We start from the raw sequence: 72,089 nt of genomic DNA on the forward strand, positions 1-72,089 counted from the left end.
AGGCAATGGGTGCTCAGGTAAATAGTCTGTATAATTAATATACTCTCCTTCTTACTGCTTCTCATCTTAATTCTTTGCTGAAGTACAGGCCAGAGTTCTCTTTTCAGAACACATTACACGGAATTAAACCTCAGGGCTACTGAATGTAAAACCCTGATAAATGGATGTTAAGTCCTAGTCAATTTCAGAGAGAGAATGCCATATGCTTCCTTAGTAAAACAAGCACATAAGGCACCCAGAACACACTGTAAATAGTATTTGGAATACTATGAATAACTTGTAAACAAAAGCTATTAGACAGTAAATCCACTGGCAATCCTTAGCAAACAGCCTGGGAATTTCCACAACTAGCAGCATTTCAGCCCTTGGGTTAATAGCTGATGGGTCCTGTCAGTTGCTGGTGAAACAGAAATCTGCAGGCTATATCCAAAGTGGTACGGTGATTGGGTGATTGGGATCAGCATATAGACTATCCATTCCCTGCATCTCTACAAGAGTCTCACTCTCTAAGACATGATATTCTCCCCAAAAGTACAGCTAACTCAGGCAAGAATTCAGAAACTCTCACCTCACTCTCTCACTACATATTGCCCCTTTTCTCTCTTTAACTAAGACAGAATCCCAGTATAGGGCTATTAGCTGACAGCTAGATGTAAGTTCCACAGGTTATAGATATAAGGATAACAAATACTTCCCTGTACATAAAACTGAAATAGCACTCACCTGTATCCAAAGTGGTACAGAAATTGAGACCCAGCCCTCACAGCAAACACAATGTGTGGTGTTAAGGCAATCAGCAGCTGAATCCACAGGACTGTCTTTAGCGTCTATATTTATAACATCCCTACACTTACTCTCTCATTGGCTCAGCTCTCAAAGGTTGGTTGGGGTATGACCTGTGAGGTTGGTTGCTCACAATGAAAACTTCAAACACAGCCTTAAAACAACTACTGAGAAAGTCTAGTAACAACCACACCTTGTTCTGGAAGTTTCTGGGCTTTTCTAATTGAGTTGTCCTGCCCTGTTCTTTGCACTTGTGCAGAGCTACAGAGTATCTAAGCCCTGGTCTACACTAGGACTTTAGGTCGAATTTAGCAACGTTAAATTGATTTAAACCTGCACCCGTCCACACAGCGAAGCCCTTTATTTCGACTTAAAGGGCTCTTAAAATCGATTTCCTTACTCCACCCCTGACAAGTGGATTAGCGCTTAAATCGACGTTCCCGGCTCGAATTTGGGGTACTGTGGACACAATTTGATGGTATTGGCCTCCGGGAGCTATCCCAGAGTGCTCCATTCTGACCGCTCTGGACAGCACTCTCAACTCAGATGCACTGGCCAGGTAGACAGGAAAAGAACCGCAAACTTTTGAATCTCATTTCCTGTTTGGCCAGCGTGGCAAGCTGCAGGTGACCATGCAGAGCTCATCAGCACAGGTGACCATGATGGAGTCCCAGAATCGCAAAAGAGGTCCAGCATGGACCGAACGGGAGGTACGGGATCTGATCGCTGTTTGGGGAGAGGAATCCGTGCTATCAGAACTCCGTTCCAGTTTTCGAAATGCCAAAACCTTTGTGAAAATCTCCCAGGGCATGAAGGACAGAGGCCATAACAGGGACCCGAAGCAGTGCCGCGTGAAACTGAAGGAGCTGAGGCAAGCCTACCAGAAAACCAGAGAGGCGAACAGCCGCTCTGGGTCAGAGCCCCAAACATGCCGCTTCTATGATGAGCTGCATGCCATTTTAGGGGGTTCAGCCACCACTACCCCAGCCGTGTTGTTTGACTCCTTCAATGGAGATGGAGGCAATACGGAAGCAGGTTTTGGGGACGAAGAAGATGATGATGAGGAGGAGGTTGTAGATAGCTCACAGCAAGCAAGCGGAGAAACCGGTTTTCCCGACAGCCAGGAACTGTTTCTCACCCTAGACCTGGAGCCAGTACCCTCCGAACCCACCCAAGGCTGCCTCCTGGACCCAGCAGGCGGAGAAGGGACCTCTGGTGAGTGTACCTTTTAAAATGCTATACATGGTTTAAAAGCAAGCATGTGAAAGGATTACTTTGCCCTGGCATTTGCGGTTCTCCTAGATGTAGTCCTAAAGCCTTTGCAAAAGGTTTCTGGGGAGGGCAGCCTTATTTCGTCCTTCATGGTAGGACACTTTACCACTCCAGGCCAGTAACACGTACTCGGGAATCACTGTAGAACAAAGCATTGCAGTGTATGTTTGCTGGCATTCAACCAAAATCCGTTCTTTATCTCTCTGTGTTATCCTCAGGAGAGTGAGATATAATTCATGGTCACCTGGTTGAAATAGAGTGCTTTTCTTCAGGGACACTCAGAGGTGCCCGTTCCTGCTGTGCTGTTTGCCTGTGGCTGAACAGAAATGTTCGCCGCTGTTAGCCACAGGAAGGGGGGAAGGTTGAGGGGGTAGTCACGCGGTGGGAGGAGGCAAAATGCGACCTTGTAACGAAAGCACATGTGCTATGTATGTAATGTTAACAGCAAGGTTTACCCTGAAAGAGTGTAGCGACTGTTTTATAAAATGTGTCTTTTTAAATACCACTGTCCCTTTTTTTTTCTCCACCAGCTGCTTGTGTTTCAATGATCACAGGATCTTCTCCTTCCCAGAGGCTAGTGAAGCTTAGAAAGAAAAAAAAACGCACGCGCGATGAAATGTTCTCCGAGCTCATGCTGTCCTCCCACACTGACAGAGCACAGACGAATGCGTGGAGGCAAATAATGTCAGAGTGCAGGAAAGCACAAAATGACCGGGAGGAGAGGTGGAGGGCTGAAGAGAGTAAGTGGCGGGCTGAAGAGAGTAAGTGGCGGGCTGAAGACAGGGCTGAAGCTCAAATGTGGCGGCAGCGTGATGAGAGGAGGCAGGATTCAATGCTGAGGCTGCTGCAGGACCAAACCAGAATGCTCCAGTGTATGGTTGAGCTGCAGCAAAGGCAGCTGGAGCACAGACTGCCACTGCTGCCCCTCTGTAACCAACCGCCCTCCTCCCCAAGTTCCATAGCCTCCACACCCAGACGCCCAAGAATGCGGTGGGGGGGCCTCCGACCACGCAGCCACTCCACCCCAGAGGATTGCCCAAAAAAAAGAAGGCTGTCATTCAATAAATTTTAAAGTTGTAAACTTTTAAAGTGCTGTGCTTAAAGTGCTGTGTGGCATTTTCCTTCCCTCCTCCACCACCCCTCCTGGGATACCTTGGTAGTCATCTCCCTATTTGTGTGATGAATGAATAACGAATGCATGACTGTGAAGCAGCAATGACTTTATTGCCTCTGCAAGCGGTGATTAAAGGGAGGAGGGGAGGGTGGTTAGCTTACAGGGAAGTAGAGTGAACCAAGGGGCGGGGGGTTTCATCAAGGAGAAACAAACAGAACTTTCACAGCGTAGCCTGGCCAGTCATGAAACTGGTTTTCAAAGCTTCTCTGATGCGTACCGCGCCCTCCTGTGCTCTTCTAACCGCCCTGGTGTCTGGCTGCGCGTAACCAGCAGCTAGGCGATTTGCCTCAGCCTCCCACCCCGCCATAAACGTCTCCCCCTTACTCTCACAGATATTGTGGAGCACACAGCAAGCAGTAATAACAGTGGGAATATTGGTTTCGCTGAGGTCTAAGCAAGTCAGTAAACTGCGCCAGCGCGCCTTTAAACGTCCAAATGCACATTCTACCACCATTCTGCACTTGCTCAGCCTGTAGTTGAACAGCTCCTGACTACTGTCCAGGCTGCCTGTGTACGGCTTCATGAGCCATGGCATTAAGGGGTAGGCTGGGTCCCCAAGGATAACTATAGGCATTTCAACATCCCCAACAGTTATTTTCTGGTCTGGGAATAAAGTCCCTTCCTGCAGCTTTTGAAACAGACCAGAGTTCCTGAAGATGCGAGCGTCATGCACCTTTCCCGGCCATCCCATGTTGATGTTGGTGAAACGTCCCTTGTGATCCACCAGAGCTTGCAGCACTATCGAAAAGTACCCCTTGCGGTTTATGTACTCGGCGGCTTGGTGCTCCGGTGCCAAGATAGGGATATGGGTTCCGTCTATAGCCCCACCACAGTTAGGGAATCCCATTGCAGCAAAGCCATCCACTATGACCTGCACATTTCCCAGGGTCACTACCCTTGATATCAGCAGATCTTTGATTGCGTGAGCTACTTGCATAACAGCAGCCCCCACAGTAGATTTGCCCACTCCAAATTGATTCCCAACTGACCGGTAGCTGTCTGGCGTTGCAAGCTTCCACAGGGCTATCGCCACTCGCTTCTCAACTGTGAGGGCTGCTCTCATCCTGGTATTCATGCGCTTCAGGGCAGGGGAAAGCAAGTCACAAAGTTCCATGAAAGTGCCCTTACGCATGCGAAAGTTTCGCAGCCACTGGGAATCGTCCCAGACCTGCAACACTATGCGGTCCCACCAGTCTGTGCTTGTTTTCCGAGCCCAGAATCGGCGTTCCACAGCATGAACCTGCCCCATTAGCACCATGATGCATGCATTGTCAGGGCCCATGCTTTCAGAGAAATCTGTGTCCATGTCCTGATCACTCACGGGACCGCGCTGACGTCGCCTCCTCGCCCGGTATCGCGTTGCCATGTTCTGGTGCTGCATATACTGCTGGATAATGCGTGTGGTGGTTGATGTGCTCCTAATTGCCAAAATGAGCTCAGCGGCCTCCAGGCTTGCCTTGGTATGGCGTCCGCACAGAAAAAAGGCGCGGAACGATTGTCTGCCGTTGCTTTGACGGAGGGAGGGGCGACTGACGACACGGCTTACAGGGTTGGCTTCGGGGAGCTAAAATCAACAAAGGGTGTGCCTGTACATCAAGGAGTATTTCAGGCAGGACTGCACGGAGGGTTCCAATAAGAAATGGTGCACCAAAGTTATCGTTGTTATTGGAACAAGGAGGTTAGCCTGGCCTCTGATTGATACATGGCTAGATTTACCTCGCTGCGCCTTCTCTGTGAGTGACTGCAGTGTGATCTAGACAGGGGAGGAGGAAAATGAGTACAAAACAAATCTGGTCTATTTCTTGTTCTGACCCACTCCATCTATCCTTTACATCTTTGGCTGGCAGCAGACGGTGCAGAAGGACTGCATGCCATCCACATCTCATGGCTGCTTGGCAGAAGATGGTACAGTACGACTGCTAGCCATCTTCATCTCTTGCCTGCCTGGCAGAAGATGGTACAGTACGACTGCTAGCAGTCTGTATCGCCTGCCCGCTCACCATAAGACGGTTCAATAGCACTGCAGGACTAAAGAGAATGACCTGGTCAAGTCACTCCAAATTTAGTCCCTGCGCCCATGTCTGCCCAGGCGCTCCCAGCTGACGTGGCCAGGAGCACCTCGGACACGACGAGGACGACTACCAGTCGTATTGCACCGTCTGCTGCCAGAAGGCAATGGGTTGCTGCTACTGTGCAGCAAAGCCGTACCGCGTCTGCCAGCACCCAGGAGACATAGGGTGACGGTTACCTGAGCTGGCTCCATGCTTGCCGTGGTATGGTGTCTGCACAGGTAACTCATGAAAAAAGGCGCGAAACGATTGTCTGCCCTTGCTTTCACGGAGGGAGGGAGGGAACGGGGGCCTGACGACACGTACCCAGAACCACCCGCGACAATGTTTTAGCCCCATCAGAGTGCTCCATTGTGAGTGCTCTGGACAGCACTCTCAGATGCCCGATTGTTTGCCATTGCTCTGACGCTGGGAGGGGCGCTTACAGGGTTGGCTTCAGGGAGCTAAAATCAACAAAGGGGGTGGCTTTACATCAAGGAGTATTTCAGGCAGGACTTCACGGAGGGTTCCAATAAGAAATGGTGCACCTAAGTTATCGTTGTTATTGGAACAAGGAGGTTAGCCTGGCCTCTGATTGATACATGGCTAGATTTACCTCGCTGCACCTTCTCTGTAAGTGACTACAGTGTGATCTAGAAGAATGAGTCCCCTAGACAGGGGAGGGGGGAAGCAAATCTGGTCTATTTCTTGTTTTGATCCACTCCATCTATCTTTTACATCTTTGGCTGGCAGCAGACGGTGCAGAAGGACTGCATGCCATCCACATCTCATGGCTGCTCGGCAGAAGATGGTACAGTACGACTGCCAGCAGTCCGTATCGCCTGCCCGTTCACCATAAGACGGTTCAATAGGACTGACTGCAGGACTAAAGAGAATGACCTGCTCAAGTCACTCCAAATTTAGTCCCTGCGCCCATGTCTGCCCAGGCGCTCCTGATCGACCTCACAGAGGCGACCAGGAGCACCTCAGACATGACGATGACGGCTACCAGTCGTACTGTACCGTCTGCTGCCACAAGGCAAGGGGTTGCTGCTACTGTGTAGCAATGCCGTACCGCGTCTGCCAGCATCCAGGAGACATAGGGTGACGGTTACCTGAGCGGGCTCCATGCTTGCCGTGGTATGGCGTCTGCACAGGTAACTCAGGAAAAAAGGCGCGAAATGATTGTCTGCCCTTGCTTTCACGGGGGGAGGGAGGGTGGGAACGGGGGCCTGACGATATGTACCCAGAACCACCCGCGACAATGTTTTAGCCCCATCAGGCATTGGGATATCAACCCAGAATTCCAATGGGCAGCGGAGACTGCGGGAACTGTGGGATAGCTACCCACAGTGCAACGCTCCGGAAGTCGACGCTTGCCTCGGTACTGTGGAAGCGCTCCGCCGAGTTAATGCACTTAATGCACTTAGAGCATTTTCTGTGGGGACACACACACTCGAATATATAAAACCAATTTAAAAAAAACCGACTTCTATAAATTCGACCTAATTTCGTAGTATAGACATACCCTAAATAAGATCTATGTCTCCTCCCCACTGCTTCCCTTCCCTTCCCCTCCACTGGAGAAATTAAGTAAAATGTTGCAGTATAAAAACATATAGGTTACACTTACAGGTGCCAGACCTAGTTGGGCCTGTTGTGGTAACATGATTAGTAAACCATCTGTGGGCTGCTGCTCAGAGATCCAGTCCTAGAATAGTTGGACCACAAGGTTCTACTGTTGGGAAAGGTGTAGGAAGCCAGGTCTGTCACCTGAGGGAACGTTCAAGAGGAACTCAAAGGCCTGGTCTACACTAGGAGTTTGTCAGATTTAGCAGCGTTAAATTGAATTAACCCTGCACTCGTCCACACAACAAAGCCATTTTTTTCGACATAAAGGGCTCTTAAAACCGATTTCTGTACTGCTCCCCGACGAGGAGATTAGTGCTGAAATCGACATCGCCATTTCGAATTAGGGTTAGTGTGGATGCAATTCAAAGGTATTGGCCTCCGGGAGCTATCCCACAGTGCACCATTGTGACCGCTCTGGACAGCACTCTGAACTCGGATGCACTGGCCAGGTGTACAGGAAAAACCCTAAGAACTTTTGAATCTTATTTCCTGTTTGGCCAGGTGAGCTCATCAGCACAGGTGACCAAGCAGTCCCAGAATCGAAAAAGAGCTCCAGCTCCAGAGGACCCAACGGGAGGTACTGGATCTGATTGCTGTATGGGGAGAGGAATCCGTGCTATCAGAACTATGTTCCAAAAGAAGAAATGCCAAAACATTTCAAAAAATCTCCAAGTCCATGAGGGACAGAGGCTACAGCAGGGACGCAACACAGTGCCACGTGAAACTTAAGGAGCTCAGACAAGCGTACCAGAAAACCAAAGAATCAAAAGGACGCTCCGGGACAGAGCCCCAGACATGCCGCTTCTATGCTGAGCTGCATGCAATTCTAGGAGGGGCTGCCACTACTACCCCACCCCTGTCCATGGTCTCCAATGATGGGGTACTCTCCACCATGCCTGAGGATTTTGCGGATGGGGAAGATGATGAGGAGGATGAGCTTGAGGAAAGGACACAGCACACTGTTCTCCCCGACAGCCAGGATCTTTTTATCACTCTGATTGAAATACCCTCCCAACCCAACCAAGCTGGAAACGGGACCTCTAGTGAGTGTACCTTTTTAAATATAATACATGTTATAAAAGCAAGTGATTAAGTAGCCCTGAGGACTTGGGATTCATTCGTGGCCAGTACAGCTACTGGAAAAGTCTGTTAACGTGTCTGGGGATGGAGTAGAAATGCTCCAGGGGCATCTCCATGAAGCTCTCCTGGAGGTACTCTAAAAGCTTTTGCAGAAGGTTTCTGGGGAGAGCAGCCTTATTTCATCCTCTATGGTAGGACACCTTACCACGCTATGCTAGTAACAAGTAATCTGGTATCATTGGATGACAAAGCCTGGCAGCGTATGGTCCCAGTGTTTGCTGGCATGCAAGCAACATCTGTTCATTATCTCTCTGTGTTATCCTCAGGAGAGTGATATCGTTCATGGTAACCTGGTTGAAACAGGGGAATTTAATTAAGGGGACATTCAGAGGTGGCCGTTCCTAGTGGGCTGTTTGCCAATGGCTGAAAAGAAATCCTCTCTGCAGTTAGCCATGCGGTGGGGCGGGGGAAGTCCATTGGCACTGAGCTGTTCGCATTTGGCTAGCAGGGATCTTCCCTGATACCAGCCACACAGTGAGGTGAGGGGTAAAGGGATCATCCCAGAGAATTGGATCGGGGGGGGGGCGGTTCGTTTGGTTTCTGCTGCTGCATATTAACCGGAAAACCACAGCACTAAATGGCCAACTTAAGGTGCTTTGCTTGGAATGGGAGAGGAGGGCGCTGCTGTTATGAAGGTTGCAGAAGCTGAAAAACAATGGCTTACCATGGCCACCTGCAAGCCGAATTCTGTTGCCCAGCCCTGCATGTGTGATCTCTAACACCAAAGCCGCAGGCACTCAATATAAGATGCAAAATGCAACATTGTACCAAATCACATGTGCTATGTAATGTGAATAGTGTTGTTCACCATGAAAGAGTACAGTCATTGTTCTGTAAAATGTATCTTTTTAAATACTTCACTCCCTTTTTTTCCTCCAGCAGCTGCAAATGTTTGAAGCCTCCCTGCTCCGTTCCAAAGGCTACCTCAGATAAGACAGTGAAAAAAAATGCACGCACAATGAAATGTTCTCTGAGCTCATGCAGTCGTCCGGCACTGACAGAGCTCAGCAGAATGTGTGGAGGGACACAATAGCAGAGTACAGAAAGCAGCCGATGAACGTGAGGAGAGGTGGCGGCAGGAAGATCAGAGGAGACATGATGCAACGCTGAGGCTACTGCGGGATCAAACAGACATGCTCCGGCATCGGGTGGAGGTTCGTGAATGGCAGCAGGATCACAGACGGCCACTGCAGCCCCTGTTTAACCGCCCTCCTTCCTCCCCAAGTTCCATTGCCTTCTCACCCAGATACCCAAGAACGCGGGGGGGGGGGGGAGGCTCCAGGCACCCAACCACTCCACTCCAGTGGACAGCCCAAGCAACAGAAGGTTGGCATTCAACAAATTTTGAAGTGGCCTTTTCCTTCCCTCCTACCCTCCTCCCACCTGCCCCCCCACCCCGGGCTACCTTGTTAGTTATCTCCCTATTTTTATAATCAATTAATAAAGAATACATGTTTTTTAAATGATCGTGACTTTATTTCCTTTGCAAGCAAGCTGTGATCGAAGGGGAGAGGGCAGGTGGCTTACAGAGAATTTAGTGGCAACCAAGGGGGCGGGTTTTCATCAAGGAGCAACAAACAGAAGTGTCACCCAGGACCCTGGCCAGTCATGAAACTGGTTTTCAAAGCTTCTCTGATGCGCACCTCTTCCTGCTGTGCTCTTCTAACCGCTCTGGTGTCTGGCTGCGCGTATTCAGTGGCCTGGCAATTTGCCTCAACCTCCCACCCCGCCATAAACGTCTCCCCCTTACTCTCACAGATATTGTGGAGCACACAGCAAGCAGTAATAACAGTGGGAATATTGGTTTCGCTGAGGTCTAAGCGAGTCAGTAAACTGCACCCGCGATCCTTTAAAGTCCAAATGCACATTCTACCACCATTCTGCACTTGCTCTGCCTATAGTTGAACAGCTCCTAACTACTGTCCAGGGTGCCTGTGTACGGCTTCATGAGCCAGGGTATTAAGGTGTAGGCTGGGTCCCCAAGGATAACTATAGGCATTTCAACATCCCCAGCAGTTATTTTCTGGTGTGGGAAGTAAATCCCTTCCTGCAGCCGTTTAAACAGACTAGAGTTCCTGAAGACGCGAGCATCATGTACCTTTCCCGGCCATCCAACGTTGATGTTGGTGAAACGTCCCTTGTGATCCACCAGTGCTTGCAGCACCATTGAAAAATACCCTGTGCGTTTTATGTACTGGCTGCCCTGGTGGTCCAGTCCTGAGATAGGGATATGTGTTCTGTCTATGGCCCCACCGCAGTTAGGGAATCCCATTGCAGCAAAGGCATCTACTATGACCTGCACATTTCCGAGAGTCACTACCTTTGATAGCAGCAGCTCAAAGATTGTGTTGGCTACTTCCATCACAGCAACCCCACAGTAGATTTTCCCACTCCAAATTGATTCCCGACTGACTGGTAGCTGTCTGGCGTTGCAAGCTTCCAGAGGGCTATCACCACTTGCTTGTGAACTGTGACGGCTGCTCTCATCTTGGTATTCTTGTGCTTCAGGTCAGGGGAAAGCAAGTCACAAAGTTCCATGAAAGTGCCCTTATGCATGCAAAAGTTTTGGAGCCACTGGGAATCATCCCAAACCTGCATCACTATGCGGTCCCACCAGTCTGTGCTTGTTTCCGGGGCCCAGAATCGGTGTTCCATGGCATGAGCCTGCCCCAGTAATACCATGATCTCCAAATTGCCGGGGACCACGGCTTTAGAGAAATCTGTATTCATGTCCTCATCACCTCTCTGCCGTCGCCTGGTTTTTCAGGTGCTGGCTCTGCATAAACTGCACGATAATGCATGAGGTGTTTACTATGGTCATAACTGCTGCAGTGAGCTGAACGGGCTCCATGCTTGCCATGCTATGGCGTGTGCTCAGGCAATCCAGAGAAAAGGGTGCAAAATGATTGTCTGCTGTTGCTTTCACAGAGGGAGGGAGGGTTGACTGACGACATTTACCCATAACCACCTGCGACAAATTTTTGGCCCCATCAGGCATTGGGAGCTCAGCCCAGAATTCCAATGGACAGCAGGGACTGTGGGATAGCGACCCACAGTGCACTGCTCAGACTGTCGACGCTTGCCACGGTACTGTGGACGCACACCGCCGAATTAATGTGCTTAGTGTGGACGCATGCACTTGACTTTATACAATCTGTTCCCAAAAATCGACTTCTGTAAAATCGGACTACTTCTGTAGTGTAGACATGGCCAAAGGGTCTGAAACACAGCTTATCTAGTAACTTTAATGTCTCACATCTTCTGGGATGTCTAATATATCTTAGCAGCAATGTGTCCCAGTGATACCAAAAACCTAATAAATGGCTATGGGGTAGAACAGACTCCTTTACGAGGGATCTGATTTATTGAATTTTGCACAGCTGTTTACTGTTGGTGATGTCCTCTACACAGTGTATACCCTCTCCCATCACCAGAAAACGAAGCTTTTCTTGATGCTGTTAGAACATCAGTGCTTCTTTTAAATAAATAACAATAAGTTGTTAATAGTCTGTCATTCAATTGTCTGCTAAAAAGATTTACAAAAGCTGTGAGTGAACTGTGGGGAATGTGAAATGAAAACACTGGTTTCATAGTACATGTCCTTTAAATCCTCATTCTAGCCACACGTTGAATGCAACACTAACAGTTACCATGTGGGAGTGGCTGGGTCATTACAAAACCTAAACTTAATTTCCCCAATACTAATTTCTCCCTACTGTTACCCACACCTTCTTGTCAACTGTCTTTAATAGGCCACTCTCTTACCACTTCAATAGTTATTTTTCCTCCCTTGGTATCCTCTGTTAATTGATGTATCTCATTAGACTGACCTCACACTTGGTAAACAACCCCCATCCTTTCATGTATTTATACCTGCTCCTGTATTTTCACTCCATGCATCTAATGAAGTGGGTTCTAATCCACAAAAGTGTATGCCCAAATAAATTTGTTAGTCTCTAAGGTGTCACAAGGATTCCTAGTTACCATCTAGTACAGAAATCTGTTCTTTCTCTATATCCCATTGCAGTAATTAATAGAGTTGGTCATCTAGTTAAAAAATATCCAATTCACAGATATTATTGCAAATAAAAATGTCAAGTTTGTATCCCTATGATTCATGGTGACATGAAATTCATTATTTAGTGAATATTTGGACAACTGTTAGATATTTGTGACATTGTTCACAAATCCCAAAAGTTCCACAAATTTTAGCACAAGTGATCATATTTCCAAACATAAATATACAGAACATATAGGCCTGGTCTAAACATTGATTTTTGTTCCATTATGACTATTTTGGTTCGGGTGTGATATTTTGCCTATACTAATACAACCAATACAACTAATAGTGTGGGCTCAGATGTACTGTAGTTTAAAGGTTTCAGAGTAGCACTCGTGTTAGTCTGTATCCGCAAAAAGAAAAGGAGGACTTGTGGCACCTTAGAGGCTAACAAATTTATTTGAGCATAAGCTTTCGTGAGCTACAGCTCACTTCATCGGATGCATTCAGTGGAAAATACAGTGGGGAGATTTATATACATAGAGAACATGAAACAATGGGCATTCCAGCAGTTGACAAGAACACCTGAGGAACAGTGGGGCTGGGAAGGGGAATAAACATGGGGAAATAGTTTTACTTTGTGTAATGACCCATCCACTCCCAGTCTCTATTGAAGCCTAAATTAATTGTATCCAGTTACAAATTAATTCCAATTCAGCAGTCTCTCATTGAAGTCTGTTTCTGAAGTTTTTTTGTTGAAGAATTGCCACTTTTAGGTCTGTAATCGAGTGACCAAAGAGATTGAAATGTTCTCCGGCTGGTTTTTGAATGTTATAATTCTTGACGTCTGATTTGTGTCCATTTATTCTTTTACGTAGAGACTGTCTAGTGTGACCAACGTACATAGCAGAGGGGCATTGCTGGCACATGATGGCATATATCACATCGGTAGATGTGCTCATGAACGAGCCTCTGATAGTATGGCTGATGTGATTAGGCCCTATGATGGTGTCCCCTGAATAGAAATGTGGACACAGTTGGCAACGGGCTTTGTTGCAAGGATAGGTTCCTGGGTTAGTGGTTCTGTTGTGTGGTGTGTGGTTGCTGGTGAGTATTTGCTTCAGGTTTGGGGGCTGTATGTAAGCAAGGACTGGCCTGTCTCCCAAGATCTGTGAGAGGGATGGGTCTTCCTTCAGGATAGGTTGTAGATCTTTGATGATGCGTTGGAGAGGTTTTAGTTGGGGGCTGAAGGTGACGGCTAGTGGCGTTCTGTTATTTTCTTTGTTGGGCCTGTCCTGTAGTAGGTGACTTCTGGGTACTCTTCTGGCTCTGTCAATCTATTTCTTCACTTCAGCAGGTGGGTATTTTAGTTGTAAGAATGCTTGATAGAGATCTTGTAGGTCTTTGTCTCTGTCTGAGGGGTTGGAGCAAATGCGTTTGTATCGAATAGCTTGGCTGTAGACAATGGATTTTGTGGTGTGGTCTGGATGAAAGCTGGAGGCATGTAGGTAGACATAGAGGTCAGTAGGTTTCCGGTATAGGGTGGTGTTTATGTGACTATTGCTTATTAGCACCGTAGTGTCCAGGAAGTGGATCTCTTGTGTGGACTGGTCCAGGCTGAGGTTGATGGTGGGATGGAAATTGTTGAAATCATGGTGGAATTCCTTTCCATGGTTCCAGATGATGAAGATGTCATCAATGTAGCGCAAGTAGAGTAGGGGCATTAGGGGATGAGAGCTGAGGAAGCGTTGTTCTAAGTCAGCCATAAAAATGTTGGCATACTGTGCGGCCATGTGTGTACCCATAGCAGTGCCGCTGATTTGAAGGTATACATTGTCCCCAAATGAGAAATAATTATGGGTGAGGACAAAGTCACAAAGATCAGCCACTAGGTTTGCCGTGACATTGTGTGGAAATGGCCCACCTTGATTATCACTACAAAAGGTTTCCCCCCACCCCCTGCTCTCCTGCTGGTAATAGCTCACCTTACCTGATCACTCTCCTTACAGTGTGTATGGTAACACCCATTGTTTCATGTTCTCTATGTATATAAATCTCCCCACTGTATTTTCCACTGAATGCATCCGATGAAGTGGGCTGTAGCTCACGAAAGCTTATGCTCAGATAAATTTGTTAGTCTCTAGGGTGCCACAAGTACTCCTTTTCTTTTTGTAGTGTAAAGGTGATTTATACTGGTATAGCTTATTCCCCTTCCCACAGGGAAGTAAGTTATACCAGTATAAGCACTTTTATACTGGTATAATTGTGTCTACACTAATGGTTGTATCATGAACAAAAATACATTCATAGATATAGTTTCTGTGCACAAACAATTCACTAAACAAATCAGAAGCTAAATTCATAACAAATATGAATAGTTCAATTAGTTCTTATCATCCCAACACTAAGATTGACTAGAAAATGATATGAAACATGGATTTCAGCTGTGGGCTATCAATATCTGGAATGGATAAATGCTTCTCATTGTGCAACAGCGCAGATCAGTCTGTGCATTTCAACAATGGTCTGATAAGATACTGCAGTTAAAGATACCTGATACCCTGCTGAACTGTACACAAACTCCACACTGGACAACAAGCAGGGTAAGGAGCTGTTTTGGGCTCAAGCGGCTCTGCCCTGCCACACCTGCAACGTATGCATAGGCTGGAGGAGGAGTTAAAAGGGGAGCAAAGCAAGCAGCTCATTTGCTGGCAGACAAGGGATAAGAACAGACCTTCAGCTCCTGCGGAAAGGGCTGACTGAAGGCAGGAGCTTCTTAGATGACCTCTCCTTGAAGGAGAATGGAGGGCCAGATTTTGATGCACCCTGAGGGGGAATCATACCTGCCCGTGTCTTCTTAACTCAGTTTATTTGCATTAATTCCCCTTGCTTTTTCCTTCATGGAATACCCCAGAAGGAGAGAGACTTTAAAGTGACCTGGCTGGAGGGGCCAAGTCACAGAAGAGACAGGTCACCACAGAGGCAGAGCAGCTGTAGGCAGGAGACACCCAGCAGGGAGAAAGCTACTATGCTATGCCTGGCCACTAGGAGGTACTAGCGGTGAGTCAGTCTTTTCACATGAATTTATGTGCAAACATAGTGTCTATCAACAGCATAGGATTAAAATACTAAACAACTTGCTTTTGTTCAAGATGCCCATTTGGTATATGGGAGAGAATGGCAGTGCTTGCATAACACTTCCATATTGTTACACTATTAAGGAAAAGGGTCAAATCAGCTGTCTTCTGCATTATTTTTTTTATTTCCAAGAGAGGAGACAGGAATGTGTTAAGTGGAGGTTTGAATCACAGTAAAGATTCTGGGTAAAAGTCAGTCATGTATAGAGGACCAGCACAAGGGCTATCATCATCAGTTATGCCATTCCCAGGGAGCTTAAGTGGGACTTACATGGTAACTAGGCCTTCTGCTGGCACTCTGTGCAGGTGTGTATTTCACCCTGTGACCCTGAAACATCCCCTTACCCTTATTACTGTATGCTCTCCTCCAATTCCTGCAACTGTCAGCCATCATTCTCTGCCGTGCAATTACAAAGGCAACAAAAGAGTGCTGTTTAATGAGCAGAGACCCTGCAATGCTCCCAAAATGACAAGTTGTCTTACAGTATGCTGTGCTTGGCTATCAGAGCTGCAGCCTACAGTGGTTATAAAGTCACTTTCTGTAGTCTGGGTACGGAAATGAAAATAAAGGTAACACACATAAGATGGGAAACACTTTATTTCCACAAAATGTCATTAAATGGGGAGGGGGCATACTCCCTTCTGTGAGATATTGTAGAACTAAATATTTTAGTAGGATTCAAAAAGAAGTAAACTCAGATATGAATAAAACTTGTGTAACTAGGATAGCCATTTAAAGCCATGGTTTTCAACCTCTTCCACACAGAACCCTTCCCATTTAGCAGGGATCTAGGTGAAACTCTCTTTCCAATTAGCTATACTGAAAAGGTGGAATGATGATGGCCATGAGACCTCAGGGAGCACTTAACCCTCAGGTTTAGGCCCCCTGATTAACCCTAATCTACCCTCATGCTTCAAGATATAAATCAACCTCTCATTGTATAGGTTTAGGAAGAATCTTCTTCTGTATACATGCTTTTATATAAATGTCTATTGTAAGGGTTTTACCTCTTCTTCTGAAACATCTAGTACTGGTCATTCTCAAAAATGAACTGCACCATCTGGTTTAGCCTGGCAAATCTATGTTTATTTGCTCTTAAGAGAAGATGCATGTTCCTAAAATTACTGGATTTATCACTGTAGCTTCTGATGCTGGGTGTAGCTTATGTGAGAGCGTTCCTGCCTCTAGAGAACCCAATCTATTTAACTTACTATATGGAGGATTCTATCAAAAGTATTACTTTGAAAACTGGTGAGTAGGAGTGAATCTTCAATGTGTGTGCAACTGTAGGTGAGAGAACTTGAATCTGCTCAGTCATTAAAACTGCATTGGTGGTGTTTAATTACGAGTGGTCACAAATTAAGACATCTTTCGGCATATATCAGTTGCATATATTGTTTTGCTGCTGTTGCAAATAGCATGATGAATTGCAAGGTTTATTATAATGCTGAAACGACTCAATGATAAAACAGTACTGCTGAAGATATGAAGAGTTCTGAATCTCAGCTTGGAAGGACAATATAAATTGTTATATAAACAACTTCTCTGCCTGAAAAACTTTGCCAACTAGCATGCTACAGTTGGGATTTGCCAAGGAAAATTTTCTATTGCAGTTTGCAAACAAAGGCCATAATCCTGCAGACACTGATGCACATGCTTAATTTTAAGCATGTGAGTAGTCCCATTGTGCAGGCTGCCTGCTCTAGTAAATTCTTTAGGTTTCTGTTTTTCTGACAGCAGTGAGACTGCTCATGTGCTTAAAGTTAAGCATGTGCTTAAATGTTTCCAGAATCAGGGCCTAAATGTGAACTTGAAAAGGAGGAGTTTTGCACAAAATTATTAACACTGTAAATTTTATTTGGTCATACTCAAACTCCCCAAAGCTCTGGTTAGCTTTCTTCCTCTTGGGAAATGCAACTCAATGAGTTTGTTCTGCTCTACACTTAAAGATTTTTTTATTATTATGAATTAAAATAAATAGAAGAAGGCTTTAAAAATTCCAGAATCCATTCTAAACCCAGATTCTACAGCTATATGCACAGAGGGCTTGTCTACATAGACTGGAACCGAAGTACCTAGCTCAGTTGTAATTCCCACTGTTAATGCTTTTGGTTCAAGCCTGAATATTGGAATTCTTATGTTACACCATAATAGGGCATATTTATTCTAACTTACTGTGATACAGCGTGGCCAGAATGTTGGATCATATTAAAGAAGTTCTGTACTAAAATCACAAATGAGTTTGATTCCCCATAGTTTAAATTCGAGGGTATTACTAATTAAGAGGTCTCTTGGTTTTTGGTGCTGTTTCTCTCCCTCTATGTGTGAAACTTGCAAGCTGCTAATTGTGTTAGTACATTCTAAGACAGAGTCTGTTCTCAAAGCAATTCTTTGTAACGACAACTACTCACACAGAGAAAGACTCAAAGCAATACTCTGTAACAATAGAAACAGCACCCAGAAACTCCCCCTTTTGTTGTATTCATCTCGCTTTGTTAACAATTGTGATTAAAATAGAGATAGAGGTATGTATGTGGATGGATGCTTGGTGTGAATAATAACTGAATGATCAGGGAGGTGCCAGCCTAAGAATCCAGTGTCCATTGGCTGAAGAAGGCGTCAAGAGGAAATAACCAGAGGACCCCCGGAGGGCAGACTGGAATCCACCCAACAGCCTCAAGAATGGGAGAACCAAAGAACAAGATAACATCTGGCAGCACGGAGCCGTCAGGAATGTGCCATCTGCTGATTGATTCAGCAACAGCATGATGAAGCAATTCCCATAGACTGGGAATGTGTGTGTGTGTTTGTATGAATGAATGTGTGAATAAATATGATATTGAATGGAATGTTATAGCTATAACTAACTGCTTACTATGATTCTTTCTGTATTCACAATAAATGTGGTATTTTGCCTTTTCCCCTTTAATAAGATCCTGCTGGTTTTTATTTTATTGGTATAACAAGAAGGCAGCAGGAGAGTGATCCTATGGTGATCTGGGAAGTGGGCGGGTGAAGCCCGTCTACTGCTAAAGGATCCCCCCTCAGCCTAAGAGGGGGATCCAAGCAGGAGAGTGATAGAGGAAAGATATGTAAGTCCCAGGATGAGGAGAAGCCTTATTCCCTGTAGAGGGAAGAAAGGTTTCTATAGATTAATTAAAAGCACATGAAGCCAATTACAGTACCTGAAGCTAGTCACCTGATAAAAACCCCCTGCTTCAATCAGCCAGGGGAAGGAGTTGGAGCAGAGACCAGTTTGGAGGAGTTGAAGTAGAGGAGAGTTTGGAGAAGTGCTGTGGCTGGCTAGAAGACCAGGACCCTACATAAAGAGACACACCCAGCTTGTGCAGAGAGACAGGGCAGGAAGCCCCACAAGCTGAAGAGCAGGAGAGGGAAGAAGCCCAGGGGAAGGAAACACTAGTTCAAGTGGTTTATCACTATCCCTAGGGCCCTTGGGCTGGGACCTGGAGTAGAGGGTGGGCCCGGGTCCCTCCCTCTCCGCTATCCTTCTCTGTGTTACTAGTGGGACAGTAAATATGCTAGTTCAGGGGCAGGAAACTGCACCCTGAACCCTCCCCAAAAAAAGGAAGCGTGGGACCCATCATAATCGTATCAGCAATTTGCCACACTTGCATTGATAATTTACCCAGTTTAGTTATATTAAATTATGGAACCCTTTTACTGAAAGAAGAATGTCCACACACAGAGGTGCATAGAAATAAGGTGTGAATTATAACTAGTTATTGTCAGTCTTTAGATTATTTCTGTTCCAGTTTCTCTAGACAAGCCCAAGACCTTCAAGTAATATTTTGCTTCCCCAGCTGTTTTGCTTGCAACAGCGAAGGTAGAAGTGGGCTACAGTACAGTCTCCAGTGTCCTGACTGGATGCCATCTTCCTTTTTTCCCCAGCTGCCATCCTGTATTGATTGTGTACTACTGAAAAGCTGTGAAAGAGCCTTCCTTATATTCCAAACTTACTTCCCTGTCCTTAATGAAAAAGTCTAAATCCCAGGCTGATAAGGGATACAAAGCAACGGGGGCTGGGGTGGCGAGAGGGGAAGGACAGATAAGAGGGGGCAGGGGAGTAGGAAGCTATTTAGAATGTTCTCGAAGGTAAAATCTAATGTGGTAGACTCTGTGGGCATTAATTTTCCTAATTATTTAAAATTTTGTTCCCAAGATATTTTAAACATCCTTCTTGTTTATCTCTTCCTTGTCTGCAGTTGGAAGCATTCAACAGAAAATGGCATTTTCCACCAAACAAATCTCATGGAAATATGTAATCTTTACCATCTGTGACAAAACTTGCAAATACTCTATTTTGTAAATAATGGGGTTTGGATTGACAATATGTGTTCATATGTTAAGGCAGGAGCAAATGTATAAGCAATACCCACACTGTAGTCTCAACTGTTCCAGCAATAACCCTCTTTAAACATAGATGTTACTAGCCTGAGATAGGATTTCATTTTTCTGTGAAATGTCCCACAGCTGTGTTCTAAAACTCTGGTAAAGGAGCTATGCTTTTTGTCCTGGTATGGGTCAGAACTAGAGCATGATTCCTTAACTTGATATAGTGCTATCCAAATACACATTGCATTAGTGGCATGACCTTAGAGCCCTTTGGAGTTGATGGAAACTTTCCCATAGACCTCACTATGCTTTGCACCAGCCCCTAGGTCCAGTTTAAAGTCAATGGGATTTCAGAATGTGATTAACTTTAAGTGCGTGCTTAGGGCTGGAGTTAAGCATGTACTTAAATTCGTTGCCAAATCAGTGCTTTAAGCCTGCTAATTAAACATGGTATCATGTAGAGGGGACGTGATCGTTCCCCTCTATTCGACATTGGTGAGGCCTCATCTGGAGTACTGTGTCCAGTTTTGGGCCCCACACTTCAAGAAGGATGTGGATAAATTGGAGAGAGTCCAGCGAAGGGCAACAAAAATGATTAGGGGTCTGGAACACATGAGTTATGAGGAGAGGCTGAGGGAACTGGGATTGTTTAGCCTGCAGAAGAGAAGAATGAGGGGGGATTTGATAGCTGCTTTCAACTACCTGAAAGGGGGTTCCAAAGAGGATGGCTCTAGACTGTTCTCAATGGTAGCAGATGACAGAACGAGGAGTAATGGTCTCAAGTTGCAGTGGGGGAGGTTTAGATTGGATATTAGGAAAAACTTTTTCACTAAGAGGGTGGTGAAACACTGGAATGCGTTACCTAGGGAGGTGGTAGAATCTCCTTCCTTAGAGGTTTTTAAGGTCAGGCTTGACAAAGCCCTGGCTGGGATGATTTAACTGGGAATTGGTCCTGCTTTGAGCAGGGGGTTGGACTAGATGACCTTCTGGGGTCCCTTCCAACCCTGATATTCTATGATTCTATGATTCTATACAGTAGTTTAGGCTGGCCCATAGAGTGTGGGAGATACTCTAAAGTGTAAGCCAACTTTGGCCAGCACCATTCTCAAGAGGAAAATAACTGTTTAAGACAGATTCTCTAGAATATGCTACCAATAACTGTGGCACGGATAATGCCAGTAGGGTTGCAGCTGCTTCAAGCAGCTCTTAGGTGGGAAACGCACAGCCAGCTGCTCATTCTTTTAGAGTGAGAGCTCAATGAAATACCAATCCCAACACTCTAGAGGCTGCTTTGCTCATTCCCTGCTGAATCTTCAGAGCTAGAAATAGCTCCTCATTCTGGAAATCTATAAAAAGATGGTTCTAGAAGTATTCAGTGTAGTTGGTCCAATAAAAGATATTATCTCATTCACCTGATTTTTCTAAGAGTAGCGAGGATTAGGTGGGAAAGCAGAAAAAGAAAGAGGATTTAGAGCAGCAGGCAGCCTCCTCCATTATTCCATCCCTAATAAACATACCGATTACAAATATTTTAATATTGCTTCCCATTTACCCCAGTGAATACTAAATATAATCACTTTTCAAGTATTATATTTATATTTTACAAAACAGATCTTTGAGTGGCTTGGCACCAGAGCTATTCCTTACTGTGGAAAACTTTTTGTTTGTTTGTTTCTTTGGAAGGTAGTCACGCAGACCAGATACCAATGCTGGATAACATTTTTTTTTTTCAGTAGCAGCATCTGGCATCTTGGCCAATGGCAGCTTCAGAGTCTTTTGGATTCACTCTCAGTAGAATCGCCAGGCAATGTTGTATTCACAAATGCTACGTATGGAAAAATTACAATATTTCTAAAATCTTGGGTGTATTTATAATGTTCATTCTTTTGTAAAGAGATCAAGAAATGTGCAGGGATTAAAAATTGCCTACCTTTTCCCACAGTATTGTTGTTTCAAAAATATTTGCCAACCTTTTCTTGGGAGTGTTTTGTTGGCTCCTGCAGTGGTAATTCTGGGATAGATGTTAAATAATAATAATAATGGCACTGAAGGGTTGGAGAAACAGAAAACCTGTGTATGTATCTATATCATGCCTGAAATTAGGGAGAAACATATTAAATAGTAAACCTGCAAACCATCTACCTGTTTCTGTTTGCCTCATTTGGAGTATCATTGTGGTGATGACATGTTTGTAGCCACATAGCCCTGCGCTCCTGCTGATCCAGCAATGTGATTTCCATACCATAATAATGGGATTTTTATCAGTGACTTCTATGGGCCCAAGATTTCACTCTATGTATTTTAGAGAACTTAAACCTAGATAGCCATGTAACCAGCATACACCATATATTCCTTAGCAAATATGAAAATGTGTTATAAGGAGTGGCAAATATTTGTATGCTCGTTAACTTTTCCTTCTAAGTTTCAACTTCCATTCATAAATATAACCTAATACTGAAGAAGCGCTCAATGTTATTTTTGCCTTGCAGAGCATACAGATTCAATTTTTAATCAGTAAATCTCCTTGTCTAGCCATGAATCCTATTTTAGACATGTATTCTGATGGTATTCAATTTAGGAAAAATTGGGGAAAATTGCTAAATCACTGGCACAGCTCATTCACAAATTCCTTTTGCAATGCTGTGTTCTGAACTGTGTGAATCTGATATTTTGTTTCATCTACTGTTCTTTTGTTTATGATCTTTTAAAAATTGTGTGGTATGTATTGTCCATTTGTTGATTGCAATTATCATATTTTACAAGACTAGACCCCGATCCTGCAAGCATTTATGCATATGCTTAACTTCATTCATGAGAAGTGCTCTCATTGGAGCTACTATCTATCACATGCACAAGCATTTGCAGGATTGGGATGTTATGCTTCAGTATAGGTCCCAATGCCGTAAACACTTAGGTGCTTACTTAACTACAACGTAAATAGCTCTATTGACATCAGTGGGACTACTTGTGTCAAGTTAAACACATATATAAGTGCTTTCAGGATTGGGAGCTCTTGAAAAATCTCTCTAGGTGTCTGTCTGCATCTTTAGGCTCCTACATACCTTTAAAAATCTCACCCTGAGAGACTAAAGAATTTACCAAAGGTTATACACTGGGTTAGTAGCTAAACATAAAGTGCACATTTTTAATAATGAGAGTAATTAACCATTTGAACAACTTACCAAGGGATATTCTGGATTCTCTATCATTTTGAAGGCTTTAGATCAAGACTGGATATCTTTCTAAAAGATATGATGTGGCTCAAACACAAGTTAGAGACTTCATGTAGAAATTGGTGTGGTCTTCGACCTTTGTTATGCAGATCAGACTAGATCATAATGGCCCCTTCTGGCCTTAAAATTCTGTGTCTCAACTCGCAGATCTTGCTCTAACCAATAGACAAATTTTATTTTTGCAACATGATTTTTAAAGCAATATAAATAGATTTTAACTTACAAAAATCAGTGGATTTTGAGATTTTTAGTACTTATGACAGTTATGGCTTACAAGAACCATCTATCTTTAGGCACAATATGGACAGATCTTGTTTAAAGATATCCAAAGATATTTTTGTTCCAGAATGGAGTTCTGCAGTTTTGCTGAATTGTGCCTAAAGCAGCCTGGGTTTGTGAGTCAATGTGACTACTTCACTATAGATTTGAAGTCACTAAACTCATGTATGATTTGTAAGAGATTGGAATCCAGGTTTTGGGAGCAGCTTGGCAAGTACATTTAAAAGTAAACATCAGAGAAAAAATGAAAATGGTCTTAATACATATTTCTCTGGTGAATACCCTCACTAACTAGGCAGTGTAAGTGCATTCAATGTGGGGGGACATAATTTAAAAGGCTAGATGACAATTTTTTTGTCTGAAATCTTGTTGGTAATTCCTAGTTCAAAGACAATTTAGAATGTAAGGTTGCAAATATCCAAATTCTTGCTATGAATCATATAATCCATAATATTTATTAGAGATGGATGAACACTACATATTTTTCTGCAAGTATTCACTCAAATTGTTAAACATATCTGTTTTTGCCTCCATTTCCCCAAATGTTTTTGTGATGAACATACATGGAAATGGAATTTCCATGTTGTTTTAAATTTAATTTTAAACATGCACATGGGGTTATTGATACCAGATATGTTTGTGAACTCATCCACGTAGACTTATCTGGCTAATCACAATGATCAGATAGTTGCAGAGACTTGTTCGTGATCAAGCCATACATTTTACAAACTGCAAAAAACGTAGTAACTAAGACTAATGAATAAATGAGAAAACTGTAACTTGCTTACAGATATCTTGATGGTCAGAAAGATGCTAAATTCATTGGATAAATTATTAACCCTGTGCATTACTTGATCAGCTATAGTATCTGTGGTGTGACGGGATGATGTGTTCTGGGATACTTTTCCTGCACCTAGAAGTACCAGACAACTTCACAGAAGGATTAAACAATCTTTTACAAGTTTAGTTAAAACTTATTTTTGGTCTGAATAGGTGTTACAGCCTTGCTGGTGGAGGAACTCTGCTCATATGAGTAAATCTGACCTTACTTTAGTTTCCATTCTCACTTTGCTAGTCATTGTTAACTGATTTTACTCATAGATCTCTCTCTCTCTCTCTCTCTTTCTCTCATTTGTGATGTATTAATATGTCCTATAGTATGAGAGCAGTGGAATATTAAATGCATTAAGACTATTCAAAGCAAGCTTCTAATTGGGATAGGAGAATTCGAGGAGTTTCCAGGAAATTGTTACAAATTTTCTGGAAAATGATTAAACATATTTCAATATAAATTTCAAATAGACCAATTGAAATTTTATATCCTACAGTGTAGGACACCGTTTGATTAAATGCATATTTCAATTATATTAAGTAAGCTGTCATTTTCTGTATGCAACAGATACACTGATTACACTTGATTAACTGTTTCTTATGAAAAGACATCTATTTCTTAAGTGCTTTCTTGCAAGCTAAAGAAATTTCTATGCCTGTTTCCATAAAGTATACATTCTTTTTCTTTGCTAACTGGCAATAGCATTGGGGAAATAACTCAGAAGCACAAAAGCTGAAACACTTCTCTGATATTGTGGTGTCACTTCTGGCTATATAGTAGAATGTGCCAGAGAAAAATGGATTCAGCCAGCCTTCTCCCATCCTGGTTGCTTCTACATTAGCAAAACTGACATACTTTCCCAATGGTGTTGTGTGGTGCAGCTCTTGTGGTGGTTAGCAACCTGGAAGCACCAAAGCTCAGGCATTTTGCCACAATATTATACAATCCTGTGTAGGACTGGATGACATTGTCAGAAAAGCCCAATCCGCATCTACCCTACAGCTCCTACCATTGCTATCACTAGTGAAAGTGGAGATGAACTATAGGTCCCATACTGCCAATGCAGACAAGGCCTCTGAGATTGGAAGCAACTCAGCAATGTTTTCAAACTCTTCCCTGATTAGGGACATTAGCTCCATCACTCTGCAGAACTGGAGCCTCCTTCATACCAACACTTTTATTGTGATTACTCAGAACCATTTCCTTTAACATGAAATCTATCCAAGTCCTCCACTTTCATTGTCAATTTCTTAATGACTGGGAAAGATAAATACACTCAGACCAGGTTATAGAAAAAGACCCACAAAAGCTTATGCTCAAATAAATTTGTTAGTCTCTAAGGTGCCACAAGTGCTCCTTGTTCTTTCCAAAGAAAACTACTTCTTCACCAGTGGCAAAAGATGACAAATGGAAAAGACTTTCTCTCTTTTTCAAGGGTCTCTTTTCCTTCTACAAATGCAGCCTCTGCAGAACTTACCACTAATTGTCATATACAACAGTAATCAAATATTTTTCTTGCTGTGCACTAGACAGGCGAAGTGGATCAAAAGTGAAACATTTGAAACTTCTTTGGGACAAGCTCTGATAGGTGCTGAGCACCTGCAAGTCCCATTGAAGCAAGTGTGAATTGCAGATGTTCAGCAGGTGTTCATTTGCTATGACAAAAAATAAGATAGCTATGGAAAACAGAAGATGAGTGTAGTCCTTGGCACTCAAGAACAGCCCTTTCCATCTCTGGATGACTGCTGTAATTATTGAAGTTTAAGTACTTTAAATACCTTGTATTCTCACTACACAATCTTCAAAGATTGTAAGATGCCAGCCCACGTGTTAACTAACCACTTACCTATAGAAATAAATGAATGAAAAATGGGGCTCCCTGGAGCTATCTGATGAGCTTTCATATAGAAGTAAGTATTCTGATACTGCTGGAAATTAAAGAACCAGGGTGATGAGAGGGATGTCGGGTTTCAAAAGACTACACCTCAGGATTTGCAAGATCTTAAGTATTCTCAGAGTAGAATACAGTCACTATTATGAGAAAATAAGACAAGAAAACACATACATACAGACCTTCATCAAGTACTCTACACTGCTTAAGCTCCGTGGCTTGGTCAGAGTGATTATCCAGGGTGATGACACTCAAGACAGTGTAGGGTCTCTAAGCAAATCCTAGTAGTCTCTGTTGGAAAGGAAACAGACATACAAGGAATCACTCTGATGAACTAGAATAGCAGCTCCTGGAGGTTGTATGGCAGCATTGTGGCTTTCCAGTGGATCAAGTATGTAAATACAGTCTCCAAAACAAAGCAAATTGCCTGGGATTGGTGCAGGGAGACATGAATTTAACACTCACACAAACTTAATGCCATGTTAAGGCTGAAATAAATCATGCACAGAGAAATCAGAGCATTCCAAGTAAAGATTTTACCCACAACAATAACTCAGCTTGAGCTATACATTAGTAACATAAATAATACAGGTTTCAGAGTAGCAGCCGTGTTAGTCTGCATTCGCAAAAAGAAAAGGAGCACTTGTGGCACCTTAGAGACTAACCAATTTATTTGAGCATAAGCTTTCGTGAGCTACAGCTCACTTCATCGGATGCATACTGTAGAAAGTGTAGAAGATCTTTTTATACACACAAAGCATGAAAAAATGGGTGTTTATCATACACATTGTAAGGAGAGTGATCACTTAGGAGGAACTATTACCAGCAGGAGAGTGGAGTGGGGGGAGAGAAAACCTTTTGAAGTGATAATCAAGGTGGGCCATTTCCAGCAAATATCCAGGAGTTAACAAGAACGTCTGAGGAACAGTTGCCGGGGGGAGGGTGGAGGGGAAGGAATAAACAAGGGGAAATAGTTTTACTTTGTATAATGACTCAACCACTCCCAGTCTCTATTCAAGCCTAAGTTAATTGTATCCAATTTGCAAATTAATTCCAATTCAGCAGTCTCTCGTTGGAGTCTGTTTTCAAAGTTTTTCTGTTGAAGAATAGTCACTTTTAGGTCAGAAATCGAGTGACCAGAGAGATTGAAGTGTTCTCCGACTGGTTTATGAATGTTATAATTCTTGACATCTGATTTGTGTCCATTTATTCTTTTACGTAGAGACTGTCCAGTTTGACCAATGTACATGGCAGAGGGGCATTGCTGGCACATGATGGCATATATCACATTGGTAGATGTGCAGGTGAACAAGCCTCTGATAGTGTGGCTGATGTGATTAGGCCCTATGATGGTGTCCCCTGAATAGATATGTGGACACTGTTGGCAATGGGCTTTGTTGCAAGGATAGGTTCCTGGATTAGTGGTTCTGTTGTGTGGTGTGTGGTTGCTGGTGAGTATTTGCTTCAGGTTGGGGGGCTGTCTGTAGGCAAGGACTGGCCTGTCTCCCAAGATTTGTGAGAGTGATGGGTCGTCCTTCAGGATAGGTTGTAGATCCTTGATAATGCATTGGAGAGGTTTTAGTTGGGGGCTGAAGGTGACGGCTATTGGCGTTCTGTTATTTTCTTTGTTGGGCCTGTTTTGTAGTAGGTGACTTCTGGGTACTCTTCTGGCTCTGTCAATCTGTTTCTTCACTTCAGCAGGTGGGTATTGTAGTTGTAAGAATGCTTGATAGAGATCTTGTAGGTGTTTGTCTCTGTCGGAGGGGTTGGAGCAAATGCAGTTGTATCGTAGAACTTGGCTGTGGTGTGGTCTGGATGAAAGCTGGAGGCATGTAGGTAGGAATAGTGGTCAGTAGGTTTCTGGTATAGTGTGGTGTTTATGTGACCATCGCTTATTAGCACTGTAGTGTCCAGGAAGTGGATCTCTTGTGTGGACTGGTCCAGGCTGAGGTTGATGGTGGGATGGAAATTGTTGAAATCATGGTGGAACTCCTCAAGGGTTTCTTTTCCATGGGTCCAGATGATGAAAATGTCATCAATATAGCGCAAGTAGAGTGGGGCATTAGGGGACGAGAGCTGAGGAAGCGTTGTTCTAAGTCAGCCATAAAAATGTTGGCATACTGTGGGGCCATGCGGGTACCCATAGCAGTGCCGCTGATTTGGAGGTATACATTGTCATCTTCCTATCCAAATGCAAACAGATGGACATCATACCAAAAGGACTGAAGGTAAAAAATCCATTACAGTCTACATACCACACAGACTATGCTGACAGCTTGCGCTGCACGCTCTCAAAGAAACTGCGGAACCACCTGATCAACATCCTCTAGAGCAAACAGGGAAACATTAAGAATGAGCTCTCAAAGCTGGATACTCTCATAAAAAAACAACCTTCCACACAAACTTCCTCATGGCTGGACTTTACTAAAACCAGACAAGCCATTTACAACACACACTTTGCTTCTCTACAAAAGAAAAAGGACACTAAACTATCTAAACTACTACATGCCACAAGGGGCCACAGCAACGGTTCCCTTAACCCACCCAGCGATATTGTTAATCTATTCAACTATACTCTTAGTCCAGCAGAAGAATCTGTCCTATCTCGGGGCCTCTCCTTCTGCCCCTCCACCCCCATGAACGTGATACAGTTCTGTGGTGACCTAGAATCCTATTTTCGATGTCTCCAACTCAAGGAATATTTCCAACACACCTCTGTACAACATACTGATCCACAGAGACCTTCCTACCAACACTACAAAAAGAATGATTCTAGGTGGACTCCTCCTGAAGGTTGAAACAGCAGACTGGACTTCTACATAGAGTGCTTCTGCCAATGTGCACGGGTTGAAATTGTAGAAAAGCAGCATCACTTGCCCCATAACCTCAGCCGTGCAGAACACAATGCCATCCACAGCCTCAGAAACAACTCTGACATCATAATCAAAAAGGCTGACAAAGGAGGTGCTGTTGTCATCATGAATAGGTCGGAATATGAACAAGAGGCTGCTCGACAGCTCTCCAACACCACTTTCTACAAGCCATTACCCTCTATCCCACTGAGGGTTACCAAAAGAAACTACAGCATTTGCTCAAGAAACTCCCTGAAAAAGCACAAGAACAAATCCGCACAGACACACCCCTGGAGCCCCGACCTGGGGTATTCTATCTGCTACCCAAGATCCATAAACCTGGAAATCCTGGGCGCCCCATCGTCTCAGGCAAAGAAAATAACAGAACACCACTAGCCGTCACCTTCAGCCCCCACTAAAACCTCTCTAATGCATTATCAAGGATCTACAACCTATCCTGAAGGACGACCCATCACTCTCACAAATCTTGGGAGACAGGCCAGTCCTTGCCTACAGACAGCCCCCCAACCTGAAGCAAATATGCACCAGCAACCACACACCACACAACAGAACCACTAATCCAGGAACCTATCCTTGCAACAAAGCCCATTGCCAACAGTGTCCACATATCTATTCAGGGGACACCATCATAGGGCCTAATCACATCAGCCACACTATCAGAGGCTTGTTCACCTGCACATCTACCAATGTGATATATGCCATCATGTGCCAGCAATGCCCCTCTGCCATGTACATTGGTCAAACTGGACAGTCTCTACGTAAAAGAATAAATGGACACAAATCAGATGTCAAGAATTATAACATTCATAAACCAGTCGGAGAACACTTCAATCTCTCTGGTCACTCGATTTCTGACCTAAAAGTGACTATTCTTCAACAGAAAAACTTTGAAAACAGACTCCAACGAGAGACTGCTGAATTGGAATTAATTTGCAAATTGGATACAATTAACTTAGGCTTGAATAGAGACTGGGAGTGGTTGAGTCATTATACAAAGTAAAACTATTTCCCCTTGTTTATTCCTTCCCCTCCACCATTCCCCCGGCAACTGTTCCTCAGACGTTCTTGCTAACTCCTGGATATTTGCTGGAAATGGCCCACCTTGATTATCACTTCAAAAGGTTTTCTCTCCCCCCACCCCACTCTCCTGCTGGTAATAGCTCCTCCTAAGTGATCACTCTCCTTACAATGTGTATGATAAACACCCATTTTTTCATGGTCTGTGTGTATATAAATCTCCTCACTGTATTTTCACCTTATGCATCCGATGAAGTGAGCTGTAGCTCACGAAAACTTATGCTCAGATAAATTGGTTAGTCTCTAAGGTGCCACAAGTACTCCTTTTCTTTTTATAAATAATACATTATAATCCCATAAGGGACCCCCAAACAACAATTCAAAGTTAAATTCTTTAACCAGGTGCTAGATTGTGCAATACAGTCATTTGAAGAACGTTCACGCAGCTCAAGGAACACAGCAGTGTATTTGGGCTGTTGTATGATATTCCAGAACTCCTCACTATACCTGAAAAAGACCTACACCTGCAATGCAGGGCACTAGAGACAGTGTTGACACGTAATGACATACACAATATTGATGTGAGCTATTTAGGTGATGAACTGAAAGCCCTTTCAAGATACATTTCAGCAGGATCAACTCCAAAGGCTGTTCTGGAATATATGTGGACAAATAAGATGACCACCCTCTTTCCAAATGCTGTTGTTGCTCTGCACATACTTCTAATGCTTCCTGTAACAGTTGCCAGTGGAGAATGCAGCTTCTCCAAGCTGAAGTTAATAAAAACACATCTATGCTCCACAATGACACAGGAGAGGCTGGTCGGCTTTGCAACCATTTCAATAGAGCTTGATCTGGCCCAGACTGTGGACCTTCAGCAGGAAGCAATTCAAATCTTTGCAACCAAGAAGGCACGGAAAGCACCACTTTGATTATTCAAACAGATAAAAATGCCAGTGTTTACTATGCAGACAAGAAAAGTTACATTTGCCATTCAGGCATATGAAAGTTAAGTGTTACTTAAAAATTTTGAACAAGGCATTTTAAGTTGTTAGTTCTCCTTTATTGGGGTAGGTAGCAGAGCAGTAACATGAGAGGAGTAGAACAGCAAGAAGGCAGAACTGAGACCTTTCAAAGTTTTGGCCCAAGTGAGGGGCCATGGGGGTGTCATTTGAGCTCCCCACCTAAGGTGCCAAAATGTTGTGGGCCATCCCTGTTGGGACCCACTGAACTTCTTCCATGCTTCTTAAAAGCACTTCTTTGCCCTCACTCCAAAGGAAATATTAACATTATAAATGTACTTAATCTCTTCTGTTCCTAACATTTTGTTACAAACTAAGGAACTTCCGTGTATGTGTGTGTGTGTGTGTGTGTGTGTGTATAGATATAGGGTGAGAGAAATATTAGTAATTAAAATTGGAGAAGCCCTATAGAATTGTTCCCCACAGTATATTTTCTGTCTTATTTATTTGGCGTCTATTATGACAGAAGGTTCTGGCACTATTTAGCTGATATGCCCTCCTTTTACTTAATTTTCATCCCATTCTTGTAGTTCTAGTTCTTAAAAGCACTCAATAACTCTTCTCCTTCTGAGTGTTCTCACCTTTCAGCTCTTTGTATATATGGTGTCTTAATTGCTCATTAATTAGTAAAACACACACACATCTACAGAAAAATTAAAGAGTATAATTCAAAGCAAAGCAACTCTATGGGCCAGAATGTTCCTGTCCTTAGTGTGAGTGAACTGAAACAGTAGGCAAGGAGGCGTATCTGTCCCCAGGCCTTCTTGATCAGTCACAGCAGTTGCTGGGTGCCGGGTTCAGGGGGTCTGTTCCTTCTAGCTACTCCTGAGGATGCAAACGGCCATAAATAGCTTTAAATGGGACAGAGGGACAGGGAGAAGACCAGTCCCATATCTGCTTCCCACCCACCCCTATCTGTACCAGTTAGAGGGAAAGTAAGAGGCTGCATCATCTGAAGGGGTGGCACAGTGTGTGGAAATCTCTGGCTGGCGCAGGACTAATGTAGCCAGCTCTGTGTTCATGTGCCCAGTTTAGGAGAGTTGGACAGCACTAGAATGTAGTATCCTGCACTCTAGCAACCCCTACCAGCAAAAACACCAAAAGCTGACATACCAGTATTGTCAACACCAAGCATGCAAAAATCATGAATCAGGCCCTAAAAATCATGAGATTTTTTAAAAAATAATTATTAGGTTCTTTTTGTTTGCCTTATGGTGCCAAAGTCTTTTGGGTTCAAGTCTGCAAGCTTTTCTCTGCACCATGACAGCTAGACATTTACTACTTACTGTGAAAGTTGGGATTGTCACATAACCATGTGACTCCAAGAAAACAAAACACCAAATACTGTGAGACTCACAATAATATTGCAAGAGTTGGCACCACTGAATAGGAGCACTGAGGCAAAGACAGCAGAAAACTGGCCCCAAGACTAGTGAAGTACAATTGAGTCCTTTCTGCCCCCAGGATTTGCTGAGGGCACAGCTGATGATTCAGCCCATTGTCTCGTATTAAATCAAATTGGTAAAGCAGATGAACTGTGCTTACATCCTTGAAACAGGAGAATTTTACTAAAATTGCTCATCTTAACACAGAGGGAGTGAGCAAAGCAATGAGAAGAATCAGCACATGCCAAAGTTAATGGTAGTTCCTTTTCCTTAATGGAAATGCAACTTGCCCTGACATGGTGTGTATAGCAGACTTGACGCTCAGTTCCACAAAGGACATTTGTAAGTTAATTATGGCAGAGTGATGCATGTCAACACAGATGTGAAGAAGGTTGGGAAATATGACAGGCTGATACTAATAAGAGACCTAAAGTGCAAAATTGGCATTGTCAGTATAGAGCTTTCTGAAACACCAAAGGGAAGTTTGCAGAATTAGAGGAAGAAAACTATTTATAGGGGACAATATAGCGTGCATATAGAAAAGTTCTCTCCTCTCTAATGGGAATAGCTTGCCTGTGGATTTCTGTTGCATTGTCTCTGCTCTTTTTAATGTGTCAAATTTCCAGTGATATCAAGAAGAGTTCTATGTGTTCAAAACATGCAATACAAACCCTCAGTACAGCTCACGGGAGTGGGGGATGCCCTTTCTTGCTTTTTCATACAATACATGAAAGTTCATAGGAAGTACAACAAGAACCTATAATATCTTTAGCAGATGAAAAAAGGAGAAGGAGATTGTGCAAGGTTAATATACACAGCTGGATTGATATTTCAAAAGACCATCATGATCTACCTAGTATAGGTAGGTTATAGCAATGCTAGGACATAGTAAAGAGCTCATAGTGCTCAGAAGGGAAGTGTACATTATATAATGAATTCAAGACAAGGCTGAAGATTTCTTGATGTGAATCATCTTAGGGAGGGGAAAACAGTAAGCCTACAGTCTCAGAAAGACTTGGAAATCGCTGCATGTAAAAAGAAATCACTGATGGAGGAAGAAATCATGGGCGTGATCCTCAGTGTAAATCCACAGAGCTCCATGGAAGTCAAATTACAACAGCTGAGGATCTGGCCAATGAATTTAATAGAAGGGAAGAGACTATCTTTCAGTCTTATATTTTTATTTTTGCAAGGGTAGATTAAAAACATAGAGACAGTACAATAACAAGTGCAATACAGATATACAAATATATGCAGAAACAGTAATATATAGTTGTATCAAGAGGAATCTAATCTAAAAACATGACCAGATTGCTTGACATAATCTTATTCCAGTTACCTGAAATGCTTCTTTTTTTTTCCCTAGAGAAGCTGCGTCAATTAGGCCATAATCAGCAATTCTAATTCTAAAGCAGTCTTTATCCATCTTTGTAGAATTAACTATTTACAACTTGGTTTGCCCTCAGTGACACTTCTCTGCTTCTTTAAGAATACTTATTTATTTTATTAAAGAAAAACAATAACTGACAGCTGAAATTACAGCTCAAGGTAAGGAAGACAGGCAAAATGTTCAGAATCACCATTGCCTCTAGCCCAGATTCACAAAGGTATTTAGACTCCTAACTTTCACTGAAATCAAATGGAGGTCACCAACTGGAATTCACAGCTCTGAATTAGGTGCTCAGGCTCCCTATACAATTCCTGAGGAGAGTTCAGCACCTGAGAATGGGATTTACAAAAGCCAGCATGCTGAGCAGGGAGCTACCTAAGCTAGCCAATAGGAAATGCTGAGGACGAAAGCCCCTCAAAGGGCCTTAGGCACCTGCTTCTGCTTGGAATTTACAGCCATGAAGACTCTCCTGGGGTTAAGCACCTGAGCCATGTCAACCCCTTTTCAAGAAAAAGCACCTCCGTCCCCCCCTTATATTCACTGGACTAGAGTGTGAGTTAGAATGACTCTATCCCAGTGGTTACACCTCTTACTGGGCAGGTGAGAAACTCTGGTTCCAATCCCCCTGCTCCAATGAATATTTATCCAAAGTGGAACAGCTTCAGAAGGAGAGACTGAGAGCCCTGGGCCAGAATACCTCATAGTCCCATGATTATGGCATGCTGCTAGGAAGTGTTTAAAACAAACAAACCCCATTTCAAATTTAATCTGGGACTCCCTCACCCTGGGTCTAACCACTAGGCTAAAGATTTATGGGGAAAGGTTCACGGTTGCTTCCCCCGACCCAGCTGTTTAGTGCAGCTGTAGACAGGATCCAAGAACATCTCCCAGGCTGGGTCCAGAAGTGAAGACAGGCTGAGGAACACTTAATTTGTGAATCCCACTGTGGTTTTAGGGGTGAGTTAAGTGCCAAACTTTTGGGTGGTGTCAGTTGGCTGTGCCCATGCCCAGCTACTGAAATGTAGGCACTTCAGGGACTTTAATGGTGGAAATTTAGGTACCTAGGTAATTTAGACTCCTACAGGATTAGGTAGCAGCTGAACAAGTGTTTTGTGGGTGGCTGGTGATTAAATATTGGATTTTGGCACCTAAATTCCACTTCTTAAATCCACTGTTGGTGACTTAAGGCCAGATTTGTAAAGGTATTAAGGCTCCTATAGATGCAGATGTGTCATAATTATAAAGGGAAGGGTAACCACCTTTCTGTATACAGTGCTATAAAATCCCTCCTGGCCAGAGGCAAAACCCTTTCACCTGTAAAGGGTTAAAAAGCTAAGATAACCTCCCTGGCACCTGACCCAAAATGACCAATGAGTTGACAAGATACTTTCAAATCTAGGGGATGGGGGGGGTGTAAAAGGGTTTGTCTGTCTGTGTGATGCTTTTGCCGGGAACAGATCAGGAATGCAGCCCTACAACTCCTATTAAGTTAGTAAGTAATCTAGAGAGAAATGCATTAGATTTCTTTTTGTTTTTCCTCAGCCTCAAATCTGGCTAATTCCAGCTTCTGTTGAACAGTGCAGTCTGTCATCCTAACCTCTCTGTTTTTAATTAACTTTACACCCGAGAGTTAGAAAGAAAACAAAGAAACAAAAAACTGGCTTGTAAAATTTTGCTGTGCTGTAACCTGATACCTTTTTCTCTGATAGCTGTTCTTAGCCGACAGAAAAATCCTTTTGTTAGGCCTGCTGCTCTGTCCCCGAGGCGGAGAGACAGAATCTACAGCTGCAATCACCTTTTACAAAACCCTTTAAAATCCTGCTGTGCTTCTGGTTCAAAATGATCCCACCACTCTGCCACCATGTCAAGGTTCCTTCCCCACTCTGAACTCTAGGGTACAGATGTGAGGACCTGCATGAAAGACCCTCTAAGCTTATTCTTACCAGCTTAGGTTAAAAACTTCCCCAAGGTACAAAGTTTGCCTTGTCCTTGAACCGTATGCTGCCACCACCAAGCGTTTTAAATAAAGAACAGGAAAAGAGCCCACTTGAAGACATCTTCCGCCAAAATATCTCCCCAAGCCCTACACCCCCTTTCCTGGGGAAGGCTTGGTAAGAATCCTCACCAATTTGTACAGGTGAACACAGACCCAAACCCTTGGATCTTAAGAAAAATGAAAAATCAATCAGGTTCTTAAAAGAATTTTAATTAAAGAAAAGGTAAAAGAATCATCTCTGTAAAATCAGGATGGTAAATACCTTACAGGGTAATCAGATTCAAAACATAGAGAATCCCTCTAGGCAAACATTAAATTACAAAAAGACACAAAAACAGGAATACACATTCCATCCAGCACAGTTTATTTTACCAGCCATTAAACAAAAGGAAATCTAATGCATTTCTAGCTAGATTACTTACTAACTTAACAGGAGTTGTAAGGCTGCATTCCTGATCTGTTCCTGGCAAAAGCATCACACAGACAGACAAACCTTTTGTCCCCCTCCCCCCCATTCGAAAGTATCTGGTCATTTTGGTCAGATGCCAGCGAGGTTACCTTAGCTTCTTAACCCTTTGCAGGTGAAAGGGTTTTGCCTCTGGCCAGGAAGGATTTTATAGCACTGTATACAGAAAGGTGATTACCCTTCCCTTTATATTTATGACAGGTGTCAAGTTGGATTTTCAGAAGTATCCCAGCAGGTTAGGTGCCTAAGTCATGGATTTCAAATGAGTGAGGCTGCATTCTGCTAGCTAGCTAATTAGCAAAGATTCTTGTTTCACCTTTTCATTGCTCGTCTACCACTTCAACTGCAGTACTGACAACATTTATTAACCTCCTATTAACAATCTATTGTTTCATATGCTACCAAGAATATTCAAAAGCAAATGAGGGGTTAATAGGACACTTGTATTTCTGTAAATATTTTAGCATCTTTTCTCATTATTTGTGCCTTTACATTATTGGGTTATGAGTGGGGCAAACATTGCAAGGAGACATCTAGCAAACAAGATGAAATACATTTTATTGCAATAGTAAGCAAGATTAGATTTCTGTTCCTCTAAACTCAATTAGTTATAAAAATGGCCCTTAAAGTAATTACAGTTTGCAGAGACATTAAATAACTGCCCTATGGCTGATTTATTTCAAGAAATTGTTAGGCATCTTTTATTATTCCTTTACTAGGTTTAAATTTCTGGATCATGGCGAATGTGTGATAACAAAGATATCAGATACTCCAGCCTGAATTGTGCTGTATATTCAATCTTGCCAGAAGAAGAACAATGTGAGACCTTGTTGAGCATAGTTCCTTCCAAATCAGATGTTTAAGCTTCCTGTTGGTCTTAAACAGCATCTTTTCTGAGCTTAAACAACTGCTTCTTTTTAGAAGATCTAAAATGGAGATCTTTAGGGCGTAATTTGCTCTACAATTTTAGTCACCCACATTAGCCTCCTTCAAACTTCTCCTTAAAATTCATCTTTGCCATGGCATCTACAAAATATTTGTCAATGGCTAGGCAGCTACTGCTAATGTGCTGTAACCCCTAATCTTATTTACTGTACTTATTACCCTAATCATAACTCTTCCACTGTTCCCTTATGCTCCCACCAACCCCAGTTCCTCAGTTGTCTGAAGTATCAACTGGTTGTCTCTTATATACTAAGCTCTTTCAGATAGGAACATTTTTCTTCTTTATGCTAGGCCTCGCATACACACAATGGTGGCCCGATTCTGCTGGGGCTTCTCAACTCTATTTTTATTATTTAATATTTATATCGTAATATAACATTTAGTCATAATCCTGATTAGAGAAAGCACAAGAAGGGGTTTTACTTTTAGGTGACATAGTCTCTTGTGGATGGAGCACACAACACCCTCTTAGAAAAGATTGCTCTCCAATGCCGACCTGCAGAATGCAAGAAAGAAGAGAATACTGGTTAGCTTTGCAGGCCACCTACCTGTAAATTGGCTCTTCTTTTGATCTCCAACTCTAAAGCAGGCTGACAATTTGGGATGTTTAAATATGACAGGTTTCAGAGTAGCAGCCGTGTTAGTCTGTATCCGCAAAAAGAACAGGAGAACTTGTGGCACCTTAGAGACTAACAAATTTATTTGAGCACAAGCTTTCGTGGGCTACAGCCCACTTCATCAGATGCATAAATCACACAAATTGAATCTATTTCCCCATGTTAAGTATCCTCACACCTTCTTGTCAACTGTCTGAAATGGTCCATCTTGATTATCACTACAAAAGTTTTTTCTCTCCTGCTGATAATAGCTCGTTTTAATTAATTAGCCTCTTACAGTTATATGGCAACTTCCACTTTTTCATGTTCTCTGTATGTATATATATCTTCTTACTATATGTTCCATTCAATGCATCCGATGAAGTGAGCTGTAGCCCATGAAAGCCTATGCTCAAATAAATTTGTTAGTCTCTAAGGTGCCACAAGTACTCCTGTTCTTTTTTTTAAAATACCACAATGTACAGAATAAAATTTGGTTAACCAGGAGTTTGTTTGCCAAAGATTCCTTAAACTGAGCTGTACTGTGTGCCAAACCATTCTTTTTGACCCCAGTGGAAGGGGCCTGGAGTATGGTACTGCCAATTTTGACATGAAGTTTGGCTTAAACTATAGAGATATAAGTGGAGAGAGATGACTCAGTAAAACAATTTTGTGTGACTGATGTGTGAGGAATTGGAATTTAGCATCTTTAAAATGCATTTCCATTATGTCTTTATCCTTTACCATGTTTCTTCAAGAACATAGAAGAAATTAAGGAGTTTGATTTGGCTTTGTTTTTCACATAGACAATATGTGGGAGTGATTATTAAAAAGATATGGTATAAAGAGCCATAAAAAAAACTGGAGAAAGCTTCCTCTGCAATGTGTCAAGGTACACTGGAAAACAAAGAGCCTTATATATGTGTAGCTGATCATCTCTCTTCCTCTTCTACACAGACTGATCTTGGGGAAGTTTCTGTAAGTAGTAGCTCCGGCTGAGGGAGAGATTACAATTTGGCATTACATAAGTATTTAAAAAGCAATTTAAAGATGGGGAATAAAGAAATCTCTCACCAAATTGATGATTTCTACACCTCAGTTGATGGAGTTAACAAGAAGATTAGGTGAATGGGTCAGTGAAGTTGAAAAGAAAGTGAGTAATGTGGAAGAGAGGGTGAATAAATTGGCATCAGTGAATAGCAAATGTTTAAATCAACTAAAACAACAAAGATTGAAAATAGATGAAGATAAGATAATAAAAGCAGGAGAAACAATCTGTCTCTTTGGCTTGCCTGAAGGGAAGGAGAGGGGGAAAAAACCAGAAGAATTAATAGGAAACACATTTAAAGAAATGTTTACAGAAGATTTCATCCTTTGTCATGGAGAGGGCATAAGGCACAGCACCTGGTAGCATCCTCAAAGCAATATAATAAAGTTTCTTAATTATAGTAATAGAGATAAGCTGTTACAGCTGGCTAGACTGAATAAAGTCTGATTTATAATTCAGACAAGTATTGCTATTCCTAGATTCTAGTATGGAAATACAAAGGAGAAGAATTCAGGGAAATTGAGAGCAAGCTTTGGGATTATAAAATTAAGCACTCTGTTTTATCCTGCTACATTTACAGCTGAATTGGCCAGAACCAATTTGTTTTTTACAATGACAGAAGACTGTCAATTTTGATGTGCAAGAGATGATAAATCCAGATCTTTATAAAACATTAGGGGCCATATCTTGTAAATCCTTACTCATGTCACTTAGGAGTCCTTACAGGCACATGCGACCCCAAGGAAGACTCCTGTAAGTGAAGCTCTGTAGGGTCTGTTCAAGAAATTGTAAATGTGAATATAGTCTTGTTGGAAGAAAATTATAATGACTAAGTCTCTTGGGTTAAATATCCTACCCTTGTAAATCTCGATGGAGTTTTCTCACAAGTTTACCCACTATAAAATGTATTTAGCATTTTGCCAAGGTTTAAGGTTATTTGAAATGCTAGCAACTATGGGCTAGATCCTGTAAATACCGCTCTTCATGCTTCCAACTATGAGTAGTCCCACTCACTTCATATGTCCTACTAACAGTAGTAAGCACAAGGGACCTGATCAAAAGCCCACTTAAGTTACTGGGAGCCTTGCCACTAACTTCAGTGAATATTGGATCAGGCCCTAGACCCATTAGCAAGTAAATATTTACAGGGCAGAGTCCTAATTTATTGATTCATTACAGAGATCTAGTAGTGACATCACAGTTAAGGTCCCATCTAACTTTCCATTATAGTTCCAGTTTTGACCACATGCTGCTACTTACTTCCACTCTATTCCTGAAAATAAAGACAAACCATTACACATTTCTTATTTATGCTCTCTTGCAATCAGATTTGTTTGTGTTTTTCTAACCTTAGGTGATATTTTTATAATGCATTTTGAGAGACATATTAGAAAAGTGGAAGGTTTGTACTTCCTAGGGGAAAAAACCCTTCTATTTTAAAATGTAACTTAAAGATGTGTTAAATCAAGAAACTCTAATCTTGTATTTCTTTCCTCTTGTTTCTAGTACCTTTTGAGAATGCTAAGATGTTTTGATGCTTGATTTAGATGCTATTTTGCTGGGCGCTAGGGTCAGAATTAAAGTTGCTTGTGGAGCATTAAAATAGGAATTTCCAAAATTTCAAATGTTAATACACTTTTCATTAGTATTCCTTGGCTTACAATAGCTTCTTAGAACTGGGGCTGGTAGCACTGCCTATTTATTTAGATTACCAGACACTTTCCAGTATAAGACCCTGTTTTCAGCTGCATATTACCTTATGAAACTTTCACTGTTTGTGCTGAAAATCTCCATTTTGCCCCAGACTGATTTTTATTTTAAATATATTTCAGGCTAAATGGTTCAGGAATTTGAGATTGAGCCTAGGGGAAATATGCATAGTTTTTCCAATGTTACATTCTAACATGGTTTTGGTAATTAAATATTCATGGTAAATAGGCCCAATGGCCTGTGACGGGATGTTAGGTGGGGTGGGATCTGAGTTACTCAGGAAAGAATTTTCTGTAGTATCTGGCTGGTGAATCTTGCCCATGTGCTCAGGGTTTAGCTGATCCCCATATTTGGGGTCGGGAAGGAATTTTCCTCCAGGGCAGATTGGAAGAGGCCCTGGAGGTTTTTCGCCTTCCTCTGTAGCATGGGGCACGGGTCACTTGCTGGAGGATTCTCTGCTCCTTGAAGTCTTTAAACCACAATTTGAGGACTTCAATAGCTCAGACATAGGTGAGAGATTTTTTGCAGGAGTGGGTGGGTAAAATTCTGTGACCTGCGTTGTACAGGTTAGACTAGATGATCATAATGGTCCCTTCTGACCTTAGTATCTATGAATCTTTTCTCTGAAAAGCTCTTGCACCACGTGCTTTGCAGCAGAGACTTGAAACTTGGCAAGAGGTGGCCTTTGTCAGGGACGTGCCTTTTGCCATCCCCTATGGAAAATCTGCCCAACTTTGGCCTTTAAGACTTTGAAAAATTTGCAATTTGCACATACTCCGTAGAGATGTATTCAATTTCACAGCTCCTAGTGCTGATCAGACTGCACATGCACCATAATGACTGAGCATGCTTCAGCCCAGCACTACAGGGGCTCCGAGTCCTGCTCCAGGTTGGGGGCAGGCAGACACCAAAACTGATAACAGGGAGCCTGTCTCTCCTGTGCTCTCAATGGACCTGCACACACAAACTGGTGCACCTAGGCAGCATGGAGGAGGAAGCTATCTGTTTCAAAGGTAGATGAGACAAAAGCCAGACTGGAGGAGAGAGAAAGAAGTATGTTGAGACAAGGAGTTTGGTGAGACTGAGGGTTGAAGCAGGGGAGACTCAGGAAGGAGACTAGGGACAAGGAGTTAGGACAGGATCTGGGGACATGGAGCTGGATGGGCAAGGAGATTGGGACAAGGTGTGGGGAGGATGAGAGACTGGGCCTTGGTGGAAGTTTAGGACTCAAACAGTGAGCCCAGATGACGAGCATTGGCTGGACAAGGTGATTGGGACTGTCATGAGAAGTGGAGAATGGGACTAGGGACAAGGAGCTAGGAATGGGGAAGAGATAGGACTGGGACATGAACAGGTTGGAGGGGATGGGTTATGTTTGTTGGGTGGGGGGGAACAGACAGGTGGACTGTGCCCCCTAAAACACTCATCTCCAGAGTCTGGAATGGAACCCATGATTTCCTGAATCTTACCGTTCCTCTGCTGCCAGCAAATATTGGTGAAACCCACTAGCAAATCATATGTGTCATTTCCCCCCTCCTTTAGTACAGATCCACAAAGGATGTCAACCTACTGTTGCTTCCAGTCACTCCATTTGCTCAAGTGGTAGAATTCTGTTCTATGGAGCTAAAGCAGCAGTTTACGATTACTTTCATGGACCAATGTAACTATCACATAGGACATTCTCAAACTATTGATACATAAATGTTACCAGTAATTTCAATATATTGGCAGAAAAAATTAAACATTATGATGATCTCCTGGTAGAAAACACTGAAGAAATGCATTAGACACACATCAGCTACTTTAATTACCATTTTTAAAGCTTCACGAGTTCTTTTATCCTTTGTGTTTAATAAGCTCTTTTAACAATTTTATATTATCTTCAAATTAAACTTTTCTTCCTTCCTTTCTGGAGAAATCCAATAGATGACTGAAATATTTTGCTACCACAATAGCTATTTTGTAAAAGGCTTTTTCTACAATAATGTTTCTTTGGTATTCTTTTGATTGTCTGACTAATAAACTTGAGGAATCCCTTTCACTGGACCAATATTTTCAACTCTTGAATGAAAAGACTTAGGGGCCAATCCTACAAGGTGCTGAGCCGATTGCTTTCAGAAGAGCTCATCATCTTGCAGGACTGGATCCCCAGGCCCATATCTGGGATAAACAGATAAGTTGCCTAATTTGGGTTGTATACTTCTATGTTCTGAATAAGAATTTCTGGAACTGCTGCAATACACACCCATTGAACTCCCTGACTTTCTTAACAGTGACATCATAAAACCCATGTGAGCCTTTTTAGCCCAGTGCACCACTGATTCAGATCTACTGTCTCAGAAGTTGTGAAAAGAACTGTCATGCCTTGCAGTAAAGATCCTCCCTTAGACAGCCATATTAACTGCTGCTATCAAACAGAAAGGAAGCCGTAAGAATCTAAAAACATTAAAATGGCTAATCAGAATGTGGCTATTAACTTGAAATAGCAACTAACCTTTGCTTCAGTCCAGTTTAGTATTTAAGTAATTGGTTACGGAAGACATTACTGATCTGGCTGATACAGTGGGCTAGATTCTGAATTTAGCTGCACCAGTGTAAATCTGGAGTAACTCCATTTACTTCAGAGAAGTTCCTCCATGCTTACCCACAGTGCTGTTGAAGTTAGTAGTAAAATTTTAGCACATACATACTCTCAGGGGAATTTCCATTCTGTGAATGTCCCAGATGTAAGCCTGAAGAGAAATGCCATAGGTAGTTTAAAGGATTTACAGAGTAGTTTTGTTGAGGAATAAATGGACAAATCTTCTGCCATGTACACAGAGTAACACATGAGTAGAACGGACCAAAAATACGGGGTTAAAAAGTTGAAGGTATTAATTCAATTCAAAGTGTTTTTTGTTACGTTTTTTGTAAGTATCTGATCTCTTTTGTCTTGAAAAAACATCCAATCTTGTAACTAAGCTATTTAAAACTGGCAATACTAAAAAAACCCAGCAATCTCAAACCCTTTACTTTCCACCACCTATTTAATATTTTTCTCAGACCAATTAACATATCTTAATGGAAAATTTCAAAAAAGTGGAAGTGCTTTTGCAAAAGATTCTATGGGGGGGGGAGGGGGTGGGGGAAGAGGGTGTGTTTTGGCAAAAATGTCTTGTCTGAAAAATGTTGCCCATTTGTAGTAACTAGGCCAGCTGTGTGCAGAGTAGGTTGCTGGGATTGAAGGTCTCTTTCCTGGATCATGGAGGGACAGTCTGCAGCTATCCACTCTGCAGCTAGTAATGCCATTTCTGCTATGCCCCTTGCCAGGAGGAATTGGCTGATGATTGTGACTGAGAGAGGGGATTGCTCCATTAAGCTTTCCAAATCAGGGGTTCACAAACTTTTTCTGAGCCCCCCCGCCAACATGTTATAAAAACTCCAGGGCCCAACAGGGGGAAGAGGAAGAGGGTGTTCAGGGCTTCTGCCAAGGGGGGGCTCTGAGCTTCCGCCCGATGGGATGGCTAGGGCTCAGGGCTTTAACCGCAGGGCAGGTGGGGTTCAGAGCTTTCTGCCCATGGCCCCAGCCACGCTAATACGGACCCTACTTTGCAGACCCCTTTAAATCGCTCATGCCCTTGGTGTTCTAAATAACCCCAAGCATTCCAACAATAGTAGCAGGGCATTCTTCTGCCTTGAATTTATTTGACACTTTTTAGTTTTGCTGTAAAGCTTCATTGTTTCAGAACTCATGAGGCTCTCCTAGTGCATCTTCCTGAGTTGGATGAAGAGGTGGCAGTGATACAGGTTTCTCATTGCAGTAGTCACCCAGTAGCTAATATGAATAATCAAAACCTTTTTTTGTAGTTTTTGGTTCTCCACCCAGTAGCACTTCAGAGAGAATGGAAGAGAGAGTGTCCAAACTGTGCCGCCCCATGGACTAATAAAGTACCTAACAAACTTAGAGCAGAGGAGTGCAGTATTAACAGTGTTAGGCTGTTGAGTTTTAGGTGCTAGAAAATAAGGTCCCAATCCTGTAATTGACATTAATCAAAGCCCTGTTGACTTCATTTGGAGAAATGGATCCTTCTAGGCTATTTTTCCACCCAGGATATTTTGCAGTGATTCTGTTCTGAGGAAAATATAATAACCAAACCTTCCCAGAGCTCAATCCGCAGAGCCATCCCACAGCCTGTTTCAAAAGATTATGAGTTAGGAGCTGGCATAGTACATTTGTCTGAAATTGCTGAAGGGAAAGTGAAGTAAAAAATGGTCTCCAATACTAGTGGAGCAGCTTTACACCTACAGTTAAATGGGGGTGTACAGGCAGACCCACTTAGATCCCTGGCTGAATCCACACTAGGTCAAAGGTTTATGCCTACAACATTGCCCAGATTGAGGCCCTTTTCCCAAAAGGGCCTTTATGGTAATCCTGCCAAGGAAAGCCAGGACATAACGTGAAGGTTTTTAACTATTTTGACACATCTCACTATTACCAGACACTTTCCAATATAAGACCCTGTTGGGTTACTCAGGTTTCTCATTTGCTTAACAGTAGTCTTTGTCACACCCTCGCCTGTGATGCACTGTAAAATAATTGGTGGTGAAATACAGTAGATGGCACGCCTGAGGCAGAACAGCAACAGCAAAGGGAAGATTTGGCTGGACAAAAGCCTTAAAATGATGTCCGTCTACACATAGAAAACCCTTTTGATTATCTCTATTTAGCCATAAACTTTAAAAATAAAGGGGTCTGGGAAACTATAACTCTTATAATAGAGATACAAGGCAGAGCTTCTGTGAATGATTCTCAGTACAATCCCTCCGCCTTGTTGGTTTATTGTACTCAAAATATAATTGATTGTACTTTCACAGATGCCTTACTGAAAGCACACAAGTGATGAGTGGTGCTCCAAACTGATGCTTGAGAGCTGATCAGGGATTTTCCAGGAGAACATTTTTCACACATGTGCACAAACCCCTTCCCAAGTCAAAAAAGCTGGCTTTCAACTAGAAAATGGACATTTCAGCACAATTCAACTCTTGCAAAACTGTTGGAAAGGTTTTGGTTTTGTTCCAAGGTGGAACAACATTTTTTATTTTGACACCTCAAAGATTTCCATGAAACAGGACTGTCACCCTCTGGCCAGCTCTACACCCATGCTCCGCTAAGCCAGGTGTCAGAGCTGAGTGCTGATCAAAAGAATTAACTCTTCAGTGAAGACATAGGAAGAATCTAGCCCCTAAGGATCTTCCCAACATAACAGTACTGGGTGCCCAGCAGCTTTGAAATTAAAAAATGGATTTAGGACCCTTACTTAGATTTTTTTTTTAAATCTTGGTTTCAGCTTTTTTGTAATGTCCTTATCCTCCTTAATTGCTGCTTATATTCACTCCCTCATAGTCAAACAGACCCCCTAATCTGTCTCAATCAGTGTGCTTCTGCTACTTAAAGAATTTGTCATTTGCTTTAATGTCTTTGGCTCCTTGCTCTTCATAATACCTCTTAGCCCTCCTACTTTCTACCTTGCATTTGCCTGTTGATTCACTTGGGCTAGATTTTCTTTCTTTTTTAAGCAAACCTGTTTGACTCCTACAACATTCTGTACCTTGTCATTTAAAAATCTTACAGGGGTTTCTTTCTTTTCCAGCTTCCTTTTTTGATTAGTAATATATATATATATATATATATATATATATATATATATAAGTTCTTTGAGTCAATTATAGTATGCTCAGATAGCCCCCATGTAGGGCCTCAGGCTTTTCATTTCCTCAGTTTTGAAAAGTTCTTTAGGACTAGCTTCTTTGTGTTTGTTTGTTTGTTTTTTTAACCATTCCAAAATTTAATATATTAATATTTTTATATTGATTTCCTGGTACAGGCTGAAAAAGTTGCCTATCCTCGGATCTTGGTGCTCTAAACAGTTAAGTGTGCATGTTCATGTGAAACTCAACAGCATGACATATAATTGGTTAAACTTGCAGCAAATGAGGAAATATAGTCTCCCTTTCCTGAATATTGTCCCTTAAGCTACATCTCCCTCTCCAATACAGCCCATAAAAATGTGTTAAATCATGCACCAGGACAATACATTCCAAAGCTGAGTGGCCTTAAACTACATCGCCAGCTCCCTCTCTTATAAAGTCCTAACATTAATGTATAGACCTCTAAAATGTTGAGCATATTCACCCATTGTTTTCCCTCCTAGAGGTGCCGATGACCCTACTGTAATTTTCCATTCCCAGCCCCCTCTTTCCCCAACTTCCAGCCCTCTGTCAGTTACATTTTTCTATGCCTAGTTCTGGGGCTTTTGTTACTGTCCCCCTTTTGAACCTAGTTTCAAGCCTTCCTCACTAGGTTGGCAAGTTGGCGTCCCATGATGCTCTTCTTTTTTCTCCAACAGGACCCCATTTCTTCCTGGCAGTTCTCCTTCCTGAAACTGTAATGTCAGATATGGGATCCAGTCTCTCTCACCACTTCACAATGAGCATCCAGAGCACAATACCACCCAATGTCCTGCCCCATTGTCAAAGGGATAGCTCCCATTTCTATGATTACATAACAAATACACATTTTAATAAAATGCAATAAAAATTGAGAATGATTAGTGAATACATACATTTATACTCTAAAGCCATTTCTATCATTATATTCATTCCAGATTCCTCACACTAGCATAGCAGGTCCCAATCCTGATCGGGGATTCTGGGCCTTATCATAATGTAAATAATAAAAATGACATTTGTATTCTTATGACTTTTAAATACGCTGCTGCATACTTCTATTCTATTCTATGTAATCTGATAGGTACACTTCTATAAACTATACAGGATTGACAGATTAGTTTATAGCCACTTTTACAGCATCCCATTGTCTTTTTGTTATTCCACCATATTTCAGTAAAACCTAGCATGTCAAGATCTTCATCCATTTCCAGGCATTCTAGTTCATCTTTTTAGTTTTCCTTTTAAAGTTTCTTACATTCATAGACTTTTTTTTTGGTGGGGGTGGAGGAGCGTCTTTTACCTATTTTTTATTTATTTATTTAACTCTAACTGGAATCTAGGGTTTTGATTTGTTTGTTTTTTTCCTACTGGAATATATCTGATCTCAGACTGTCCCTCTGTCTTTTCAGTTGTGGTTACTCTCTTGGATACAGAGACACTTTTACATTACTGATATCCCTACCAGAAGACTATCTGACCTGAGTACTTCTCAGCACCTGGCAGCTTTCCCCCAAAATTTCTACTTTAAATATTCCCTGAAAACATAGTTAATTTTCTGTCTGTAGTTATGTTCACCATTGGTTAAGGTGGAACCCATCTTCTCTGTATATGCACTCCCAACCTCTGAAAGTCACTTCCCTATGCCGATGTAAGCAGTGTCAGGATGAGCTCCACCCTGACATCTGGTGGTGAGGTGTGGCAAGTTGTGGAAAAGAACTTCAGGGGCCGATCTCATTTGCATAGGCACACCCACCATGCCTAGAATGAGACCATAGCTGCCCAAATGGTCACTTTGGCTGCTGTGGGATCCCCAGTGTCTCTGTTATTGGGGCAGGAAGAATAAATTGTTATTACCCTGATTATGGGAACTGTGCTTGGAACTGTATGTGGCCTTTTGTTATGATGGAGGGATTCACCATCATCTAAGTAGCACTCGCTAGGCAAGGGTCATGGGTTCCAAAACTGTGTGAATGGAGAGAGGCTGGGGACAAGTATTAATACTTGGTGGCATGGGCCCCTTGGTGAGGGCCTTACATGCTGATTGCACTTCCTCCTCTCTCCACTGTGGAATATCAGAGCTAATTTTGATTTCATTAGAAGTCTAGTTATAGGCTGCTGAGCTCAGTTTGGGCTGACAGTGCACCAGCACTGGGGCTCCCCTACTATAAGCTGAATTCACCTAAGAGCTGAAATCACTGAGTGTTGTGTTAAGTAGTGGGGGAGCCTGAAGATATATTGTGGAGCAGTTTGCGGGACGGCTGGTGAAGCAGTTCGACGCGGAGCAGTGTGTGGATGGCAGGAGCTGCTTGTGGGCCGTGGAGCTGAGCGAAGGAGTTCGTGGGGCGGCTGGTGGAGTGGAGTGCAGCTGCGCGAAGGAGTTTTATGGGGCGGCTGGCGGAGCGGAGCGCCGCTATGGGGCGGTCAGCTTCAGATCACGTAAGGTGCCTCTTACCCCCGTCCCATTTCCACCCAGGTTGGGAGGTAAAGCTCCGCCGATAAACTTTCGAACTCTGGGGCTGCCCTGACCAGGGGCAGAGACTTTTGGGGCATTGGACTTTTGGGACTTTGGGTGATTTGGGGTTGCTGGACTCAAGAACCAAAGGGAAAAGGGCATGCCCCAATTTGCCTGGGGTGGGGTTGTTTTTGCTCATGGGTTGTGTTATGAATCCTGTTGGTGGTGTTTTCCCAACATAATGCCACATTGTTTCTCTCTGTTATTAAAAGACTTTTGCTACACTCAGACTATGTGCTTGCGAGAGGGGAAGTATTGCCTCTTGGAGGCGCCCAGCGGGGGTGGTATATATTTGTCCCAGGTCACTGGGTGGGGGCTCGAGCCGGTTTGCATTGTGTTATTGGAATGGAACCCCTAGATATTGAACCCCTTGTTGCTGCCAACTCTGACGGGCAGAAGGGTTACACCTAATCAATTTAAACACTGGCCCATTCACACATTAAGATCCTAATAGTTCCTCAGCGTAGCTGGCCCTACAAGTGGAAAAGGAAGCATTTCAGACAAAGCTACTGTAGCAACACTCTGACTTTTTCCTATTAATCTAAAGTTAGCTCCCAGGACCTTCTACTTCCTTATATCATTGATACTAATATGTACCATAACTAAAGATTACACTTCAGCATTCACTAGAAGTTTTAGATGTAACATGAGATACACCACCTTTAGGCCTTTTAGTGGCTACAAACCTTAGTGCTGTGAAAAGCTAAGAGTAATTATATTTCACCTCAAAAGACAAAAGCCTCTGGTCTGAGAGTCACAGATCTGAGTTCAATCCCACTGCCACATGAGCTGGGAACAGGATGTATCATGTGGAATTTGTTAACAGATTGGCTGACCATCTGAATCTTCAAGTGTTCTGATATAAATTGTCTAGTGAAAAAGAAAAAGAATTTGTAATGTCTGAGTTATTTAAAACCTCAAATCCTGTCTCAGTCAGGGCGCAAAGTCACATAGGGAGAGACCTGAAAACAGACTATTACAACAGTCAGTGAAAATGAGAATAAATTGTAGTGGTGAAGCTGCAGAATTCTGTAGAATTCTTCCATGCAAGTATTTTTGTGTCTACAACATCAACATTGTCAGAAAGGCAATCTTTAGGGTTTTTTTTTTGTTTTTTTTTTACATTATGTAATGCCTCTACACTGCTTTTTCAGCAAACACCAATTTTATTTTATAGCTTTAATCAATATTTCACACAGTGAAACCTTTTTCCTTGTTGCCATGGATTATCAAAATATTCTTCAACTGCAGGCTGCTTTGTGCATTCATCACCTCTGCTATAATAACGTGTGGATTCTATGTAGGCCAAGATTAGATCATAAGCGTGGGAATTTTTCTTCATTTTTGCAACTCTTCAGTCAGCACACAATGCACAATTTTTTGACTTCATGAGGTGAGACCAAGTTTCTGTTCTGTGGACCTACAACTGAGGATCTGATGTAATTTTTATTTACTTCAGATGAAAGCATATACCATTTTAAATATAATTTTCATCTCAAAGCAATGGATCCAATTTTTTTTCTAATCAGGAAACAGTATTAAGTACTATGGGTAAAACTTAGAGTAAAACTTTCAAAAGCATCTAAAGGTACATCTACACTGCAGCATCCTCTCCCCTCTCCCCCCCACCACCACGGAAGCAAGTCTTAGGGCTTGGCTACACTTGCGAGTTAGAGTGCATTAAAGGAGGCCCGGGTGGGCTAGCTCACTACCGGCCACACTGGCAAGGCTCTAGAGCGCTCTGACTCCGCGGCTAGAGAGCTCCTGGTACTCCACCTTGGCGAGTGGAATAACGTTTGGTGCACCCCCGCTGGAGCACCCTGGTGCCAGTGTGGATGCCCTGGTCTGTAAGTGCTCTCTGATCGGCCTCCAGAAGTGTCCCACAATGCCTGTTCTAGCCACTCTGGTCATCACTTTGAACTCTACTGCCCTGCCCTCAGATGACCAGCCGTCAGACCTGACCTTTAAATTCTCTGGGAATTTTGAAAATCCCCTTCCTGTTTGCTCAGCCAGGCGTGGAGTGCTCTCAGCACATCTTTCCAGGTGACCATGCCTCCATGTGCCAGGCGATCCCCAGTATGGAGCAATGGTGAGGTGCTGGACCTCATCAGTGTTTGAGCAGAGGAAGATGTCCAGTCCCAGCTGTGCTCTAGCAATAGGAATTACGATACCTTCAGGCAGCTATCAAGGGACATGATGGAAAGGGGCCATGGCTGGGACATACTGCAGTGCAGGATTAAAGTGAAGGAGCTGCGGAATGCCTACTGCAAAGCCTGTGAGGCAAACAGCCACTCTGGTGCTGCCCCTGTGATCTGCCATTTCTACAAAGAGCTGGACATGATACTTGGGGGTGACCCCACCTCAATTCCAAGGACCACCATGGACACTTCAGAGCCCAGTGCAACAAGACAGGAGGAGGAGGAGGAGGAGCAAAGCAGGAGCGAGGGTGCTGAGGCAGAGGAAGACACCCCGGAATCCCTAGATGCATGCAGCCAGGAGCTGTTCTCAAGCCAGGAGGAAGGTAGCCAGTTGCGGCTGCCCGTGCTTTGGGAAGGACAAACACCAGAGGAGCTTCCCAGTAAGCGACTTTTATTTTGGGTAGGAAGTTATTCAGTGTGGGCTCTTGGGGCGAGGAGGGTTAGGGCTGCATGCATGCCTAGATTCAGAATAGGGCATTGATATGCTCTCTCACATCGTGGTAATCGGCCTCAGTGATCTCTTCAAAGGTCTCACCCAGAACTTGGCCAATGCGCTTGCACAGGTTTCTCAGGAGAGCCACTGTGGTCCTTGACCCAGTAAAGCTAACTTGTCTGTTCCACTGTGCCGTGAGGGGCAGGAGGACCATTGCTGCACACAGGCAAGCTGCATATGGGCCAGGGTGGAAGCTGCATTGGAGTGGAAGACCCTCCCTTGCTTCCCAGGTCACCCTCAGCAGTTAGATATCTTCCAGGATGAACTCCTGTGGGGACAGAATTCAGTTTAGGGGTCCCCTGCCGCTGTTGGCTCTCCCCAAGGCACAGAAACCCAGAGGACAGTATAGCGGTGAAACAATCAGTCACACTTGACCCTGTGCTTACTCACCATTTTGGGGCTCCTGTGGGTTATGTACACTCGCTTTGGGATGGGCAAATTATGCTATTGTGTAGACTGTGCTTGCCCTTAAGTAAGGGGGGAATCATTGCTCTGTCTGGTGTGAACAATGCTGCCTCTGTTAAGCGTTACATTTTGCCTTTACAGATGCAACCTGAGATCTCAGCCGTCCGTGTTATCACTGGCCAAAAGACTCCAAAGAATCAGAAAGAGGTCACATAGAAGCAAGGAAGACATGTTGCATGAAGTAATGCAGCATTCAAGTAATGAAAATCAAAAAGTGCAGGAGTGGCAGGACAGTGAAAGGAGGATCCTCCAGCAGAATGAGGAGCGCAGCCACAAAAGCGTGGTGCTCTGGCAGCAAAGCACGGATCGGCTGATAAGCATCATGGAGCACCAAGCAAACTCTATCCAGGCACTCATAGCCATGCAGGCAGAGCACTAACGCTCCCCCCCACCCCCGCAGTCCTTGTCCCAAAACTCTTTCCCTTGTGCCCCCATGTCACCTCCAACCCACTGCCTCCAACACCTGTCGCTTCACCATCCAGCCCTGAAAACTATTACCCTTACCCACTGCACTCAACCCCCATCACCATGCAGTATAGCCATCCTGAAGCACAGCACTCATTGCACAGCACGCCAGACAGGAAGGCTGAGTATGATAACAGGACATACGCAAATCTGGGATTGTACCATTCCCCTCCCCACCCCTTTGCCCTTTCTGTTTTCCAAGCAGTTGTGTTTCTTTTCAATAAATGAATTTTCTTTTCAATAAATGGATTTTTTGGATTTGAAAACATTCTTTATTAGTGCATAAAGTAAAAGATACCTTAGCCCAGGAAAGAAACAGGCACTGCAAGTCAGCTTAGCAAACACAGATTCCTACTAACATTGGAACAACTGCACTCCACTCCTGTGTAGGGCACCAAACATTAGTGTTGGCTTTCAGCCTCAAATTGCTCCCTCAAGGCATCCCGAATCCTTGCAGTCCCGAGCTGGCCCCCTCTAATAGCGCTGCTCTCTGGCTGTTCAAATTCAGCCTCCAGGTGTTGAACATCTAAGTTCCATGCCTGAGTGAATCGTTCACCCTTCCCTTCATAAATGTTATGGAGGGTACAGCATGCGGCTATAACCATGGGGATGCTGTCATTGGCCAAGTCCAGCTTCCCATACAGAAAGCACCAGCGGCCCTTTAAACAGCCAAAAGCACACTCCACAGTCATTCTGCACCGATTCAACCTGTTGTTGAATGGCTCCTTGCTGCTGTCAAGGCTTCCTGTGTAGGGTTTCATGAGCCACAGCATTAAAGGATAAGTGGGGTCTCCAAGGACCAGAATGGGCATTTCAACTTCCCCTATGGTGATCTTCTGGTCTGGGGGAAAATGTCGCGGCTTGCAGCTTCCTGAGCAGGCCAGTGTTCCAAAAGATGCGTGCGTCATGTACCTTTCTGGGCCAGCTTGCATTAATGTAATGAAATGCCCATGGTGATCCACAGCACCTGGAGAACCATAGAGAAATACCTGGTGCCAGAATTGGTATATGCGTCCCATCTGTCGCCTCTCCACAGTTAGGGAAACCCATTTGTGCAAAGCCATATCATGCATGTTACCCAGAGTCACAGTTCTTCTGAGCAGGATGCGATTAATGGCCCTGCAAACTTGCATCAACACGATTCCAATGGTCGACTTTCCCACTCCAAACTGGTTAGCGACCGATCGGTAGCTGTCTGGAGTTGCAAGCTTCCAGACTGCAATAGCCACCTGCTTCTCCACCGTCAGGGCAGCTCTCAATCTCATGTCCTTGTGCCGCAGGGTGTGGGGCGAGCGCCTCACACAGTCCCATGAAAGTGGCTTTTCTCATCCAAAAGTTCTGCAGCCACTGCTCATCATCCCAGACTTGCATGACAATGTGATCCCACCATTCAGTGCTTGTTTGTGAATGCCACAAGCAAACTCGTGTCATATGCGTTACTTGAGTCGATATCATCGTCGGAGCCCGCACTGTCACTTTGGATCATAAGGAATAACTCGACTGCCAAACATGACATTCCGGCGAGACTCGTCAGCATACTCCTCAGCAGTTTGGGCTCCATTCCCGCAGACCGAAGGGAAGCCCAAGCGTGCAGTACAAAAAACGTTGAAAGATGGCACCAAATATGGACGGAAGCATAGGGATTTCTGGGATGAGAACCGATGCATCATGGGGCGTTGGGACAGGACCCAGAGTGCCCCCCTCCCGCGCCCTTCCCACAGACCACAGCACCAGAATGGGAAGAGGTGCTCTGTGGGATAGTTGCCAATAATACACCGCTCCCAAAGCTGCTGCAAGTACTGCAAATGTGGCCACACCAATGCACTTGCAGCTGTCAGCGTGGACAGACTGCAGCGCTTTCCCTACTGCGCTCTCCGAAGGCAGGTTTAACTCACAGCGCTCTACATCTGCAAGTGTAGCCGTGCCCTTAAAGCCCTGAGTCAATGCTAACAAGCTAAAAAGAGCAGTGTAGCTGTTACTGCTCAGACTGGAGCCTGGGCTCTGAGACCTGGCAAGAGGGGGGTACTCAGGTCCCAGGCTCCAGCCTGAGCAGAAACAGCTACACTGCTCTTTTTAGCCCTGTAACTCAAGTCCCGTACATCTCAGTCAGTTTACCTGGGCTCTGAGACTTGCTGCTGTCGAGCAGTGGGTAGCGTATGCAGTGTAGGTGTACCCTAAGTGACAGACTTTTAAGTTCCATTGACTTTCAGTGAGACCTAGATGACAATTAGTCACCTTTTGAGGATATGGGCCTAAGTCACTTTTGAAAATGGGACTTTAGTTCCTAAGTCACTTAGGCATTTTTGAAAATGTTACTCTAAACTTTTGCCCTGTATCTTCTCGTGGGGGAAGGGAGGGGATAGACGTCTGAATCAATTTCTGATTATACAATTTGTATTTCATGAAGATAAAAGCTGGTGCCCAAATGTCATTGACTGTCCTTATTTCATGAATAGAATATAAGCATATTGGTTACCTGTATCAGTACAAAGATGAAGTGCTGTGGCTAATGGGGGTTACACCTGTGCAAATGAGAGTAAAACTAAGTCCTTATGGTTTACTGATGAAGTATACAGTATAATTTGCACTTGGACTTCCAACTTTGGTCCTGTGCAACAATTTTCAAAAGTTTCCCCAAATTGTCCAGTACAACCTTAAGTTCAGCTCTACATTAAAAATTACTACTACTGACCAATAAGTTTTTGCAGGCCTCTTAGGTGGTAGCTTGGTCCAGGTTTCCCTATAAACAGTAAGTTGAACATCTCGTTCTAAACCATCTACTACATATTTCTAAAATTAGTTTTCCTCAGATGCCCCCCTGAATTAGACAAGAAGGATTTTTGTTGTAAATTTGGCTAAGATACAAAGTGAGAATGTCTCAAACCACATTTCCAGATTCAATGTGGTGTAGCACCATGGCACACCTTGTCCTCCCTGCATAGTTTCCAGAGCTCAGCTGCCCGTGCCAGTCAAGGAAGTGAGAAACTGACTTAGTTTCACTTCTCCTGTATGGCACTACAAAGAACCATTACTAGTCCGACCTGAATTAAGTGACTGCTTTAGAATTGGCAGCCTGCTTTAATCATGTTCTTATGAATTTTCTTGTGGGGAAGGACAGCAATAAGATTAACCAGACTGCTGCCTTATGTGGCTTTTATATAGGGAAATTAGATGATGTGAGGAATGCCTGAATGCACATAGAGGGGCAGATCCTCAGTCATAGGTATGGCCTGAGAAACAGCCAGAGAGGTTTGGCCACCTAACTTAGATGTATCCATTTAGCTGTAAGTTTGGCTAAGATACAAAGTGAGATGCAGTAGCTGCTGAAGTTGGAATAATGTCACCTGTGATTATTACTGGGGTTCAGTGGATGCACTGCTCATGAAGTAGCTGATGACTAGCAAATAACTGAATGGTTGCACTGCTGCTCCTTTTTTCACTACACTCTACACGTTAGGGACTCGTATACCCTCAGGGCTGAAATAAAGAATGAAGCTTACATGGCAAAAATGGGACTAATGAACTGAGAACTCACACAATGCATATAAAATCATTTAATAAAACTGCACTGCTTATGTAAGAAGCTCAAAGTCTTGGAGAGAATAACAGTAGAAAATTATGGTTAAATATTTTCATTCACCAACTTTACAAACCAAAATTGATGCAAATGTACAGCCAAATCCCATGGTGTAAAGGACCACCTTTACATCAACGGGAATGTCTCAAAGACTTCTGGTCTAAGAAGAGAAAATTGATGCATAAGTAATGTTATTTCAGTGGTATAAAGGGCTTGATGCAAAGCATGTTAAAGTCTACAGGAAGACCACAATTTCTTAGTATAGTGTTAGGGAAATATCTATCGTGAAATTAGATAAATTGCTTAGTTTCCTTGTGACTGCTGTCAAATTTATTTTAAAAATATAGTAACAAATAAATCTACTGTATGAATGTTTCACAATACAAGAATTAAAAGATATAGAACAACTTACTGATTGTATTAGGTTAAAAACCTAATGGATCAGTTGGGATGAACTGATTAGAAACAATTCATTGGTATAAGTTTAATGAGAGTAAGTGTCCTTACTTGAACCATGATCCATATTGCATCGAGTCTGCTATGTTCCATTATCTTGTATATCTGACATTACTCTGTCCTGATTAAGGAATGCTGCATAGCTGCATTGCTCCAGGAGCCTTCCCTTCTTTCCCCTTTGTTGTCTGATCTCTGGATTGTGTATTAATTGTAGTGATTACTTAGGCATTCCCAGTTAACACTGATCTCTAAAGATTAGGCCTAGTATTAAAATTAATGTTCAGTTGGGAATCCCAATGTGCACAGGTTTCAGAGTAACAGCCGTGTTAGTCTGTATTCGCAAAAAGAAAAGGAGTACTTGTGGCACCTTAGAGACTAACCAATTTATTTGAGCATGAGCTTTCGTGAGCTACAGCTCACTTCATCGGATGCATACCGTGGATACTGCAGCAGACTTTATATACACACAGAGATCATGAAACAATACCTCCTCCCACCCCACTGTCCTGCTGGTAATAGCTTATCTAAAGTGATCATCAAGTTGGGCCATTTCCAGCACAAATCCAGGTTTTCTCACCCTCCACCCCCACCCCCCCACACACACAAACTCACTCTCCTGCTGCACAGTTACAACATTCAACCTTTGGAAAATCCTTCTGTATTTGTAACAGTTTTATCAATACATTTGGCAAAGTCACTCACATTCTAACCCAGCAATGGGATCTGTCTGTTACTGGGGTAGTGGATGCATGAAAAGGTCCGTGAAAACAGTCACTATCTGCAGAGCGCAACATGTAATTCTTTAGCCTTGGGCTATGTATAAGCCTGTTATTGTACTAAATGAGTATATTACAGCCAAGAGCTGAGTTGCTCACAGGAGGTTTGGCACAGCATAACCAGAAAAGCTTGTTTATAGCAACCTAATCTTACGTTTTGGTTGTCTGTGAAGCACTTTATCATGACCACCAACACCGATTATCTTAAACAAACAAAACCCAAGGCAAGGCTCCTATTTCTATCTGATTAGTAGCTTTCTAAACATACCAGTTTAATTTCTGAACATTTATTTTTAAGTCTTATTTAAAGTACACTTACACTAAATTGGTTAGTCTCTAAGGTGCCACAAGTACTCCTTTTCTTTTTGCGAATACAGACTAACACGGCTGTTACTCTGAAACTAAATTCAAGGAACTTTCTCAAATGTTACTAATATTTGGGGTGAGCTTCTTAACGAGAAACAAAGGGTGAAAAAAGGATTATTGAGAGTAAGGAAAGAAAACTGATGCTGACGTTTTAGAAAGGTTTCTATTTGCATGATGTGTGCTTGAATGCATTTGCTGCTTATCTATGTGTAAATAAAATGCAATATCTTGCTGACATTGAATGGTTCTGTCTGATGCATTGCTAAAGCTTTTTGAAGCTTCATTTTGTTTCTTGTTGCAAACAAATCATAGGTCAAGGTGACAGTGACCTCTTCCTGTTTTCATACTTGAGTTTTGAAGGGTTTTGGGTATGTTAATATTGAGCATGGTAATATTTTGAGAGACCATCTGTAAAAGGTTTTTATTCCTACAAGCATGAGCAAATTTCCTTTCTAATGTACTGTAGATAGCCAGTGTTCCAGGCATTTCAAAAGTGGCTGTTTATTTTTCCATCTGTTTACGCTAATGCAGATACGTGTCTCAACACTTTTCTGCAGTGGCTCACAATATACAGGTTAGTCTGTATGGGTTTCATTATAGGCTGCCATACTGTCTACCTCTTGCTTACACTACCTATATTCTCTTCTGCCTATTCCATCCCTGAAAATGGTTGATCGGTCTTAATCAAGTGATGCATACATCTCTCAATTAAACATGGACTTGTAGTGAGGATTGTATGTCATCCTGTACCCTAGGCCAGCACAACAGCCTTTCTCCTGATCTAAGGGCTGTACTAGGACTGAGGATGCTAGTTAGGGATAAGTCTAGTTCTTGTGTTTCCCTAGATGTGAGTTACATATGTTGTGTTCCAGGTTCCATCCAAACTGCCTTTATTAGTAATTTCTTAGCATTCTAGTCATATAAAATAGTTCTGGGCCAGCTGATACAATCATAGAATCATAGAATCTCAGGGTTGGAAGGGAGCTCAGGTGGTCATCTCATCCAACCCAAGCTCAAAGCAGGACCTAATCCCCAACTAAATCATCCCAGCCAGGGCTTTGTCAAGCCTGACCTTAAAAACCTCTGAGGAAGGAGATTCCACCACCTTCCTAGGTAACCCATGTGACTACCCGGCTGACCAATTCCACCTGCCAGCTCTCTTTTTTACAACAACAAGGGAGTGGAGAGAGACTGTGGTCCCAGCTGGAGGTATACTGTCCATAGGCCCACTCCAACTCTCCGTGAACTCAATGAAAGCATTTCCATTCATTTTAATAGGAGATGGAATGAGCTACTTGGTAGATGCCTCTCTTTCACCCTCTAAATTAGGACACTGCCCAATGAGAAAATACAGAATCCAGCTCTCCTATTTCTTATATATTTTGCCAACTTCATTCTCACACCCTGATTTTTATTATTGTTTTGCATTCAGTGTTGGCAACATGTTTACATTTCAGACATTACTGGGTTTTTGTAGACAAGTATTACTCAGCATATCACTATGTTAGAAAAGAGTGTTCAAGGCTTACATTCTTCTGTTTCCATTATTCCTCAATCATTGATGTTGGTAAGCAAATTGGAGTTGAAATGATTTATACTAATTTACAAAATTCTATAAACAATTAAAAAGAGAAGATGTGAAGTTTTTTTTTTGAGGGATGGAGGTTGGGATAGAGGGAGAGAGCAAGGATTTTCTATAAGCCATTAGAAAGTCAAAATTGAAAGACATAATCATAGCCTCAGTCCTTGCATGATATCACCTACATGTCGAGCAAAGCAAGAACCGATTATGGCTTCTCTGACTGGGTCATCAGTTAAGAAAAAAGAATGTGTGTGGGAAAGTAATTTTCTATTTATTCTTGCAGAATATGTTTTCTTAATTCCTGGCACACCCTTGGTGACACAATGGAAGCAATTTCAGCTTTCATTATATGAAAAAAGACTTTGGGAGCTGTCATGTTTGGAAGACTTTTTTCAAACCCACACTATTACTGAGAAATAGTCTTGCCTGCAATTATTACACAGAAAGAAATCACTAGTTCCAACAAAATGATGTGCAAATTCCAAATTAATTACTTTGTAAACACAATTTAAGGTAAATACATAATCAAAAGTAATTTTATTAGTTGAATTATTATTATTATTTTGTAATTACCTTCTTGACAGGTGAATGGTCTGAAAGCACAGGAAATTGAAGCATTGGTTCAGCAGATTTTTTTTAGCTACTTGTGAAACCCATAAAAATCCTCTAAAAATACAGAAATTTTACACAATCACAACTATATATTAAATTCAAAAGCTTCTCCTTAACAAGTATGATTTAATCAGTGTATTGTGTTAAGGGAGCTCAGAATACTGCATAGCAAACCCATAAGAAGAGTTTTTCAAATTTCTTAATTTTAGGAAGTATCAGGAAGCAGACGCCAAATATGGAGAACATCCAAAAAAACTGCTATCTGAACAGCCCAGTCTTAGCTGAGATAACCAGCTGCAAATCTGAACAGGTCACAGATGAGTGAAGGAGAATAATGAACAGTAGTTCATGAAACAAGAAATCAGAATGTCATACATTTAAGAAGGTAGGCTGCATTCCAGTCCATGATTTATATTTTGTTTTACCATAGTTGAGGCTGTATGTTTGCTACAGTCATGACTTCTGTAACAAAACCCAAGGCTTAAGATTTTTTTCATAAAAAGTAGTTGTCCCTGTTTTCACTTTTCGTGATCTAAAGATGTGTTTGGAATGATCTATAAAACCAAATGGCATAGAAATGTATAATACATTTTATGAAATCCAGACAACCCAGTGTTTCAAAGCATGCTCAGAGCAAAATCCCATCTATTCTTATTTTATTAAAGTATTTGACAGCTACTTAGCACTTTGAACAACTAAACATAGACCATAGCGTGCTGTGACTTCTCCTTTATTTCTTTGAACTCAAATTATTATGTAGATTATTTGCCAGTTCAAAGCCACCCTTTTTTCTTCTACCACTACTTCTACCATCATAGCGTTAATGCCAGACACTTCCTGTCAAGAAAAGTAGGTCAAGACCTGTGGAAAGCTACTAGATTTGGAATGAAGTACTGGACAGTTGACATATTGCTTGTGGAAGTGAATTCCCGACAGTAAGCAGGTCAATGGATCCAAGTGAGACAGACATGGCACTTAATCTCTTCATTGTGCCTTACACGATGAAATGGTTGGAACTGGCTCTGTCAGAATGGTGCTTTCTACACTGAGTGTGAATTCGCACACAGCCAGTCTGTTCAGGTTCTGCTACTTTAGGCACAATGTTCTGTTAAGCTCAAAAGCCATGTGTGTCAAACTGAATTACAGGATCACTCAGTACAAAGCTGGAATGAGAAGAATCAGTAGTTTGAGTTGGAGCAAAGAAACAACTTGCCAAATAAAGCTGTGGCTTGTTCACAGCACCCCAAGACTCAGTTTGAAGCAGACAGTGCAATTATGCACTGTGTGCAAGAAATGAAATCATGTGTTCAAGCCACTGATTAAAAAGAGGATAACGTTTTGGTAGGGAGGCATCAGCTGCAGCACTTCAGCTGGAATAGAGTTGCTGCCTTTGAAAGGTTTTGATTTGGTTAATCACAGAAGACATTCTGGAATACTAATAAGGATTCTAAGCTGAACAAATACATTCCTGATGGAGTCCTGCAGCAGACAATGTGGAATAATAGGAATGCAGGCCTGGAAAATGTGGATCAAAATGGAATTAAGATTCTCCCAAAACAACTTGACTAACCTACTCTACCAAAACCAAAACCTAGTCACAAGTGACTAACATTCTTAGTCACTAAGAAGAAAGTGTTAAGTTGCCATTAGGACAGAAAGTGAACAGGAGACCTCAAAATTGCAAGTATGTGAAAGAATTTTCATTAACATAAGTTGTGGATTGTTTCTAAAGAGTTTCCTTATCATCTTAAAATATTTACAACCTGTATATAAAAAAATATTCCAATAAGCAAAGTAGGGAAATATGGTCTAGAGGAAATAACTATAAGGTAGTGCACAACTGGTGTAAAGGCCATACTTAGAGTAATCAATGGTTTGCTATCACACTGCGAGTATCTAGTGGTGTATCTAGTGGGGTTCTCAGTGGTCAGTACTGTATCTGGTACTATTCAATGCTTGCATTAATAACTTGGATAATGGAGCAAAGAGCATACTTATAAAATTTGTGGATGACACCAAACTGGGTGGGTTGCAAGCACTCTGGAGGACAGGATTAGAATTCAAAATGAATATGACAAATTGGAGAATTGGTTTGAAATTAATAAGATGGTCAATAGACAAGTGCAAAGTATTTCACTTGTGCATTTGATTTTTTTCCTTCCTAACAACAAAATGGGGAATAACTGGTGAGGTGGTAGTACCTCTGAGAAGGGTCTGCGGGTGATAGTGGACCCCAAATTGAAGAGTCGGCCATGTGATGCAGTTGCAAAGAAGGCTAATATCATTCAGCAATGTATTAACATATGTGCTGTATGTAAGACACTGGCAGTAATTGTCCTGCTCGCCTCAGCACTGGTGAGCCTCAGCCGGGGTATTTGTGTCCAATTCTGAGCACCGCACTTAAAGAAAGATATAGACAAATTGGAGAGAGTTAAGAGCACCAAAAATGATTAAAAGATTTTAGAAAACTTAACCTATGTGGAAAGATGTTTGTTTTTTTTAAATACATATTTAGTCTTAAGAAAAGAAGACTGAGGTGGGACATAAGTCTTCAAATATATTAATGGCTGTTATACAGTGACCAATTGTTCTCCACGTCCACTGAAGATAGGATAAGAAGTAATTGACTTAATCAGTAACAAGGGAGGTTTAAGTTAGGTATTAGGAAAACCTTTAAGCTTTGAGGTTGAAACACTGGAATAGGTTACCAAGGGAGGTTGGTGAATCTTTGTCCCTGGAGGTTTTTCAGAACAGGTTCAACACCTATCAGGTCAGATCTAGGTTTACTTGGTCCTGCCTCAGCACAGGGGCTGGACTAGATGGCCTCTCAAGGTTCCTTCAGCCCTGTATTTATATGATTCTATGAAATACCTTCATAAGGGTGAAGGGCAAATATGGTTGTATGACACACTTGCACCACTCCATTCTCCAAAGCGGCCAGCAGCTCATGGCTGTTCTAACTTGCTCCAGTAGTAAAGAGCACTAAGATGGCTAAGGATTACCCGTGTAGCACTGCTCTGACTGCCTGTCACAGGGTATGTTTCCCTCACCCTAGATTCTTACTGCACTGTGCAAGTTCAACACCAAGTGCTTTATTAATGTTAGTTCCCCAAAGCATAAGGGTTTTCCCTAAATCTTCATCTACTACCAATACTTGGGGGGAGGGGGGCCTAACCTATGGAAAAGTTCCCTTAAGCTAGCTTACTATCCCCTAGGAAGAGCTCACCTGTAGAAGGAGATCCCCTCAGGTGCTCTGTACTTGTGATAGTGGCTCCTACATTACTTCCGGCAGCCAGAATTGGCAGCATGCTCAAAGGATCCATGCCTCAGTGATAGCACACTGACAAAATGGTCTGTTGGGGCGATAGGTGCCGACTTCCCTTTGCCCGGGGGTGCTCAACCCCCCTCTGACCCTACCCCTTTCCCCACCCCTGCACCACCCTTGCCCCACCCCCATTCCACACTCTTCCCCCAATTCCCTGCCCCCACCCCGCCTCTTCTCCACGTCCTCCCCTGAGTGCGCTGTGCTCCTCCCCCAACGCAGAGCACTCGGGTGAGGAGGGGGCGGGGGGAGCTTGGTTGCCGGTGGGTGCTATGTGCCAGCTAATTTTTCCCTGTGGCTGCTCCAGCCCCAGAGCACCCACAGAGTCGGTGCCTATGGTTGGGGCCATACGCAGCACATTCAATTTAGGGTATATCTACACAGCAAAAATTGTGCATGAACTAGCCTACATGAATCCAGCTAGCAATAGCAGCAAAGACAAAGCAGGGTGGGTGTCAAGGTTCCTTCCCCACTCTGAACTCTGGGGTACAGATGTGGGGACCTGCATGAAAACCTCCTAAACTTACTTTTACCAGCTTAGATTAAAACTTCCCCAAGGTACAAATTATTTTACCCTTTGCCCTTGGACTTCCACTGCCACCACCAAACGTTTATCTGGGTTTATTTTTATTATGAAAGCATTGTTTGGAAACGTCTTTCCCCCCAAAATCCTCCCAACCCTTGCACCCCACTTCCTGGGGAAGGTTTCATAAAAATTCTCACCAATTTGCATAGGTGACCACAGACCCAAACCCTTGGATCTTAAGAACAATGAAAAGGCATTCAGTTTCTGAAAAGCAGGATTTTAATAGAAGTAAAAAGTAAAAAAGAATCACCTCTGTAAAACCAGGATGGTAAATACCTTACAGGGTAATTAGATTCAAAACATAGAGAATCCCTCTAGGGAAAATCTTAAATTACAAAAAAGACACACAGACAGGAATATCCATTTTATTCAGCACAGCTTAATTTCTCAGCCATTTAAAGAAATCATAATCTAATGCATATCTAGCTAGATTACTTACTAAGTTCTAAGACTCCATTCCTGTTCTGTCCCCGGCAAAAGCATCACACAGACAGACACAAACCCTTTGTTTTTCTCCCTCCTCCCAGTTTTTGAAAGTATCTTGTCTCCTCATTGGTCATTTTGGTCAGGTGCCAGAGAGGTTATCCTAGTTTCTTAACCCTTAACAGGTGAAAGGGTTTTTCCTCTGGCCAGGAGGGATTTTAAAGGTGTTTACCCTTCCCTTTATATTTATGACAGTGGGCTTGTGAGCTGAGTACATAGCCAGGGTCTATGCTGGACTTGTACCACACTGCTATTGTTATCTTCACTAGCTGGATAGCCCACGCACAGCTTTTGACTTGTAGACATAACCTCAGAGTGGCTCAAGAGCTGCTCTAACTTGTCACGGGCTAGACCAAGAGTGGGTAAACTACGGCCCGTGTGCCACATCCAGCCTGCGGGACCATCCTGCTCAGTCCCTGAGCTCCCGGCCGAGGAGGCTAGCCCCCGGCCCTCCCCCACTATCCCCTCTCCCCTGCAGTCATGCCGCTGCATGGGCAGCATGGCTTGCGCCCGCCCTCCTCCCAGGCTTTCAAATAAGCCTGTCCTGCCACTCTGAGCTGCCTGGTGAGGGTAAGAGCACGGGGGGGAGGGCAGGAGGTCCCGGGGGGCAGTAAGAGGACAGGGGGCGGTTGGATGGAGAGGAGGTTCGGGGGGGGCGGTCAGGAGACAGGAAGCGGGGGGGGGTCCTGGAGGGGCAGTTAGGGACAGGGGTCCTAGAAGGGGACATTCAGGAGACAAGGAGTGGGGAAGGGATGGATGGGTCGGGGGTCCCAGGAGGCCTGTCAGGGGACGGGAGTGTGGATAGGGGTTGGGGCAGTCAGTGGACAGGGAGCACGGGGGGTTGGATAGGGCATGCAGTCCCCAGGGGGTGGTTAGGGGCGGGCGGTCAGGGGACATGTAGCGGGGGGGGGGGGTTGGATGGGTCAGGGGTTCTGAGGGGGGCAGGCAGGGGGCGGATAGGGGCGGGGACCAGGCTGTCTGGGGAGGCACAGCCTTCCCTACCCGGCCCTCCATACCGTTTTGCAACCCTGATGTGGCCCTCGGACCAAAAAGTTTGCCCACCCCTGGGCTAGACCCTGACACAGAGCAGTTCAAGGCTTCTCCCCTTCACTCCTGAAGTGCACTGAGCACTCCTTGGCCTCAGCTGAGATATTTACATATATTGGAAAGTTAGTGCACTTTATATATTTTGAATATCTGTATATCGAAATGTACTTTTCATTAAATGTTTTGTTTTTATAACAAAACTGACAAGTTCCATTTAAGACAAAGAGGTATGAATAGTTGAACAGTTTTTGTGGGCAAAAATGAATGTAGTCCAATTATGATAACTTTACCCAATGCCCTGAGGCAACAAGTTAAGAATTTAAGTTATATCGATTGCCTTTTATTCAAGGGCAAAGCATGTAAAACATTTACAAACCAGACATCTCATTTAAGATAAGAGAAACACTAACTAGCCTTTTCTTTTTATATCTTCAATACAAGAAGTTAGTTTCCCAATTATAAATGTTACAACATGTGTGTTTCTTGGTATATGGGTTATTATTTTCTTCCCAGGGTGTGGGTAGGGATCCCACTCAGGTTAAGTTTTGCCCTTGTATTTTTAATGAGGGATAAACCATGTGTATTGCTTGTGTATGGAATTCAGAATAGGGAAAATGAGCACTGCTCTACAGTTTTTGTTCTTGAAACATTTAAGACGCACTCTAGGCCTATGCCATTTTATTGCTATAGGGTCTTAAAGAGCAGGTTTTATTTTAAATAATAAATGAACAAAATGTGACTCTCTTATAATGGAGATTGAAATATTTTAATGAGCAGATTGATTTTTACAAGTCTTTTTTTTTTAAGAATGAGAAATTTAAAGTGAAATATATTGCACATATTTTAAAAACGGTACATAGAATGTATACACTAGTTGTTGCAACAATGTTTGATTATACATGGTTAGAATATACATTTCCAGTCTAGTCCTCAGTAAGCGTATAGCTGCACTGGCCCAGGAGCAGATTATTATAACAAAAATACGGGACTTACAATTAAACACTTAAAGACTTAGGACCAGAATTTCAAAGGTATTTAGGTGCCTAAAGATACAAATAGGTGCCTAGTTCCTTCTGTCACATGGAATTAAGATGCCTACATGTTCTTTCAGCTATCTTCAACTTTAAGTGAGTAGGCACAGATCCTCAAAGGAATTTAGGAGCCTAACTCCCATTGAAATCCTTGGAAGTTAGGCTCCTAAATGCCTTTTGAGGACCTGTGCTCCTAAAACCTTTTTAAAAGGTCCTTAAGTGTGTCTGGAGACCAGTGTTCCAAGATATATAGATGAAGATATACTAAAACTGACTATTGCTATGTTTAATAAAGAGGTATTACGCTTTTACGTTTCTTTAATTTACTGGCTTCCTGAGTTAATGTTTCCTATTTATGAGTACCTAATGAATTTGAGTGGTCATTATGATCTTGTAAGTCTCCTTAACTGTTAGGATTCCTAAAGCTTTTTGCACGGGCATTTTAAAATCTAAATAGATAAACTGAAATGTGCATTACTAGTTATCACATTTATTAGTAGTTATTAAGTTTTCTTGCTGTCTAACAAGTAGGTCAAAATTCACAGAAATCAGTAACTGATGAGAATTGACTGTGGGAATGAGCTTAGCCAGTGGCTAACGGTTTATTACTAACAATTCTGGGCAATAAACAATCTCAAGCATGAAATAGTAAATCTAGTTTGTTCTGATCATGTATCTAATTAGTGGAGATAAGAGGCAAGAAACTGCTGTGCTCTTTATATTATTGGTGTCCAAAGTAAGGCACACCTGCTCTTTTTCATATGGATGCACAGGGCCAGGCCTTCAGATGGTCTAAATGAGTGCAGTTCCATTGAAGCCAGTGGAGTTGTCCCCATTTATGCTAGCAGAGGATCTTTTACATATAATTGATGCTTTTAATGTGGGACATGAGTGGTTAAGAAATGTTGTTATTCTCCCTACAAGAACTCCAAAGTTTGATCTGTGAAAGGATTGCAAGATTGGGTATTATATTCTGGACCGTAAATTGTGGCAATATTTTATGCTCCTGTTGCCATTTAAACAGATAATTCCACAATAAAATGTACATTGCAAACGATTAAAATGTGCTTTGAAGCTTGTTGAAAGAAATAGGACTTTGCCTCGGTAGTGTCTCATGTGTGTGGTGTTTTAACAGTACAAAATATAATAGCTTTTCAGCTTTGCCAACTGGAATAACGAATGCAGAAACAATTTGAAATGACAATGCATGACACTCAGAAACAAATAGATTTCCTTATATATTACAAAATAGGACAGAAAATGCCATTTTAGTTTATGTACAACAACATTTAAGTGAAGTTTGAGTAATATAAGAAATCTTCCAGATGCCTCTTTTCTCAAGTGAATATACACTCCTTTGCTGCTTCTCTTGCAGCATAACTGATCTTATACTTGATTTAATTTCACAAAGATAGTGATAAAATTCAAGATGATGGATACTTTGATATTCTGTATAATTTAAATCTGTTTTTTTAAATGGTAATAAAAAAATAATTATGCTGTCTTAAACTGTAGAGTAAAAGCACAACTTCAACACGATAATTTTTTGCTAATTTTCTGGAACTGAAATGAATATTATAACAATCCTGTCTGGGTTTTGCTGTTGTAGGGCCTATAATTCACTCACTCCATCAGCTTTCTACATAGCATCTCATTCTCTCAGGTCCCTTCCCTCTCACAATACAAAATGTTGTTGTCTCCCCAGTCCTCACCTCTAAACCAATTAATGTCATCTATAACTTTTGCCTCAAAATTCTCTCCTCCCAGCACTATTCTTAACCCACTCCAACCTATCTCCCCCCAATCGCCCTCCATGCTGATGATTCTACACTCACCAACTGCCTTTTGATGACCAAATCTCAGGGTCTCTATTCTATCCTCCATGACCTCTTTGCTGCTTTGGACATGTTGATAACACCCTTCTTCTTGAAATCTCGCTCTCCTTTAGCTTTTTGTGATTCCAGCCTCTCTTAATTCTATTCCTATTGCTTAGGTCACTCTTTCAATGTCTCTTTTGGTGTTCCCTCTTCCATTTCCATGGGCATTGCACAGGGCTTCATTACTGGTCCACTCTTCTTCATGCATTACACCCTTTTTTTAGTGACCACATCCACTCAAACTGTTTCACCTCCCATCTCTATGCTAATGACACACAAATCCATCTCTCCACTTTAGAGCTGTCCCCCTCCATCCAAACCACATCTAAGCGTGTGTCTCTGACATCTCCTGGATATCTCACCCTCAACTTAAAGAAGGACCAAACTGAACTCTTTTTTCTTTCCTCCCAAACCCTTTCCATCTCTGTCACAGTTGCCAACAGCACCATGATCCTGCCTAGAATGCAATTACCAATTAGCAGCTACCCATCAGTTAGAATACTATTTAATTTTTTTATGCATACGCTGTGAAAACACACCATCACAAGCAATTAAAATAGCTCCCCTGAGTCTGAGGCTCCCACTTCTCAGGCAGATGTTACTTCTCTTTATTAAGGATAATGAGGTGTGGGAGTATCATAAACACTAAGGGACCTTCTGGGACCCTCAAAGGTCTGTATGGCCTAGAATAGACCCTTTAATCTGAAGCTTCCTGCCCTATCCCTCAGCTATATTGTTCTCCTGTGGAACATCTCCTGATGATCTCTTGCCTTCGTGCTATTGTTGCTGCTCAGGATCTTCACGGAGCCTCTCATTGATATAAGAATTGATCCCTGCTGGGTGCTAAGCCCAAGCAACCATTCTCTGTAAGTCAGGATCCTTGTCTCAAGTTGGGTAAAGAAAAATCAAGGCACCCAAAAAAATCACTGGTCACTTTTGAGAATCTTGTCCATTGAATATTTTTGAAAATAAAACTTTTAAATGCTTATCTGAACTTCAAAATTTTTAATGTTCACTGATCACTAAATATTATCTAGCACAAATATTGCCTTCACATTAGGTGAATAAAATGTCACAGAGATCTTCAGGGTCTTAGGACATTTTTCCAATAGGTTTGGAGGTAGTGCGATGATGGACATGTATTTTTCCAATACAAATAAGATTTACCAGTAGCTATGCTTCAGCAATATATTTTTGAATTGATAACACTCAAGAAAAAAGAAAATCTAGGAATGAATTAATGTTAAACTGATTATAATTTTATACCTGAATGAAGATAAATAGGCTTCACATTAGGTACAGTTATCTCAATCTCAGTAAGTGATGGCTGGCTTGTGATTTTTCTCTACGAACTAGCCAGCTACGAGACAGAATTTATTTAATAAGCACTAAGCATGGGGAAAACATGACTGAATCATATGTTTTTGCAGAATGTTCAGAAAAAAGATTATACTAATTCCTTAATTTGGCAAAATTAAGAAATATCTGAGAGTGACCATCAGTTCATACTACTTATGCATTTGTCATCAGATGGATGATTTAACATATTGTTCTTTTACCGAGCAAGTCTTTTGTGTAAAGAAACATTATTTCATATTACTAAAAGGAGCTTGAAAAGTAAAAACTGCATCCGACCAGCTAATTCTCAAACAATATTTGAAAAATACCAAGAATGATGAACATTTCAGTGGCTTTTTCTGCCTTTGATGGAATGCTCTACATTTTCTTAATCAATGGAAATAATTATAGTGGAAAGATCGTCCACATAGATTTGCATGACTGAAACCACTTTTATAGCTATTGCTGTACCATACAATTTTTTTTTCTTTTGGGGAATAGTGTCACTATTAGTATCCAACTTCCACCTGTACTTGAGATAGGTAAATGGTTTGGTTAAAATAAGAATAATCCTGTACCTTCATCTACCTATCCCTCCAACCCATTTTTCTACCAGGTAGGAACAAAGGAATTGCCATGGCACATCAGACCAGAAGTCCCATCTTTGGCAAAGGTGAGCATCATATGCTTTAAAGGAAGGTGCAAGAATTGTTCATAATGCACAACTAAGGAAAAGCCTGCTTACAGAGGATGTGTCCTCCTAAAGTTATCAGGTTGGCTAAGGTCCTGAAGCAAGAATGTTTTCCTATCCTCTGTTTATGTATATGTAAATTTTATCCACTGTGATGGAGATGAAGTTTTCATTAAGCTTTCCAAAATGATGACCAGGTCTTTTTTGTGAATGGGTACAGTTGAGAAACTTAGTGTTCAGGCTAAATAGTTACCACGTTCCTAATTATGAATCACTACATCTGATCACTTGTGGCTACTACAAATGTCTTCCACTCCACTTTGCTTCCATCTTCAATTTGCATTTTAGCATCAGTAGCCATCTTAAAGTGAATATTCAGTAAAAAATGGCAACACTTTCTGATTTCAAGTGTTTTAAGGATTTTTTTGTGTGCTCTCTTACACAAAGATTGATGCAACATAAGAATTGATTTATGTGATATAAAGAAACACACTTCAACTGCTCTAAGACATAAGGGAGTATTTGGAATTATCTTTTTATAGTTCAAATATGATGCTAATTTTCTACCTGTAATTTTAAAGATGCTAATTTTAAGATGTATTCATTTTTTTTTAGAAGAACTTTTGATTGCAAAGTTTTGTTTCGTTTTTAGTTTTGTTTCGCTTCTAATATGCATTTTTACAATGTACAGTACATAATCCGTAGTAAATACTGCACTCATCAGGATGCCAAAGTGGCCAGTGCCTTTCATATAATCATCACCTGCTGAGCACTCCATAATGTTTGTGAGGAGTGGGCCCCACCCCAAGTGAGCACAGGATAAGTCTGGTTTACAAACTCCAAACAGGCAGCCAGATCCTACCCATATCACATGCACACTGGTCCTGGTCCCCAAAAGCCAAGGGAAATCAAAGAGACCATATGTACACACAACTTCGGTCAGCAGGGAGGCAGAGGATGACATCTACCTGCCTCAAGGGCCATCTGTACACCTTCTGCAGCTGCTGGAAAAGCACATTATGGAACACTGGCACATGCTTGTGGGGCTTTGTTTTCCTGTAGCCAATGCTCACTAGCTATTCATTCCTGAGCAATTCACACATTACAGACAATTTATTACGGGGCACCTCCAGTGGGTTATCACCTTAAGGTTGGTTTGTGCTGCAGAGAGTGGTGGCTGAGTTGTAATATGATAATTGTGCAATACTTTTGTCTTAACTGTTCAATTGTTTACGAACCTCTGTTAGCGGGAGAGGTCAATCTCTTAACGGCTTGCTTTGGGGACTGCACCTATTCTTTTTTTTTTTTAACCTGTTCTTTGTCAGCGATGCTGACTGTACTTACAGGCTATGGAGTATTAATCCCCAGGCTGAAAGTGGTCATGGTTTGGGGTAGAGGGGGATGTTTAATAACTGTGGCAGATGCCTGCATTGTTACTTGAATTGTTTCATTTTTCTGCATGCAAACCAAGCCATAAAGATATTTCTGTACTCATTTTCTATGGTGAGTTTTGCTACTTTTAGAAGTAGCATTTCTTTCTGTAAACACCTAACCTAACACTTTCCCTATCCTTCCTCTGTATCCTTGGGAATTTGGATATTTCTTAACTGTGGGGTTGTGGGTGTAGGACAGAATGAAAAGTGTTTGCAGTGTGATGGCACCAAGCAGTTACACTGTTCCAATTCACATGCTGTAAATCATGCAGCCCAATCCTGAACCTAAAAACATCTCTTACATTCATCATACTGAAGAAGGAGGGTCCACACACAAGACAAACAAACTGCAGGTAGAATCTTTATTAAAAGTTAGGGAACACATAATTGAATATATTTTTGAAAGACATAAAAACCAACAAAACACATTGGGACTGAATGTGTGAACAGCACCCAAATGTTAATGTCTCTTCACCCATTTCCTTGCCCTACCCCTCTCCCTAATGAGGAAGGAATAACAGGGGAAATTGTTCTTGGGAACAAACCGGGATGTCTCCTACACAGGACTTGGGAGGCAAGCACTTGGTGGGTTTCAGGGACACTTGAGGGTTTATAATTCCCCTCCTGAACACTTCAGGGCTCCATGTGAAGGTTTTTGGATGCCAGTGGAGGGTGTGATCCTGGGAGTCCTGCAGACTCTCCTTGTCACTTGGAGGCATGCGTGGTGGCAGTCAGGGATAGAAGAAAAGGTAGTGATGGTGGCTTAGGGCAAGAGGCAGTGGCCATGGTGGCAGGTGGACCCCAAATTCATTTGGTCACCATTTCTATCAGCATCTCCATTAGGGAA

General features: G+C 42.5%; 1 protein-coding gene across 1 annotated transcript; it reads left to right on the top strand.

Moving 5' to 3' along the window:
* Positions 1-1,442: 1,442 nt before the first annotated feature.
* LOC140911941 (uncharacterized) lies at positions 1,443-59,759 on the top strand. The gene is made up of 4 exons (XM_073346102.1): positions 1,443-1,998; positions 2,586-3,045; positions 58,698-58,807; positions 59,644-59,759. The coding sequence occupies exons 1-4, from the start codon at positions 1,443-1,445 to the stop codon at positions 59,757-59,759; spliced, it is 1,242 nt and encodes a 413-aa protein (XP_073202203.1).
* The last annotated feature ends 12,330 nt before the right edge of the window (positions 59,760-72,089 follow it).

The sequence above is a fragment of the Lepidochelys kempii genome, chromosome 5 (genome assembly GCF_965140265.1).
Source record: "Lepidochelys kempii isolate rLepKem1 chromosome 5, rLepKem1.hap2, whole genome shotgun sequence".
NCBI lineage: Eukaryota > Metazoa > Chordata > Testudines > Cheloniidae > Lepidochelys > Lepidochelys kempii.

Coding starts and splice junctions, on each gene's coding strand:
- LOC140911941 (XM_073346102.1), top strand. CDS start 1,443: ATGATGGAGTCCCAGAATCGCAAAAGAGGTCCAGCATGGACCGAACGG. Junction 1,999..2,585: donor AGGCGGAGAAGGGACCTCTG/GTGAGTGTACCT, acceptor TTTCTCCACCAG/CTGCTTGTGTTTCAATGATC. Junction 3,046..58,697: donor CCCAGACGCCCAAGAATGCG/GTGGGGGGGCCT, acceptor TTTACATTTCAG/ACATTACTGGGTTTTTGTAG.